The following is a 72089-nucleotide window of genomic DNA, read 5'->3' as shown; positions in this document are numbered from 1 at the left end:
ATAAAAGTCAGCATTGAAGCTTTACCATAGGCTGAGTGAACCAAATTCTGTGCAGGAATTCCATATGCAGTTAACTGTATTGCTTCCAAATCTAAAGAATACTTATTAGTAGCACTATTAAGCTAGAACATTCTGTTTTATATGAAACACTTGCTTTGCAATGTAACATGTCCCCATTGTCTTATGGCAGTTTTGAAGGGTAGAGAGGTAAGAGGGGTACTTGCTCTTAAACTTTAATTTCCATGTATTAGTTTGACTTGAAAAAGTATATACATTTGAGGTTCTGAAATAGAAACACTGAAGTGGTATTAAATATTCCCTTTCAGGTTTTAAGGACAGCATCAGTGTTTTCCCTTGGGTGCTTAATCAACCCAGGGGTTGTCTTTAAGTGCCATCTGCTCTTTCCCTTTAGCCCATATGATTGTCATTGATCACACCAACATAGAGACACTACTATTCCTCATTTGTATTGTAGGAGTTCCCTGGACTGCTGTTGGGGCTTGGGTGTTCTGGAACAGCTCTGTTAGCAGCCTCAAGTCTGTTCTAGTCCTGGGCTTGACCTAAAGTGTTGGAATTAAGGCATTACAATTTACAGATTACTTTTACAAATAGTCCCATCGAGTTCTTAACTGCAGCCTCTGAGGTTGATGGTGGTATTCCTATCTGTAGATGGGAACACTGAGGTTCCGAGGTTGAGTGACTTGTGTTGCATAATAATAAATGACAAAACTAAGATTCAAACTCACATCTGGCCTCAAATCCCATTCTGTCCGCTGTATTACATTTTCTCTCTATTAAACTTCCTGGGTCAATGAGTGTGTAGATTATTGCAGGAGATTTGTGACTGTGGACCTGTAGTCCATTTTTATCAAAGCAATCTACAGCCAGACCAGTGTATGTTCTTTTAGCTCCTAACTAGACTGATTTACTTGGGTTCTCTTTTAGTGAATGGGATTTACAGAATCGCTCACTTGTAACAGAGTCTTGGTATTATGCCATCTTAATCGCTAAACTTTGCTAACTGACTACTGAGTACTTAGTATTTTTTGCAAAGTAAACTACCTCCGAAATGATCTAATTTACACAGATAAAGTCATGACCAATATGAAAGAAAGGAGAATTTGGAATTTAATACTCAAATATATAATATGTTTCATTTTTTTGAGAGTATGAGTATAACCTAAGTTTTTTTCCCTTAAGGTATTTGAAATAAGAAATACTGAAGACCTAACTGAAGAATGGTTACGTGAGAAACTTGGATTTTTCCACTAATGTGAAGTTTTATGTTTCTAAAGTATTTATGTATTAACCTGACCATACTGGAACCAGACATAAATACTTATTTATGCCTAAAAATGCACTGTTACTTACAGTTTGTTTCCTGCAGTAAAGAAAAATTTTCATTTGTTCAAAGTTTGAATAAAGAGGAAATCATCTTCATAGTAATGAAACTTTGTAAAATGTTTCCTTATATTTGTAATTGTTAGGTGGACTACTTCTCTCCAGGGACTTTTTGCACTCTTGTGACTAATTTCTATAATTTATGGTTCAGAATTTGTTACTGTTTGCAGATACCATCAGAAAGTGGATATTGTGATAGACAACAGTTGCCTCCTTTTGACAAATACTGGATATTAGCAGTTTATATATGAAAATAGCATATTATCACTTGTCAAAAATTTGAAATTAATTTGGGGTAAAAGACTTGACCCAATTTTGAGCCATGAATAATAATTTACTATAGTGTAACCTGCATTACAAGTACATTTTTCATCAATTCTATTCCTTCTATGGTTTCCTGTATCTTTTTAATCAAGTCCAGAGACTGTTCATCGATCACTCATTGTTAAGGTCTGGGAGTTAGATTTTATAGTAATTTTGACTATTCTTATGGAAAATAACATCTTAGGAATTGATGGGTTAAAACTAATCAAGGGCTTTATTCTTGGTTGTGTCATTTCTAGAGAGTTTTGAATCTAGGTTAATAACACCTTATTTATAAAGCACCTCTTAATGTTGTCCTGTGAAAACTAGTTATTTTCAATGTGTTAATACCGTGCCTTTGATTTGGTAGCTTTAAAGTTAGTTTAAGACTTTTACACTGACAGAATTCCAGATTTGGTGAAATCAATACTTTTGTAAAGGGTCCAAGTAAAACAATTTTCTAATGTGTGTATCTGAAATTTGTAATAAAATCAACCTCATATTTTTAAAATTCCAACTATCTGCTTGCATTGGTGAATATATGGCAGTTGAGAGCTATAATTTTGGGCATATTTGTGATTAGTTTTGTGCCATAGGAAAAAATTGCTTATCTTAAAACCTTGGCCATAGTTAATAACATTCACACATCCATAGAAATTGCATTTTGTATCCTAAATTTCAGAAAATATTCTAAATTAAACATCTGTCTTGTTAGATGATGGCATCCTTGGCATAAAGCAAGGATTCTAATGTATAGTACACTTTAAAAACAAATAAGTAACTTTAACATTAATTTGACAAAAAGTCTTGAGCTAAAGACTACCCAAATTTGGTGAGTGAATTCTTATATTAAGAATATCTTAGTCATTTCAAAACTAGCAAAGGCATTTTTTATGTTGGCATACTTTCTGTTCATATGTTCTTTGCATTTTTTGAGGATTTTGTGCCAACTTTAACAAAGACGTACAGATAGTTGGAATTTTCACAATATTGAATAGAGTATCTTCTGTTTCCAACACTGTTTGGCTTCACTAATCTTGAAACAGGAAGCAATAGGAAGTTAGTTGGAGATGAGGAAGTGCGAGAGTGGGTATTTGTTTTGGGTAATGAATGGAAAGGATTCTTTATTCCAATTTCCAGAGAGAGAGAAAACAGCATCCAGGAATTGAAAGAATTCTTTGAACATCTATTTTGGTATTGAAGAATAACGCTTTTAATTCTGCAGAAATGTAAATGTAATCCAAGTGAATTTAATGTAATCCAAGAGTGTTTTTAATGTTTTGAATGAAGGGAATGAGACTTATTTCACCTGTTTCGCAGCAATAAGAGAAACTAGTGCTGCAAGAATGTATTTTTTAATGAGGTTCCTTATTTTTGTCTTGCACATTTTAGTTTTGGAAGTCTTCCATAATGTCAGATAATACACAGAACTGTTAGTTCCCCTGTTCTCTAACAGGGGCAGAGAACTGATAAACCATGTTTTATTTTGAGCTTGTCTGCTTCTTATCAATAATGTGTTTTGCAAGACAGTAGATTTGAGGTTAAGGGATAAGAACTTTTTTTATTCCCTCTGTCCTATAGGGAGATTTACAAATCTCATGTTCAAGTGTTCTCAGACATTTATATAAATTTCCCTTCCATCTAACCAAATTTTGCGTTTTTTTTTTTTCAAGTACGTTTCTTATTTGATCTCTTTTTCTGCCTTCTCTCAAATAGTAACCCCAGATTTCATAATCCCAGTTTTCACATTCCATACCTTTTTGGTACAACCATTCCCATTCAGCCTGAAATTTTAAACTTTCCTTTTTGGCAGCAGTATTTTTCCTGGGAACCTACCTTCATGGTCTTCTAAACCAGCATTAGTTTTGAAATTGTTGGCCCTGCGTAAGTTCTGTGTAGCACCTACTGTTAACAAAATAGACCCAGCTGGTAATCATAGCATGTTTTTTAGTATAGTTTTGTGGCAATGTAAATGACATGAAGAAAACTGTTCTCAGGTTACTCTGCTAAAATTCCAAAATGTTAAAGAGTTTTGAATAGTGATCAGTTTGTTCTGATATTGAAGCAATTGTGTTAGGAAAAATAAGTTGGTTGACTGACTGTTTTCGTTGACTTGACTTCTAAAATAAGTGTTCAAATTGTCTATTTCTAAAAAGTTTACTAAATGCCTCGTGCAGTTAAACATACTCTTGTTTAAGAGGGTGTTGCTAAGTTTTTTTATTATCATTACTAAATAATCTTTGTAGCAAAATGTCTGTCAGCACTTTTCTCTCCCTTTTTATCTCCTATTTTCAGGAGTCAAACGTAGCCATAAATTGTATTCTGGTCTGTCACTTTAACTAAAAATTTCCAGTTAAAGGAGTTTATTGCCAAATTAAATTTGGCTCTCTTTATTCCCCACCCATATAGATAGTAATGAAGGTGTACTTTAAAAAATGTTTGGACTACTTTAAAAACCAAGCTGTGTCATTAATCCATAATGTGGACTAGTGATGGATAGATATTTGCATAGGAGTTTAAATGCTGATATTTCATGGAAGAGGAGAGTAACTCGTATTTTATCAGTTCAGATATTCTTAGTACGGTTGCTTTCCCTATTTGTTCAATAGTCTGATGATACTGGAATCTACAGAATTTGAGCCTTTAAAACTTAGGTGAAGAAGTGTCTCAAACATTTCTGGACAAATCTTATTTTGTATTTCTGGAAGAATGTAAACCTTCTAGGCCGCTTAACACTGGTGGTCCCAAGTTGAATATTCTTGAGAAATTTGTTTCTTATTATGCCATTTGACATTTGAAATCCGTAATCACGTTCCTGTAATACTTAAAGCAACTACATTAAGATTGTGATAGAAACTGTGTTTTCTTGCTTTTTGGAAGGTAGTTCATACACACATAATTACTTGAATATTGTTTGAGCTCACTGACATGCCAGGGCAGTTCCCACTGATGTTTTAGGTGGTCCAATATAATCTCATTCAGGAGGCTTGAAACGTTAATGGTCTAGTCTTGTGAATTTAAACAGTTCCCTGCCATCGTTTAACAAAAGCGACAACTGGCACAACTTCTTAAGCTGTGGTTTCAGTCTCTGCTAGTTCATATTGCATGTTTATTTTGGACAGTCTTCTGTTAAGCATGGTGCTTGTACTGATTTAAATAAAAACTTAACATGAAAGGACTTCTAGTTTTTCATTTTTTACTCACCTCCTCTCCCTTTGGAGTTACTATTACCTGCCTGGCTCAATTGTGGCATTTGTGTGAGCCACACAGATACAGCAGTTTACTTTATGTGGGAATCGCTCGGCAGTGTGGGATTGGGGGAAGGAAAATATAATGAGATTATAAAATTTTCTAATACTTGGTCTGATGTCAAAATGATTAGTTTGTAGCAGCTGAAGACTTGATTTCAGATGATGAATTTTTGCTTTCAAAGGGAAAATTAGATTTTAGAGGCCTTGTGTATGTCCTAAGAAATCAACATAAGGGTTCTTTTATATAGAGTATAGTTTATTAAACATCCATTGAAGACCCATCCTGCCTTTATTACAAAGCATTCTACATGGTGTTTCATAAGTATCTATTAAATTAATAAAATTTACCATAGTTTTTGCCACATGCATCTTAGGATTGAGTGTGTGGTGGTAGTCACAATATATGTGTATTTATAGTTGCGAAAGTAGTTTATGCTTTCCTATCTTAAAGAATCTCACTGGGAAAATTGACCCAACTGAGGGAGACATGTCTTTCTTATTTCTTAGATTTGGCCATTTAGCTACTTGGCAAGCCCCTAATTTTTTTCACCTTCCTTGCCTTTTTGCCCTTTTCACTTTTCAGCAACATTTCTCCCTAAACAAAGGGCTGTGGTCTATTTGGCTGTGGCTTCTGCATTACAGGTAAGGAATGGGCTAAAATATGAAGGACCTTACAGTCCAGGGTAGGATAATCTATACTTAATTGGGTAGGTAATAGAGACTAGAAGTCACACACGCACACACACAGAACCTCGCCTGGCTTTCGGCACTTACAGGGTGGCTTTTGGATGCAACCTAGGCATTCTGCTCATTGCTGAAGAGGTAAGTCTTTTAGTAGCTGTTATTTGTCTCAAATGGATGTACCTTCCTGTCCTCAACATCCCCCTCCCCCCCCAATACACACGATTTCTTGCTTCTAGCCCCTGCCTATTATAAACCCAAGGGCAGCCAGCCTGTGTGGTGTTGTCTGGTATGAAAAAATGAGCTGGGCTAGCCCTGACTGGTGTGGCTCAGTAGGTTGGGCATCATCCAGCAAAGCAGAAGGTCACTGGTTTGATTCCCAGTCAGGTCACATGTCTAGGTTGTGGGTCTGGTCCCAGTTGGGGTGCATACAAGAGGCAATGGATTGATGTTTCTCTCACATTGCTATGTCTCTCTCTTTCTCTCTCCCTTTCCCTCTCTATAAAAAAAAACAATAAAGAGCTGGGCTAGTCTATATAAAGTACCTTCAATTTCTGACATTGGGAAAATTATCTCATTCTCTTGAATGAGGCAGTTAGCAGTGGGAGCTGAACTTGGAAGAAGGCTGTGAGAAGGAGAGGCCACGTGTAACCTACTGAGCAGAGGGAAAGATGCTGCCAGCTGGAGCAGGACAGAGTGAAGCAGGCAAGCAGACAGGGGTCGATCGTGGAGTACTAGAGTGAGGAGAACTGCCTGGTAGGTTCCTAGTGCTTCCTTTGATCCAGGGCCACTCTTGAGAGTCCCATCCTTCTGAAGCCTAGTGAGGCAGCTCTTTCTGGGTGCTGGGTGGAGAGGGACACGGGGGAAATTTAGGACAACTGTAATAGCATAAGCAATAAGATATAATTTAAAAAATCATCTCAAATGTCATTTAAACCATGAAGTCTATTGAACTAAATATAGTACCTTTATAAAAATCCACAAAACTTTTATTAACTAATTTTAGAGAATAATTAGGAAATACAAATGAGCAAAGGGAAGAAAAACTTTACCTCCTCAAGAAAACCATTGTGACATTTTTGGTTATCTTTCCCTGTGTCTGGAGGAATCCTCAGGCACAATAGTTGTTCTGGTCTCTTAAGAACGATGGAACTACATTCATTTTTTCAGGTAATAAGAATTCCAATCTAGTCTAATGTCAAAACCTCAGTATCTTCTTTTCTTTAAAGCTCTGTCCCTCCACCCTCCCTTCCCCACTGCACCTTCTTTATGCTGCAGTCTGGGAAACGCACCATGGGGAATGGGGTATGTTCTCTCCTTTATTGCCCTGCCTCACTCCAGTAGTGAGATTGGAGAAGGCACAACATAAAGGAGTAGAAAATGACCTGGAGTGGGTGCCCTCAGGGGTGTGGCCAATGTCAAATGCCAGATTCCCCCCCCCCCCCCCCAAAGCTCTTTTGTGAGTTCCTTGCCCATTCCCCTACTGGGACTTGGGCTACAGGTCCTGTAACTTGGGCCATACCTCCTCTGGCTAATAGCTTTACAACTGCCCCTCCCAGCTCCTAGCTTCTGTTGGGTTGGCCAAAAAGACTGCATTTTTTTTTCCCATAAAATAAAAGATACATTTTTTACTTTCACCAATAACTTTATTGATTTGGATATTTGCAATATGTCGGCTCTCTCCTGCGTAATATAACGTTGTTTGTTTTCAATTAATATTTCGATTTGATCTCTATCAACTTCAACTGGTCTACCTGACTGTGGAGCATCCTCCAGTGAGAAATTTCCAACATGAAACTTTGCAAAGTAGTTTAAAAAATTTTTTTATTGTTGTTCAATTACAGTTGTCCCTGCAAACTACTTTTGACATATTCAGTCAGTCACAGCACCTTCTCCATACACTGCACAAATCATTTTTTTTGTTTCAGTTGTGTTTTTACCTTCCTTGAAATAATAAAGCATAATATGCTGAAAATGATGCATATTTTCTTCCATCTCAATGTTAAAATGGTTACGCAAAAATTTACCAATTTTGGTAAGGTTTTAATGCACGCTAATATGACAGCTGTCACAATACAATCTAACAAAATTGTTCTGAATGAAGTTAAAGAAAACTAAGTGCTACTAGAGGTATCGATGGAAAAAAACAAATGAAGTTCTTGGCCAACCCAATAGTAGTCGGCCCTCTGTTATAGTCACCTTGCTTCTCCAGACTGGCATTTTGAGCAGGGTCCATATCTGGCCAATAAGAAACATGCATTTTTGCGTTCCTGCCATTGGGGAGGGTAACATTGCTCCCTCTGCCATCAGGGTCAGCTCTCAGATCTGGTCCCTGCATACGTCTCTGATCTCATTTTGTCATATTCTCTTAGCCCATGACACCTGAGCCATGCTGGACTTATTTTTGTTCCTCAAACACACCAAGTTCAGGCCTCACTAGCTGTAGCTTCCTCCTGGGAAGATTGCCCGCCTCTCCTCTCTCCCCATATTCTTCTGGCTGGCTCCATTCTGAACTGAACCTAAGTGTTTTTCTGTCAGAGAAGCTTTCCCTGATCATCCATCCTAAATTAGCAACACATTCACCATCACATCACCTCTGTTTTAATCCCATGCACCGCACTTGCCACCATCTGATAGTTTTTTAATTTATGTGACTGGTCTGATCAAGGACTCTCAAGTGGAATAGTGTAACAAGGATTTTTTGGTTGATTTTCAAAAACGGCTAGCTCTGTTCTCTGTCAGGCCTCTCTTTTTACCCTCTGAGTAGAATGCTTCCTTGATGATATGCTATTATCATAATATTTCAGTTGCATGGTCATTAAAATGACTTTTCTGTTCACTTAAAAAATTTAATTTCATATTTGCTTCCAGCCTCTTTTTTCCCTCCGTATAGATGAAACTTGTGGCTTCAGGAAAGCAGGGTGTGGGATGTGTGTCCTCCAGTCCTGCTCTCTTGCACTGCCACCATCCCTTATCCCCTGGAGCTGGGGAGGGGAGGACGGAGACAGAAAAGATGTTAGCTTAAGTGAGTGCCTGTAGAAAGTTGACTATGCTCTTCTTGACCGGTTGTCTTTGCCCACTTGCATGTGCTGCTGCTGAGTAGGTTGCTATTCTTTCACATGTTATTGCTTCTCTACTTAACACTGACTGGCTCGGAGTTCCCAGAGTGGGGCAGGTGTTCAGATGGTTCTTTCCAAAGGGTCATCTTTTGGATCTTTGGATAGCTTTTCAGGGTGTCTTCAGCATTACTCTTTATTTTCCCCCATTTCTTAGTTTTCAGTGTATTCATTGCTCTTTTTATTCACACACCCTAACAGATTAGTCAAATGCCCAGCAAGTTCTCCAAATACTTCAACACATAAGAAAACCTATCGGTTCCTTTTTTTCTCCCTTGGAGCCCCCTTCCCTGCCTTCTGTCCTCCCTCTAAAATCCGTACTGGCTGCTCTATAAACGTGAGCCACAGCTGTTGCCCTGAATTTTCCTCGATTGCTTCTTAGAGCTCCTTGCTGGATCCCACGCATTCTCTCTCTATTGTTAACTTGTTCTGCTGAAGCTAGTGGTAAGTGGGAGGAGAGCTTTTGTACTTCCTCACAGTTGGTTAGTGATTCGCCTGGTGGACCAGATACTTTTGGTTTGCCTCTCCAGAACCACCGTCTGCCCCAGAAACTACATCAACTGTCTTCCCCATCCTCTGGTTTCTGCTTGAGTTCAGCCAATCTCCATGGAGGGTGGAGAGTAAGGACAGGATACCTATTCCCTTAATCACGCCATGAGGGCTTCCTGGACAGTCTATGGCTCTCCATTGAAAGTCACTCCTGCACTCGAGACAGGCCCCTCTCTCCGTAGGACCTGCTCCTTCTGAATCCTGGTCATTCAACTTCCCCTCCTTACCGGGGGTTTGCAGTGGGAACAGCAGAGCTTTGAGAACTGTATTGTCCTTTCCTGCTCTTTAGGAACAGCTCTTTATCAAATCCTCCTCAAATTATCCTAATTTAGAGGGGCATCTCTTCCCTGGGTATTAAATTCTAGGGTGAAAATCATCTTCCCTCAGAATTTTAAGGGCATTGCTTTTCCTCCTCCCAGCTTTAGTATGCTGTGAAGAAGTCTGATGCCGGTCTGACTTTACTTCTTTTGTAAATTACATCTTTTTCTTTGGAAGTTTTTGGGATCTTTTCCTTATTTCTGGTTTTGCGAAATGTCTCAGTGATGAGCCCTGGTGTAGCTCTGGTTTCATTCATCGTGTTAGGTTTTTGATGGACCATTTGAATCTGAAGATTTATATTCTTCAGGCCAAGGAACATTTTTTTCATTATTTACTTGATAACCGCCCCAATGTGGCTTTTTGGGGGGGGGGGCGTCGCCCCTCATCAGCAATTTTTTTTTTTAAGATTTTTTATTTATTTTTAAAGAGAGTGGAAGGGAGGGAGAGAAAGAGTGGAGAGAAGCATGGATGTGTGAGAGAAACATCTATCCATTGTTTTTTCATATGCACCCCGACCAGGGACTGAACCCACAACCGAGGCATGTGATCCCGAAATGGAATTGAACGAGAGAACTTTTGCTTTGTGAAACGATGCTCAACCCACTGAGCCTCACCAGTCAGGGCCTCATCCACAATTCTTGAACACCAGCTGGGTGTCCTACAATTCAACTTAATTCTGACACTATCTACCCAGAGTTAGCATCTGATCCCACAGGTTAGGTCTCAGTCCCACAAGACTGCTCTCACTTCAGGTGCCAACCACAAGCCCAGGGTGTTATCTGTGTTGTCGCCTTGTATACCTTAAACTGACATGTGTTATATGTCAATATTTCAATAAAGCTGGGAAAAAAGTTTTTAATATACATTAGTTTCCTTTCAATCTTTTCCCATGTATTTTAAAAAGATAATTGTATATAGTACATATCCAATTTCATGAGAAATATATAATTTTTCACTAAAAAGAACTTTATAAACCTAGACAGTTTCATAGTATTTTTGAGTGCATATATTATGGTTTACATAAAAATTCCCTTATTGTTTGATATGTTGGTGGTTTCCAAAACTATTTGCTAGAGATATTTTTGTGCAAAAGGCTTTTTCCATGCTTTTATTTTCAAGAGGGTCATTATACTGAACTGGACTCCAGCAGCTATGGACAAAGGAGTCTTGCCAACATTAAATACTTTTATTTATTTAAAGTATTGCTTTACTTACCAAAATGGTAATTTTTATTTTTAAATTTGCTTTTCCTTGATTATTAGAGAGACTTGACTATTTTCTCCTATGTTGTTAGTCAACTACTACTGTAAATTATTCAATCCTATCTTTTGTCCATTCATTGGTTGGGGTTTTAGAATTGATTTTAGTGAGTTTTCAACATATTTATTAATCCCTTGTCTTTTTTTCTCTGAATATTTGTTTCCTTTTTATTTTAGTATGTTTTATGTTTAAAAATTTTTATTTGCATAGTTGACTGTTGATTGCGTGGTGTGTGTGTGTGATGCAACTTACCGATTTTTAGTTTATAAAGTATACCCACACCTAGAGATTTGACAAATCTATGTGTTCTCTTATCATTTTATGGCTAGCCTTGAATTTACCTAATTATGTGATATGAAGACAGTATTTAAATTATTCATGTACCTCAGTAAAGGTTTGAGCATCACCAAAAATATTTTTCCCCAGTAATTTTGTATGCTTCCTTTAAAAAGTATGAAATTGTTATATGGAATTGGGTCTTTTTCTATAATGGTATCCTAATACATTGATATGTTTGTCGATTTTTGTACCTCAATCATAGTTACAATTTTTGCAGCTTTATAAAATGTTTTTAAATCTTGTAAGACTGATTTCTTTTCACTTTTCTTTGTTTTCAAATATTTATTTGTTATTTTCATGTATTTATTCTTTAAGGTGAACTTAAAATAATTTTGTTCCAAATCTCATTGGGATTTAGGTTATAATTGTGGTAATATAAATTAATTTGGGAGAAAATGACATCTTTTAAAAACTTCAAGAAATATCTTTTATTAGGCCTTCTATTTTTCTCAATAAGGAGTTATAATTTATTTTCATATTGGTAGCACACACTCCTTGTTTAAGTTTCTGGGTATTCCTATTAATCAGGCTTTATTCATGGGACTAATTATGAGATTACTCATGATAATGGATTCACTGATCCAGAGACTCATTGAGCCTGAAATATGGCTCAGGATTTCAAAGCACCCAGCTCTAGCTGTACGGAGAGTTTTCCTGTTTTCACATGAAAAGCAGAAGTTTGTTGATCCTCTGCCATTAGGGTGTTAAAGCATCTTCCTGTCTAGTTCCATGTTCCTGCGGTTGAACCACCTAGCCATTTACTTGTTAATCTTTTCTCATTCTCACTGCTTTGGCTTACTCAAAACCAATTTGACTTCCCTTCACCCGTGGCCCATCTTGGCCCTTCCTGCGTCATAGCCTGTGTTACATTATGAATTCAGATTCAGTTCCTTTTACATCCCTTTAGGCCTGTGAGTGCTAATGGCTCCTGGCTTTGCTGGCTGCAGACTACCACACCCTCCCTTGTTAATTTCCTTCAGCCCTGCCCACACCAATGCACCCAGTTCAGGACACTGCAATGTGGTACATGACTGGACTGGCACCTGCCCCAGGCCTGGCCTAGCTGGGACACACCCAGCTTCCAAAGGTGAGAGTCCTTGTAATGTCGGAGGTGAGAGATGGAATTTCATTACTGTTCTTCTAGCCTGTGGCCCATTCTAAGAAACAGAATGGAGCTAGTCCAATAAAACTGGAGGGAAATTGGTTCTTTTCAAATTATGATATAAATTTTTTACTAAAAAAAGACAAAATTTTTCTAATAACAGTATATAAAAACGCAAAAGTGTACGACTGAAAGATTAAGCACAAAAGAGTGTAAAATTCAAAGATTAACAAATAATAAAGCAGATACCCATGCACTTATTTTCCTGCCTAATTACCACATGGAAAAGCATGGAGAATGGTGCTCAGTGCTAGCTGAATAGCATCTCAAATGCTCCAGGACCTGTATATTACCTGCAAAGGTTTGCTTTTCTCTCCTGTTGTCCAAGTCAGAGGAGTTACTAGACTCCCAACACCAGGTTCTCTGATGTTTCGGAGTTTAATGAGGCTGGCCTAGGATAACATAAACAGCAGATACAAATAGCAAACAGTGAACATGTTAAACTTTTGATAATTATTGATTTTTAATAATTTTCCATTTTACTTTAAAAAACAATCAGGCACCTGTGGGGCAAGTAGCTACTTTATTTCTGCTGAGACATGGTTTTTATCTACTTGTAAATAATGTGTTTTTTATGGTTCCAACTTACTCTGGGATTCTGCTTACTCTTGGGTTTTGCTGACTGCTTTCTCTTTAGTGTCTCCCCACTTGTGGCCTTGACCTCTGTTGCTGAGTGTCCTTGTATATCTCACATTTGTCACTTCCAGAGGGACAAAGTATCTGTGTGGTCAGCAGAGGGATATTGTCCCGATTAGGCGGATCATTGTCCAGCTGCCCTTTCTTAGTACCTAGTGTTGATGGGATACATTTATAATAAGGGGGCCGAATCTCATGGTTTAACTTGGACAACTCCCCAAAACTGTTTACCCCGAGACCAAGTGACTGCATCAGCCCTTCATTAGGTTATGAGTTCTCCTGGATAAATATTGCCCAATGCTGTTATTTTGCTATGCGTCTGTGGCTTCTGGTACTGCATAAGTCTTCTTCGACATCTTTCCTTCTCTCACCATGGTGTCCATCCAATCAGTTAAGTCCTTCTGAGCTTATCTCCCAAACACTATCAAATATATTCACTCCTTTTTCTCCCAGCTTCCACTGCTTTTGTCATGGCCACAGCCACTTTTGCCAGGGCCATTGCTGTGGGCTCCTTGCTTCCAATCTCATACTCCTCTAATCAGGATCATCATGCACCGTTGGGCGGTTTGTGTACTGCACACAGGTGGCTGGCCAAGGCGGTTAGTGGGGCTGAAGTATAGCTTGCATTCCTGTGCCCTGGTGTGGACCTCTGTTTATCTGGAGAGAGTACCTTTGTAATTTGCACAAAGGCACCACATAATCCTGGTGGCATAGACCCGCACTGTCCAAGACAGTAGCTCCTAGCCAATATGGCTATTTAAATTTTAATTAATTAAAATCAGTACAAATTAAAGTTCAATTTCTTAGTTATAGTAGCCACATTACAAATATTCAGTAGCCCTATGTGCTAGCGGCCACTGTATTGGGCAATGTAGGTAAATAAAATTTCCACCACTGCAGAAAATTCTGTTGGCTCGAACTAGATAGACTCTGCTTCTAAAGCATTTGTTGTACAATTTGCTAGTGCGAGCAATCTTTAATGACAATCTAAACATGTCCCTTTTTTGCTTAAAAGCCTTCAATGATTTCCACTCCCATTAGCAGTGATCAGTTAGCAGGTAGTGAATCAATTTTGAGGGTCACAACCAGTATTAAAAACAAAACAGCAGAAAAGAATAGAATGGAAAGCACTCGTGGATCTTTAGTATTGTTTTGTGAAATTTGTTTCAGCTATATATCTTTGTCTCTACACACAGATGTCCATCTCTATAATTCAATGTCTCCGTGATGTTCTTGGCTGCAACGGAAGCAGTCTTTCTAATTGTGTGTGGTGAACAGAACAGTTTGAAGAACATTGGCTTATGAGATATGCAATCTGAGCTCCTTAACCAAGTATGTAAGACCCTCTATGATGTTAATCCTCCCTAACCCTTTTTTAACTCTCAGCACTGTGTTGCCCTATGTTCCACTAATTTGGAACTGCTAGTGATTTCAGCTAAGATAACTCTTTATCTGGACTTCTACTCATCGTGTAAGCCTCAGCTTAAGAAACAGGAATCCTGCCTTCATCGCTCCAGGGCCGGCTGCGTGCCCTTTTTAAAACAAGCTGCAGACTTCCATTAACGGGGTTGTAATACTGTAATGATTTATTTAGGTGTTCGTTACCGGCACTATATTAAGTTCTTTCAGTGAAAGTAATATCGTACTCATCTTTGTATTTCAAAGGAGAAGCGCAGTACCTGAAACATCTAGGCTGTTACACAATAAATATTTGTTCAAAGAATTAACAACGTAAGGAAGGAAAAATCGATCAGCTGTGTGGATAACCTAAGTGCGACGCAGACTGCTGCCATCAGAGGGCGCCGGCGCACCGGGGCCAGAGCGCAGGCGCGCTGGAAGGGCGGGCGCCGCAGCGGCGGCTGCAGCGGCAGCGGCGGCGGTCTTGGCTGTGGCCGCGGGAAGTGAATGGTTTTACCCAGAGGGCCCTGCGCTGCCTTTCTCCGCTGGCACCGGCATTGCTCCCTGCTCCTCCTCCCCGGCCATGGCGTTCACATTCGCGGCCTTCTGCTACATGCTGGCGCTCCTGCTCACCGCCGCACTCATCTTCTTCGCCATCTGGCACGTGAGTAGCTGGCGTCGGGAGAGGGAGGGCGAGGCGGCGCCGCATCCTCTTCTCGCTGGGAGCCCGTAGTCGGAGTGGCTGCAGCCGGCCAAGGGGAGTGGGGCGGGGCCGGGGTGGCGCAGGCTGCGCTGCCCCGGGTCTGTGCCCTCGGTCCGTAGGCCAGGGCTGCTTGTCCTGGTGGAGACGTGGAGTGCCGTGGTTCGATGGATGCGACCGCTGGATCCCGGCGTAGGCCGCACGCGCATCTTTACTCTCTCTGGGTGGGTCGGCTGCGGTCCTGACGGGCTCTGCGCGACCCCTCTTCGCAGACCCTGGGCCCGCGCCCCTCTGCGTAGCGCCGCACCGCCGCATCCCCGCATCCCCGCATCCCGGGGGAGGAAGTCAGGGGCTCAGAGAGGCGTACTCCGTGCTTAGCGGAAATGAAGTTTTCCGAATTAGGAATACAGCCCGACTTTCTTTTCGGGCTTTGCAGGGGTATGACCCAAATGTGATACTACTTTAGATGGATTTCCAGTCTACTTTGGTGACCTTCAAGTAAAATCACTGTTTGCGGATTGTTTATATGTGAACTTGCATGCAGACAGGATTGCTTTGTTGACCTCATCTCCGAACTTTCCCCCCTGAATCATACTTTGACCGCCAGAATTTTTCAAGAGACAGTCTTCATAGCCACCTCTGTGTTCTGTTGATTTAGTAAAGGGTAGTTTTAATGAAGCTTCTGTAGGGAAGTTGTTTTTCTTTTACTAACATGCTGAAGGATAGAAAGCACATCCTTCCTGGTCCTGGGAAGGAACAAGTACGTTCCTGTGATACAGTTCTACAAGAGATTTTTAAGGAGTCCTGTTTCTCTAGCACAAAATTAAAAGCAGCCTCTGGAAATCAGCATTCATTAAAAAGTTATATTTGCTTCTGCCCCCCACCCCCGTTTATATTCTAGTGTCTTCTGGAATATAGGTCTTAATTTGAATGATTGGACATGTTCACTGTCAGGTAAATTTTAAGTCAGGTTTTATGCCCCTAACAAGGACTTGTTTATGGAACATAAAGGGACAGAGTCATTTAAATGGCAGCAGTAGCAGTGTCCTCTGCAAAAATAATCTGAAAGGGAGAGTGAGATCACAAATCCATTTCCTTTTGCTAAAGAGTGTGATTATGTTGACAATTGTTAAGAACTCAACTGTTTGTGTAGTGGGGAATGCTTCTGTAGGCTGTTAAGTAACTGCTCCCTCAAAATGCTTTTCAGTAGGAACCAGTAACATGAAGAGCATTTTAGGCTCTTTGGTGGAAGAACAGTAAATTAAGATAATTTGGCATGCAGACTGGCTCCCGGCTCTGCAAGCCTCTGATGAAACTGAAATGTGTGGTTCCCTAATATCTGTAGATGTGGATTTAAGTCACTTCCTGCTTGGTGGGTGCTCTTTGTTTTCTGAGTGATGAGGATTCTTAGAAGAAAGTTGTGGATGGCCTATTTTTACATTTTGAACCAGGTGGTGTTTGGCTTAAGGAAAACGTGAACAGCACTTTTAAAAAATGGGGAATTTTAGCTTTGAAATGAATCTGTGCCTGGGTGAAGTAGATAATTTTAAGTCCTATTTTAGAAAAATTGTACTCCACTTACTTATTAGCGGAGGGCTTCTATCCTTAGAGATTTCTTAGTGCAGAGAATTATGTGTCTTTTGGGAACAGATAGAAAATTCGACATAAACAGTTTTAATTTTTCTATCTACTACATAACCTTCAGTTTCTTTTCTAAGGTGATTTAATTATCTGTCACAAGACTCATTTGGAAATTTTAAGTTTACATTAATTGTGTGGAGGATGTTATGTTAATGGTAACATCTGTCCGTTCAGTCCTAATTAATGGAATTGATACTCTGTGGAGAATAGACTTGAGAGCACAGATTTGTTTGAAAGTTAAAATTGCAGAAGTCATTCCCTAAAGATGTGCATCAGATTTGAAGGTATCCTGAATTGGACAATTCGGTATTTTCAGGGATTTGTCTGTTTTATTGTGTTTACTCTTCTGGGGGAAATTTTGTAAACATCTTTGTCTAGGCGTACAGTCGCAAAAGATTTCGAAATCACTAGTTTAAGAATGTTTTCAGAAGAGTTTTGAAGACTAGCTTACTCTACTCAAACAGAAATCCATTCAGCAACATACTCATTAAAAAGAGCCCGTGAAATCACCTGACGGAAATGTACAATTAAAAAAAAGGTTAGTTTTAGCCCTGAGTGGTGTGGCTCAGTTGGTTGGGCGTCATCCCAGGTGGTCGCACGTGAGAGGCAACCAATGGATGTTTCTCTCTCTCACATCAATGTTTCTCTCCCTCGCTTCCTCTCTCTCTAAAAAATAAATATATAAAGTCTTAAAAAATAATTTCTTTAAAAAAGAGGTTAGTTTTAAAACATAAGTTTTGTACTCTGCTATTAAATTGGATCTTTTTACAGGCAAGTAATTGTACCTGTGATCATAGTGCTTGTCTTGAACTTTATTACTAAAGTGCATTGGAGATATGTCACAGCTACTGTCATATGATAGACTAATAATGTCCATAAATAACCAGAAATTTGTATCTTCTAATTGTACGTGTATATATTTTAAACAAGACATTACTTATTTTTAGAGAGAAGGGAAGAGAGGGAGAAAGAGAGGTAGAGAAACATCTGGTTGCTTCTTGTATGTGCCCCAACTGGGGGGGGGTAACGCGCAACCCAGGCCTGCGCCCTGACTGGGAATCAACTGGCAACCTTTAGCTTTGTGGGACAACACCCAACCAGCTGATCCACACCGATCAGGGTTGTATGTTTATATTTTTGACATCTATGTATGTTAGGGATTATTATCAGAGGAAAGTGCCCTTTGATGAGTCCTGTACTTTATTTTTTTTTCAAACATAGGGCTTTTTTCTTTCTTTTTTCTTTTTTTCTTCCTTACAATCAATAAATATTGATTGAACGTTTAAGTATGTGCCAGGCACTATTTTAGACCCTGGGGTATAGCAGTGAAAATCTTTGCTTTCATGGAGTTTACTTTTTAATGTTTAATTATTTTCTTTCTAGTTCTATTTGAGTTAGTATTTTTTGTTAGGTCAGGTTGGTGAGTTTTATGAAATTTAAAAAATCCATTTTTTTATGAAGCTACGAACCTTAATAGGGAAATCAATGAGCATATTAAAATCTAGAGCTATATGGCTCCCTCCATTGGTTACTGGTAATATTGAGTAACACAGTCACACATATCAGGATGCTATTTGTAACCCACTAGAGGAAGGGTGGATTGGGTTCTCTGTCCCCCAGGTGACTAGTGGCAGCAACGAAAATCCCTCCCTCATAAAGGTGGTGCCTTTGGCTTTTTATTTTAACACCACAAAGTGGTCCATTGCCCCTATTTTGATAATTTTAGTACATTTTGACTTTGAAGTTCTTTGTTTAGTGACCCTACATGTTAAAGCCACATTTCTCCTGAGTCTGGACCAAAGCATTTTGCCATGTATTTTAAGTGGATGTGCTCTTTCTCCTCTTACCACATTTATAACCATTTCACTCATCATGCTGTGAGACATTGGTCTTGCCTGGGCTTACTCTTACTCAGTTTTCATTTTTGTGACCAGATGAAATGACCCACATGTGGTAGGAACATGTATAAGACTTGAAAGGAGGTCAGATTGATCAATTTTATAGTGGCCTTGAACAGGGCTCTGCTCTTAACTGTATGGTGCCTGTAGGTGAATTGGAACAAGATACTTTTTGGGGCAAAAGAATCCTCCCTCCTGAACAGACACAGTCTCTGGGTATGGAGCCTGGTGCAGAGCCCATGCCAGGGTGCTTGGCAGTAAGAGCTGGGCTGGCTAGAAGCCCCCAGGCGGCCTTTTGTCCTGTGCAGAAATTGCACTCCTGTTTGTGGTGGTCTGGCTGTATTGTTGGGTAATCCCTAGAGTTTCTCTATTCTGAGACCATGTCTTGCATTTTCACATCGAAGCAGTACTTTGAAATGTATGTGTTCTGGCACAAATGGGAACAAATTGAAGCGCTGTGCAAGGGAGGGGCATGCACAGATGACTAAAACACTTCATCCTGAGGGGCACAGTCTGGTGGGGGACACAGCCTGCACGTAAATACTCTTCTCCAGTGTGAGAAATACTATATTGGCAGCATTATAAAGCTGTGTGTTATTTAGAAATTAGATAGGCACTTATTTCTGCCCAAGGGAGCCAGGGAAACCTACAGAGAGTTGACAGAGGAAGAAGGATTTTTTAGGATAAAGAGAAGTTTTGATAAATACTAGTTGTGGGTGGGGCGAAGATCATTTCAAGTCAGAACAACTTGGAAGAGGCATAGGAAAAAATTGAAAAATGAAGATATCACAGTAGTATTAGATCATTTTAGTGATACTATGTGTTTTTCATTGTTTAAATCTGATTCCAGTTATTTATTAGCACATGTTGACTTTACTGTAAATTGATACCTGTCATGTTGTTACACTTTGGCTTTTGTTTTATTAACTGTATTCAATTATTATTTGATGTTGGGGCAGGTTTGTGGCTTCTCTTTATAAAGTGAGAGATCCTAACTGTTTTAATTTTATTGTAGATTATAGCATTTGATGAGCTGAAGACTGATTACAAGAATCCTATAGACCAGTGTAATACCCTGAATCCTGTAAGTTATAATATTGGATTTTTCTTTAGATTTTAAAACCCTTTTTGCTTTTAACTTGATATAATTTGAAAATGGTCATTATTCTCAGTAGCATGATGTATTTGTACCTTTTGAAACAGGCACACTTTTAAAAAATATTCTTTTTCCTGTTCTGCTTGACTATTCTGACTATTATTAATCTGCTGGTGATCTTGTCAGCTGTCATACTAACATTCTTCCAATCTGCTTTTTACATTGTCGGCCAAAGACAGTTGAAAAGGTCAAAAAGATTAAAAGAGTCAAAATTGCATTAAAGGTGTGTACTGCTTTTTAGTTTAATGTTTTAATGCTACATTCATTTCATGGGGAGGGTTAGGGCGTTTGTATTTGTAAAATGTCCTGTTCATTGTGCTCATTCATATGCCTGTTGAGGTTTATGATTTCATGAAATTTCATATTTTATGCAAATGCTTGCTGGCCCAGTCAAGTAGGGAAAGCTGTTAAATGCTTAATACATTTTTAGAAACATTATAGTCATAGGCACTTCTATGTTAAATTATTTGGTGCAGTATTTGACAGTTAACATAAAAATGACTTTAATAGGCAGCGAGATTATTCACCTGTTGTTATTATGAGGGAGTCTTTAGTACCCTATCTAGTTTTATCTTTGGTTATGTCTGTTGTGGAATTAATTCACTGTTTCAGCTGATATTTTGAGCCTTTTCAGGTAGATAGCTCTGTCCTAGGCTCTGGAATCTTGCAGTAATGCTGATGAGCTCTGGACTCATTCTGCCAGAATTTTGTAGATAACAATTTGTAGATATCTGCATAATTATTTCTAATGTATATCCACTCTAAATCTGAAATGGACCTGTAACACTAAATTCTGAGTTCTAGTTTAATAATAATATGGATCTATTGTGCTTGAGGGTTCTCTCTTTATTTTTTAGTTCATTTACCTCATTTAGAAAAATTCCTCGTTAGCCCGTAGGTTTGATTTTACCTAACTGGTCAGAAACTGAAAGGTTATTTACAAGAAGGTGGTGGGTATGTTTTCAAGAAATAGAATAGAACAATTCATCTTAAAAAATTACTTTATGAAGATGAGAACTTGTGTAGATTTCAGTTGTGTAAAACCATAATTCACTAACTTGCTGGACGGATTTTATTTGGAAAAGGGTCTATAATATGATTTTCAATTGATATGCCATAAGAAATTTTAAAACATGCAATACCTGACTATTTGGTTGGGCAACTGACCTCTTTTCCCTTAAATTGTCGGGAAAAAAAAAAAAAAAAAAATGACACCAGCCAACACAACAACAGCCGTCTGCTGTGATAGAATCAAAATTATACCTGTATTTTTTTGTCAGATTGACAAAAAATATATTTTTTGGTGTGCTGCAGAAGTTTAGTAATTAATTCATCTGTGCTTTGAGATGAAAAAGGTTGAAAGTTGCTGGTCTATAAAGTTAGTTTGATGTTTTCTCATTGTTCCCCAGATTAATATAAATGATGGAATAGAGTTCTAGTATGTCTTTAAGAAACTGTTACAGTATGACTTGAGTAGATACATTTGAAAGTATTAACTTAATAGCTGTACTCTGCTCTTACGAAACAAAATATGAGGGACTGCTTTCTCACTGGAAAGTAATGTTCATTGGAAGACAACATACTGTTGAAACTAATTGTTACAAAGAAATTTGAAAACTGAAATTTCTTCTTTTGACAGCTGTATATAATAGCTGAAATCAGATTAGTATCTGCCTGGAACCCAGGCTCTGAGCTAAGCATCCTTACCTGGGTTTTGTCATCCAATTCTCATGACAGTCTTGATATAGGCATATTGTTATTTTCCTGAATTGGAGAGTAAGCTGAGGCTTAGTGAGATTAAAGCATTTAACCCAAGGTCACACAGCTGAGGTATGGTGTGAATTTGAACCCAGACAGCTTTATTTTTGAGCTCAAGCTCTTGTATTTTCCTAATTTAAGAGGAACTAATTTCATTTGAACATATACCGTGATTCCTGGCTTTTCTTAATGAGAAGAAACTCAGAAAAAGACGTGCTTGTGACATTTTAATGCTGCAGTAGGCTCAAAAGAAGTTTTTATGCTTGCACAAGTTGTGTTATGGGTAGGGTGCTGATAATTGGCCTAATAGCAGTGCATCTGACAGTTTTCCCTATTAAAAATTTGTTTTGACAGTTCTGCCAAAGTATGAGGGAAGACAAATACCGTTATTTTTAAAAATGTGAACCTTAACTAGAGAATGTTATGATATACATGTTTAAGGACTATCATTTCAGCCATATTTGCATGAGGCATTTTTTTCTGAATACTAGTTTTTGTGTAAATGTTGGTTCCTAAGTGAAATAACTTTCGTGCCAGTTATAGGAAAATTTTGTCATTAAAGAATGATCCGAGAGGATTGGTTTTTATGAGAGGTGCATAATAAAAGTTTCTGGACTTTTTTTTTTTAAGAAGGGGGAGGGTGGCATTTGTTTCATATTAGAACTGGTAGTATTGCAGATTATTTTGACTCTTACTAAAGTATGTTGTTTCAGATCATAATTTCAAAATTATTCTCAGCCAGTAAGTGTAGGGCAAAAACTTGGATGACAGTTTGTATTGTTAGATATCAGTTGGCTTTTAGAGGGCCACTTTTAATTTTCTTTAAGAGAAAAATCCTATAATTTGAACTAGGATTATAAACAGCAGCTGTAGTGGAACTCCTAATAAAATGTCTTTTTTTCTTTGGTTTGTCCTAGTTTTAGTCATTGAGTTTTAAAGATTTCCTATGGACATTTTCTCATTTAGAGACTGTAGATGTTTAACTTTGATGATAAATAAATGCTGGCTTAAAGGTCTGTGCTGTTTACAAGTTGATATACTTAAGTTTGTAGAAAATATCTGGTTGGTGGCATAGATTAGTTGGCTTTACTGGGATTTCATTTAAAATAGTATTCTTTGAAAACTTTTCTCTACTTTTAAACTGGAAAATAATTTGGGAGTATTAAAAAATGGGCTTGAATTTAGAGTATAATATATTATTTCTGCAGCTATGGTTTCACCTCAGGAAAGATCTGATAGTGTTGAGGAATCATATAATTTTAACTTGGTGTGATGCAGACATTTGAGAAACTGACTTTGCAGTTGTGACCTATAGGTAGTCCTTTGGCTGCACCTTGCAATGAAAGGTGTTGGTATTTTTATTTAACAAAGTCATTAGGCTGAAATCTTTAGGATGAGAAAGATAATTTAAAGTAAAGCATTAATTCCTGGTCATTTTATGAAAGGCATTTTGCTTGAATTAATTTTTCCTTAATATTACCTACTGTCAAAAGATTTATTTTGTTCTTGAATTCTGAGCTTCTACTGGTCTGCCCTGTCTGTAGCATTTCATTGGAAAGCAGGCTTAAAGAAACAGGAAGGCCGTGTAAGAATGAGTGGAAGCTCAGGAACTGGGGAAAATTTCTATTTCATGGGTCAGAACTCAGTCTTTTCCCTCCTACATTGCAGAAAGCACATCGTTTGCATGTGTGCATATTAGCGGTCTTTCCTCCCTGACTGTGCTGAGGTTATTGGCTTTTGGCTTTCCATTGAAAAGTTACTCTGGTAATGTGATGTGCTTTGTTAAATACTGTATATGTAGCATTCCTGGTTTCTGTTAAAGACTTAAAAACACTAATATATAAACTTCTGGAGGGGAGTTTTGTTTTTGTGGATTTTTTAATATCATGTTGCATGTGATCAGATATCTCATTTTTGTATTTTTTCATTGTTGAATGGTGGAAAGAAAGTATTCCAGTTGATTAGCAAATAACTGAACAATCTGGATGGTAACTTTGTATAATATAACCTGTTGCTTTAAGAATTTGAGTTTTATCCTATTTTTTAGTGCAAGCTATATTCTCTGATCTGTTTTCTTGTAATTCTGCTTTTGGTAAAAAGGTAAATAAGGGAATGAAACTCAGTAGCATCTTTCATCTTGATTCTAAGACAACAGTAATTTTTCATTATAGAAACTTGGTTGCCACCTGCTTTCCAAATTAGCAATTGATTTAATGCCCAGGCATTTTGATAACTGGCTTGTATTTTTCTTCCAGCTTGTACTCCCAGAGTACCTCATCCATGCTTTCTTCTGTGTCATGTTTCTTTGTGCAGCAGAGTGGCTTACACTGGGTCTCAATATGCCCCTCTTGGCATATCATATTTGGAGGTAATATTTAGATATACTTCTCATACTTTTCCTAATTAAATTTTAATTATGCTATGTTTAATGTGGTTATCTTACATGCTAGTCACCTAAATAAAAACTGAAAATTAATTGCTATTTATTTCAAAAATCAAGTGGATGAGCAAATAACTGATTTAATACTTCTTATGGAGCTTTATTGCTCTTTAAAGGTTTTTTTTTTAAATAAAGTGTAACTTACATTAATGTGCATAAGTCTGAAGCATACAGCTCAGTTAATTTATACATATGTGTACACCCATGAAAGCACCACCCAGATGGAGACATGGAACGGTTCCAACCCCCTGGAAGATTCACTTGTGCTCCATCCCAGTCAGTTACCCTTGTGTTTCCCAAGGAGAATCACTGACTTCTAAAAACTTACATTAATTCTGCCTTTGAACTTCATATTAAATCAATATTGATAGTGTGTATCTAACTTCTTTCTCATGTTTATGATTTTAAATTTGGTTATTTATAGAAAATAATTCATATTTTATAAATTCCAACAGTTCTATCTAATCTTTATAGTTAGAATTTTTTGTTTTAAATAGACGTAAAAATCTCATTGCCCTCGATTTTAGGAAATATATACTGAAGAAGAATTTAGGATTAAAGTTGGTATCACGTCTATAGCTGACTCTGAAATGGTTTTTAAAAGTATGCATATTGAGAGATAAAATGAGGAAGAGAAGGATAAAGCAAGTGTGGCAAGTGTGAACATTTGGAATGTCTGGGTTGAAGTGTTCTTGTACCTTTTCTGTAAGTCTAAAATTACGTTAAAATAAATTAAAAATATTTTATTTCCTTTTTACAGTTATTCCTCTGTTTCTTAGATTTCCCATAAAGTGTAGAGGAGACCAAATGTGACTTGTTTAGCTGTCCTGTTCTGCTCACTCAGGGGCTCTAGTTTTAAAATTAAGATAATAAAAGGAAAGAACTCCATCTCTAACTAAAAGTAGTCTTTCCCATTTGGACCACCTCTCGCTGTAACAAATATTAGGGAAAAAACTCTCCTTTCCATCCTGAAGGTTTTCTCCCTTTTGAGTTGCTAATCGACTGTGTTTATTACAGGTATATGAGTAGACCAGTGATGAGTGGACCAGGACTCTATGACCCTACAACCATCATGAATGCAGATATTCTAGCATATTGTCAGAAAGAAGGATGGTGCAAGTTAGCTTTTTATCTTCTAGCCTTTTTTTACTACCTTTATGGGTAAGTTTAAAAAATAAAATGAAAATATGATTTCACTTTGCTGCCTAAAAAGTTTGCAGGCATTATGATCTTAACACCTTAGAATCCACTTGAAGAATAACTCAATGTCTTCAATGGCGGTGACTGGTAATGACAGTGCACACCAACAGATTCACACACGTGGAATATGAATAACTGGTATTCATCAAGGCAGCCGACTGGTATGCTGTCAGAGGCAGATAGCTTGGTCAGGGATGCTGCTTCCTAAGTTTTCAGACTCATTCAGTGAGTGAAGGAGAATCCTCATTCTCCATGGTAAAGTGATGACATTTGGAGAACATTGCTTGGTGAGTTGGAAAAACAGTCAGACTCAAGATTGTGTTTAATTTTTTCTCTGTCATCCTCCCTAAACTGTGTATTCTTTGCCCTTTATCTTATGGTTTGCTTGATCTGAATGGGATGAATGAAAGAAATAGTTCTATCTTACTGGATGGTGCAATTATCAATTTTTCTCTTTTTCCTTACATGATGGATTCATGTCATTCCTCTAGGCCAGGGTTTCTCAACCTTGCTGCTGTTGACATTTTAGGCTCAATAAGTCCTGGCTGTGGGGAGCTACCTGTGCATTGTAGGATATTTAGCAGCATTCGTGTCCTCTACCCTCTAGCCAGTAGCAATCCGTTACCCAGTTGTAATAATAATCGATGTGTCCTGTGGGGCAAGATTGGCCTTGGTTTAGAAGCACTGCACTGAGTGCAGTGTAGATGAAATAGAATGGCTGCTTATGAAAACTAGAAAAGGACATGGTCAGGTGTGGAATTACATTTTTCTTTAGGTGATATAATTTTCTCATCTTTTGTTGATTTATATTCAACTACAGAGGGCTTTTCCACCTGATTTTCAAAATATGAAGGAAATGAGCTGTATGAGATGAAATTTTATAATTGCCTTTCATTCCCTCTCCTGTTCATTACTTGAAAACTTGCTAAGTATTATATGGTAGGCTTATATTCATAGTTCTCTGTATACCACATAAATTTCCATTGTAGAAAAGGATGCATGAAGAAGGGCTAGACTGGAATTTAGGACAAAGTTATTCCTATGCTTTTAGAGGTTATAATTGTGAAAATGAGTATCCTATAGTGTATCTACTGATGCCACTCGTGTGAAACAAAGATAGTGAGCCAGTTTTGAAAAGTGAAATTTCCATGTGTCATTCTAGTTTCTCGTTTTCAAGGTTCTATAACAAATGTTTGGAATAGTGCTGGCATATAGTAGGCACTTAAAACATTGTTGAAAGAAATAAATGATTTGATAAGTGATAAAATTGGAGATGAACAGTGTGGGAAGGTGTTCCCCAGGAGAGGATGGCACTAGGACATTCATTTCTGTTTTAAATTGTCTGTTGTTTGCTTACCTCCTTGGTTTGTATTTCCATTTAGAGATACATGGTTTTGAAGCATGCTATTCCCACATCACTTCCTGTAGAATTGTCTAGTAGTCCTGAAGCCTAAATCAAATGGATATTGCTTTTTATTTTGTCTCTTTTTTAACCTGGCTACTATTGCATAGAGTCTTCCTCTAATGAGAAAGTTCCTTAATTGATCATTCCTATCTGTAAAGTGGGGAAAATACAGTACTCACCTCCTAGGACTGCTTGGAGGATTCAAAGAGGTCATGTATATGGAAGACTGAATCTGGCAGGAAGCCAGCCCTTGGAGATGCTCGCTCCTATTAATAGGCACAACTCCCAAGTAGCGTGCTGTTTTGGATTTCTCTGAGCTCTGATCCCCTATTAAGCTTTCAGCTGTGCTGTTCTACTTGCTAAAATTGGAAAGGAAATAGGGAACAACTACAGCACATGCACCAAGCCAAGTCCTGCCTTAGGCAAAAGTCCATAAATGCAAATTAAAATCATATTGTGAACTTGGCATTGGTCTTTTTTATTTTCTGTAATGGTGTGATACCACAGACTTGTTTGCTATATAGAACAGACTCAACATTTTGGTGCTCTTAGTTTTTATAATTAGGAATGTTTGAATTAACAGCTTTTTTTTTTCTTCTTTTCAGCATGATCTATGTTTTGGTGAGCTCTTAGAACAACACACAGAAGAATTGGTCCAGTTAAGTGCATGCAAAAAGCCACCAAACGAAGGGATTCTATCCAGCAAGATCCTGTTTCCAAGAGTAGCCTATGAAATCTGATCAGTTACTTTAAAAAATGACTCCCTATTTTTTAAATGTTTCCACATTTTTTGCTTGTGGAAAGACTGTTTTCATATGTTATACTCAGATAAAGAATTTAAATGGAATTACATATACATTAATATAAAATGATTACCTCTGGTGTTGACAGGTTTGAACTTGCACTCCTTAAGGAACAGCCATAACCCTTGAATGATTGCATTAATTATTGATTGTCCTTAGTCCATTGGAAGCTTTTGTTTACAGGAACTTGTAGGGCTCATTTTGGTTTTATTGAAATGCCATCTGATTACAAATTAGCTGTAGATACCAGGTGCTTCTGATGAACTGAAAATATATATCTGATCTGTGGGAAACTTCATGGGTTTCCTCATCTATCATGTAGATGATTATATATGGATACATTAAAAAAATAAGAGTGGGATTTTTTCCCTTTGACTTGGATATTATCCCTGTATATTGCATGAATGAGAGATTTCCCATATTTCCATCAGAGTAATATACTTGCTTTAATTCTTAAGCATAAATGAATATGATATAAAAAACATGCTGAATTACTTATGAAGAATGCATTTAAAGCTATTTTAAATGTGTTTTAATTTGTAAGACATTTCTTATTAAGAAGTTGGTTATTATACTTAACTGTTCTAATCTGGTGGTAAAGGTAGTCTTAAGAATTTGCAGGTACTTTTAGATTTATAAAACTGAATGAAAGAGAACATTGTATTACCGTCCTGCTGTTCCTTTAGTGCAATACAATAAAACTCTGAAATTAAGACTTACTTTCAGTGCATTGTTTTAAAGATCACAAATAGCAATTGCATAAACTTGCTTAATCCATAATAAAGGCATATTACTGTCATTTTTAAAAAATAGTACAGTAGTACATTGTTTTTTAATACCATATCTGGATCTATAAAGTAAGATTTTTAAATGACTAAGCACATTTCTGTCTGTTGTCACTCGTCAGGATTCATAACTCATGGCATAACATCGTCATTCTTTTTACCAGTATAAAAAAATTGTGGCACTAAAAATGTTTTAATTTTTTTTTTTCCTATTTGAAACAACAGGTTTTAGGGTAAAATGACTTAATTTTTGCTGCTGCTTGTAAGGTAGGTAAATTATGACTTTCATGTTTTCATAAGCACATTTGTGCTTTACTGGGATGAAGTTGTTAAGGCAATTGAAAATAGTATAAGTAGCTCAGAATTTTCTTAGAGAAAGGATCAAAGAATGAAAACCAATGTATAGAAATTGCACATAATGATCAAAGGAGTTTATGGATGTCTTTGTAGAAGTTTTACTCTATGAACCCCTGATATCTAAGAATTAGATGCTGTTTCACTCTCTCTTAGTGAAAAAAAAAAAAATGCATGGTCACATTTGGGAGAGTACCCGCTACTGTTTTGGGATTGGGTATGTTGAAGAAGAGGGTGTAGAACCAGGAGAGTGAGGAGGGTCAAACCATTTCATAATGAGAGCAGCTTTAAAGACCTCGTATTTTATAGTCTGGAGAACATCTTGGATCTGACTGTTGGACCGTTCATGCAGTCAGGTATTTAATAAGCACTTGCTAGGCACTGAAGATTCATGCCCTGAATGTGAGCAGTCACTCAGTTTCTGATCCACCTAATTATATCTGTACCCACTCCTGATATTTCTTTCGTGTTTACAAGTACTTTGGATCATGAGAGACCTACCAAGTCTTCTATCCATGAGCTAGGTTTCCTGGGGCTTTCATGATCATGTCAAAGTATTTTCACAACCTTTCTCAGTTTTAACAAACATCATTTTAATGTATTCCAGAATATTCTCCGGGATTAATGCAAGGTTTATTGTTTGCAATTTGTAGAAGCCACCTTCTCATGCTTTGAAAATTAGATATGTAGGCCCTGGCTGGGTAGTTCAGTTGGTTAGAGCATCATCCTGATAAGCCAAGGCTGTGGGTCTGATCCCCAGTTAGGGCACATATAAGAAGCAACCAATGAGTAAGTGGAACTACAACTCTCTCTCCCCCCTCATTTCTCCCCCACCTCCTCTCAAATCAATTAATAAAAATATTTAATAATAAAAATAATTAGTATGTAGTCTTTAGCTGATTCCTCAAAGATGATTGTTGACAATGAGGTTCACCTGTTGTGGTGGTAGGTTGTTAGTTCTTAGGCATGTAAGTGATGAGAACATTGAGTACTTGTAATATCTCATCTTTCCCTTTTCTAGTGTTTTATGCAATTAAATCCTTTAGGAGAGAAAGCAGAAGCAAAACATTTGTATTTGACAATGTCCCATTAACTTTTCCTTGCTCCCCCACCCCCATTAATCTGTTTTTGGATGGTCATAGCCTTACTTGTATTATTCTTGCAGGTCCAGCTGAGGCACAGGTAGCCTGGGTTGTAATCCTTTATAGTTTACATTAAACTGCTCCCTCTGCAGATAGCTGTTTATACTTTCTGTACTCTTGTTACAATTACTTTTGATATTATGTGCTTTATCTTTAAGAGGTTTCCAACTCTCAGAAACCATTAGTGTAACACTGTGGTTTATATTTATACTGACAGCTCTTTGTTTCTATGGGAACTATAGATTCTCCTGAGTTAGAAATTTTGTATAACAGATGTAGTCTATTTAGCAGCTATTCTGTTTTGTCATAATACTATATCATGGCAGTGTGTCCTGTTAGTACTGAAAAGGTTATAGGGGTAGAAACTTATTTGAATGCCGATATCTGAGTTTTATTAATGATGGTTGATGATTTTCATAGTGCTTAATGGATTTCACCTGCTATCCCAGGGTAGAGCAGAGTTGGCTCCCAGGCTATAGACAAAATGCTCATTTGTTTGAAATTTGAATTATTTCCCATGAGGAGAGTGACAGGAAATGACCAGACAGTCCACTTTTGACATGTATTAGGTATAACTAAAGCATTTGAGTAACATCCATGAATTGTCAGGCCTATTAGTCAGGTTCAGATAGCCTGATAATGGTCTTGCACAAAGCAGCAACAAAGTACATGGCACATTGCAGTGCGTTTCTCTTTTAAAGTCTGTTCAGTATTTTTCATCTTGGGGACCACTCATGCTAATAGCTCTCATAAGAGCTCTTCTGCTCCCCAAATCAACATTTATTTTTGAAAAAAATGTCAGGTATTTGTGTAAAAGGAAATAAAGATGTAGATATACTTTGAAACTAGCAAAATATTTTCTTTGGTACAACATGTCTCTTCCTCCTGTTACGTTTATGATCAGTGTTGATGGAATGTTATTACCATGGTGTGTCTTTTTATACCCTGCAGGGGGCTGGGCTTTGTCTTAGGTGTGGCTGTATCACAGCATTGTATTATATTGAGTCCATACAAGTAATGATCTGTATTTTAAAAGTACACATCTAAGTTTACTTTATCTGTGATTTAACACCCACAAATGTGCATCTCGATCAGTTGTACAGTATAATTGCAAATTAAAAATTCTGACAACAAAATTTAAAACAACATTCTTTTCAAAGGGGAAAGATAAAAATATTGATACCATGTCTAACATTGTTCATAAAATCACTCATATTCACCCTTTTGGGGAATTAATAATGATGTTAGTTTCAGATATTGTAACTTCATCTCCTTTGCTCAAACCAATAATTGATCTACAGTCATATAAGCAGTTAATGAGTCTCCCGTACTGATATTATAGCTTAGAGGGTGGTTCTGAACTAATACTCCAGGGTGATGCCAAGAGTGGTTCTATTTCAGGATATGTTGAAGAGCTTTCTTAGAACAATTTTGCTAAAGCTAAATGTTTAAAGGGAGTAAACAGCTCTGCTGCTTGTTCTGTTTGGTATTAACCATATAAGGTGATTAATCTGTGGTCAGAGTAAAGGCTTTATCCTATGTTGATTTTATTAATTAAAATTTTGGAAGTGAAGTTGTAATAAATATCTTGACATGGAAAAGAATAAGGTAATTTTATTGTGCAATGCTTTTAAAAACATTTGCATTTCTTTGGTTACCATGTTTATGTATTCTGAAGAAGAAAACTTTCTTAAATAACAGATTGATGACTAGGTAGACCTTCAAACTGCTAAGAGAAATGTAGAACGTAGTTTGGCATTTGTGCTCATGGTTTGTTCAAGTCTAAGTTAACCTTAATGTTGCTGTACTACTGTCCAAAGAAGATGCCCTTAAGTAGTCCTGCCTTCTTAAAGCTTGCTTGATTTGCTTTTGTATATTTAATAAAAAACATCTCAAATGCTTCCTTGTGTAGTTTATGGATAATGGTTAGTGTGTGTTAATTTCGGCAGCTAACTTTGCCTTGACCAGGACTCTATAAACTGTCCCTCTGCCTCTCCCGTTGTTTTGAGGGCTGTCCCACAGGTTAGGCAGAGAAGACACTTCCTAAGAATGTTGGCTTTACATACTATTAAATTTAATTGGATGATTATTTTTGAGTGGCGCCATCCCTTGGTTCTCTGTTACAGCATAATTGATATTTTTTCTTATCCTTGGTATTAAAGTAGTTTAGTCAAGCATTTTAAATGTGGAAGGCTTAACTAGCACTTGCAGTAGAAATTAAGAGATGCATGTACTTTGAAAATTCAATTGATTATAAAGGATATGATTAATCCATGCCAGTACTTTCCCTCCATTTTGTTAAGTGTTCATGACAAGCTATACGTTTATATTGGAAGAAAGCTATACAAGATTTGGTCATGTCAATATCAGTGACTTCCTAAAGTTTACTAGAATATTGTGATTTTAGATTGTAGTTGGTTGTGATATCAAAATCTTGAGGAAGGTCAGTTTATTACAGCCTCTACTTAAAAAAAAAAACTTTCTTGCTATAACTTGGCATTTACATATTATGTTAGATAAGAAATCCCTAAACATTCAGATACTGGTGGAATATGTGATTTTCCCATCTTCCTTAGTATTCTTATAAAATCAAGTTCTAGAAGCAGTGTATATATGAGTACTAAAATATTGATTGTATATTATGGTACATACTGGATCTTTGGTATAAGGTTCCCAGACATATTGTAATTGTTTTAAAGTATTCCCTGATGAAATGAAAGCAGTTCAGCAGCAAGAAGAATGAGACAGAATCAGTTTTTTGGGTATATGATTATTTAAAAACTAAGTTTTGGTGTGGTGAAACTTATTTTGTGTTGTGTGTAAGTGCCTATGACCCCTGGCTCACATTTGTGATTACCAGCAGCTAAGAGAGGGCCAGGCACCTATCTCGTACATTGAAACCACTGATGTTTGTGAGAACATCACAAAGGTGGCTTTGACTCATTATGATCTTTTTCTATAGTCCAAGTGACTGCTTTTGGTAGCTCAGTGTTGAATTTAAAGAGAAAAAAAATGTTCAGTAGCATTAGGTAGAGGTGCAAGAGTGAGAGAGTTGGAGATTGTTTATCTGTAGATAAGGACTTGATGCAATAAATGTGAGAAAAGGATTAAGTTCATTCCATGTAGTTTCTAGGGTGAAAAAAAATAGTTCTAAAAACAGAGCAGCTCTCTGAACCAAGAGTTCCTTGTCTCTGAAAATGTCCAAGCAAACACTGGCTAAACACCTGCTGGGGATGAGCCGGTACTGGGAGGGCGGTGATTAGATGGTTCAGAGGATCCCTCGCAATTGTACATGTCCATTAAGAAGGAAAAGTGGGACAGATGTTGGAGGAATAAAGGGTGAAAGTTACTTAAATAACTTTAGCTTGGGTACTTATACCACTTCTCACACTTAATACTATTATATGCCACCCAGTAGTTACAAATATTAAATGAGGTAAAAGTGTGGTAAATAATAATATGTAGTCAGATATTTTTCCATATGCTTTTTCAGCATGATCCCCATTTCATTTTTAAAAAGGAAAATTGTATAACAGTTTTTCTACCTCCTATAAGAGATGAAAGAGACTCAGTTAAATTTGTCAATAAAAGCTTTAGGAATATCTGCACATAGACATTTACATTCAAGTTGGTAACACTAGTTCAAATTATGTTAGAGAACTCAAGTATCAGACATGGTTACATATATGCTGTTTGAAAAAAAAATTGTTTTATCTAGATACAGATCTTGATAGTGAATCTCTTGATGACAGGTGTGCAGCTAGTTTTTCCCGGAACTCATGAAGATAATTATATTGCTGGAAAAAAGTAAGGATACATTGAGATACATTGTAGAAAACTAGTTACTAAAGTACAAAGCTGGTAGGAATTAGGAATCAAAAACATTCGCTAAGAAAGGTTCTACATTCTACATTCTTTTGGGGTCAGCAAGTGTTTTTTAATAAAGCTGCATAAAATGTGAAAAACTTTTGCTTTAAAAATCTAAAAATCAGAAGGTAGCTTGGAACAGGTGAATGTTTTATAAAAATCCTTTCTCCCTTCACTTGCAGGAGCAGATAAGATTAGAAATAGTACATGAAGCCATTCTTTTTGCTAGTGTATTTTTCCCTACTTGGGGTGGGCGGGTGTAAGTACAAGGAGAAGGCACTTCCTGTAGCAATTAACAGTGATATATTCAAGAAAATTATTTCTTAATATACAGGAGTCCCCTCCCCCCCTTTTTTTGCGATGACATAACGCACTTGAAATAATTTTCATAGTAGATAGTATTACACATCACTAATCTTAACAGTTAAATTTTTTAAAAAATTTAAATTTATTTAGAGTTTTAATAGCTTCCTAGAGGGTATTCTTACTCTGCTAATCGCATTTCATCTCATTACTGAGGAGTTGAGACTGCTTACTGCTAATGGGGAAAAGTCTGTCTGTGCCACAGACAGCTGAGGTGGTAAACTGACAGTCCATACTAATGTGGGCTTAATTCTCTCCAAGATTATAGATGTAAAAGATGCATAGAGGTATATACATATACACATTTGTTTGACTGTGTATTTTATTTTGTTTCGAAGAGAGACTTGAGAACATCTTGAATTTGAAGCACCATTTGATTTTAACATAATAAAGGAAGCTCTCTTCTCAGAAGCTGTGCAGTGAAGTGGATCCTGTGTGGACTGTTTGTGAACGACCTTATTTGAGCACTGAGAATCAGGCTGCCTGGTGGTTTTATCAGTTATAATAATTCACAGTCATTACACTTGGTTAGACTTGCACCCCGGGAAGATGGACTGTCTAGCTCAGGGAGCTGCCTAAAGGCCAGGATTCTTTAGTGCCTGCCCCCAATTTAGCTTTCCAGAGCTACAATAAAGCAAAAATCTACAGAATCTTTTCAGCAACATGATTAATATATAGTATCTTTGGGCAGTGCCACCAGTGTTTTTTGAAGGGCAAAGTCAGCCCTGACTGGTGTGGCTCAGTGGGTTGAGCGCTGTCCCGCAAACCAAAGGACTGTTCGATTCCTAGTCAGGGCACATGCCTGGGTTGCGGGCCAGGCAGGTCCCTGGGGGGACGGACGTGTGAGAGGCAACTGATTAATGTTTCTCTTGCATGTCGATGTTTCTTTCTCCCTTCCCCTCTCTAAATAAAATCTTTTGAAAAAAGAGAAAAGTGAATGTGGAAAACTGATTATCCACAGTGAAAGACAATTAGCATTGTTTTACATTTTTTGTATGATAGCCATTCATCTGAAGTGTTTTGGTGATATAATAGGATCTTCATTAGATCTTGTGGACAAAAGTCTACCCAAAAAACTACCAAGTTTATAGTAACCATTTCATTTTTCCAAGTGAGAGGATGTATCCCAGAACTGACTGGGCAAAACCTGAACAGTTGTAGATCCTGGAAGAGTAAACTGGGAAGGTCAACTTCTTCATTATTTTGTTTGCAATACTATGAACTTTTAAGACATCTAGGTCATATACAAATGCAAATTAAAAAAATATATAAATGGGTGATACATGAATAATAGAATGCTTTGGATTTTCATTGCCCTTTTGTGTTTAGGACCAGTTTAGGGTGGCTAAGATGTGCATCAGTGGTACATGGATTACTTTGAGCTAAAGGCAACCAAGACCCAGTGGGCTCAACAGAAACTTCTGCCACCCACCCCTCCACCCCAACTATCTAGAGGGATCTGAATTAGGGGCCCTGTCCGTAGTAAGATTATCAGGGATAATCCATCTATCTTGCAGGGCAAACCACTGATGACTGAACACGTGCTCTCTGCAGTGACCTAAAGCCCCAGAGTGCCTTATTTCATCCCCAGCTCAGAATATAGATGTCATTTTCCATTTGTCTCAAAATCTCTTGTGCATATGGGGTCCTCTGACTATGTATGTGTGGCTCCCATGTGCATGAAATTAAATTGGAGTTTCTCTTGTCAGTCTGTCTCACGTCATTTTGATTATTCAACCAAAAAGAAATAGAGGAGGGAAGGGGAAATCTGTTCCCCACAATGATGAATTACACTCTATTTGTAACAGTGTCACACCTGCACAAAAACAGCCAACCTCCTTACCTTTATGGTCTGTATTGCTCCAGATCCTCTCAGGTCTCTCAGGCTGTCTATGGCTTGCTGTGGTGACAGTGTGTCAGACAGATAGAGCAGGAGGCAAGCGGCTACTAACAGAACACGATGGAAAATAGTATATTATTAAATAACAAGAGGGTAGAGTAGTTTATATTTAAGTAGACATATTGGCACAGAAGACAAAGTCTGGTATAGTTATTTGAAATAAAAGACTGAGGCCTTAGTATATGCTTTTGACAGTTATGATTTTAAATGACTGGCTGACTTCAAGTTTAACACTGGCTTCATTCTCTTGTTATACAACTTTACTGAGTTACAATTCATATACCATATAAGTATGCAACTTAAAGTATACAAGTCAGTGGATGGCAGTGGATTTCCAGATATGTGCAGCCACCACCAAAGTCAGCTGTAGGACATTTTCATCACCTCCAAAAAGAAACCCTGAACCCTGCTGTTATCATCCCCCTACAACCCCATCACCCCTGCCCTAAGCAACCAATAATCTACTTTCTATCTCCATAGATTTGCCAATTTCTGTTTTATATAAACAGAATCACATATGGTCCTTTGTGACTGGCTTCTTTCACTTAGCGTAATGTGTTCAAGATTCATACACATTGTGACATGTGTCAGTACTTCATTCCTTTTTATGGGTGAGTAGATCATTACATGGATATACATTTTATCTGTTTTTCAATTGCTGGACATTTAGGTGGTTTCCATGTTTTGGCTATTGTGAATCATGCTGCTATACACTTCATGTGTAAGTTTTTGTGTGGACAAATGCTTTTATTTCTCTTGGGTCCCACCTACCAGTGGGACTGCTGGGTCATATGGTAACACTGTTCAACTGTTTGAGGAACTGCCAGACTTTTCCAAAGCAGCTGTACCATTTTACATTCCCAACAGCAGTTTCTCCACATATTAGCAAATGCTTATCTGTTTTTTTGATAATAGCCATCCTAATGGGTGTTACCTGGTATCTCATTGTGGCTTTGTTTTGCATTTTCCTGATGCTGAACATATTTTCATGTGCTAATGGGTCATTTGTATATTTTGTTGGGAGAAATATGTACTCAGATCTTTCTTTTTTAAAAAAATTGAATTGTCTTATTGTAAGAGTTCTTTATATATTCTAGGTGAGTCTCTTATTAGACATATGGTTTGTGCATATTTTCTCCATTCTGTGATTTGTCTTCTGATTTTGATAGTGTTCTTTGAAACACAAAAATTTCTAATTTCCATACTGTCCAAGACTAAAAGGAACACCTGTCACTCCAGTGTGGCATTTCATTAACTGTTGTTTTCCCTAACACATTTAGAAAAACGTTTAAAGTTAACATACGGTAATTAACTTTGGTTTTCATACTTATGTCACCAGTGGAGATTATTTAGAAGTTATTGTCAGTATAACACCTGCTTAAGGATAATAAAACAAAACACAAGAATGCAGGTACTAAGACTTGTAGTTATGTTTTGAAGAATCCCCCAAACAATGCTAAAGCACTTCCCACTCCCACCTCAGCTTCCTAGGGAACACCAGATTTAGGGCCTTAAAGAAACCAGTGGGTCTCAGCAGACTTACACTGTGTTTTGTTTCATTTTCATACAGCGAGCATGTGGCTCAGAAATAGGAGTTTGTGTACTTCGAAGTTAAAAAAACAACTGAATAATGAAAATTTATTTCTTACCAAGACAAGATCTTCCAATTCCTCCATAACAGCTGAAAGGGAAGTACAGTTTTGGAATTTGTAATTTTCATTCCATCCCAACAATTACAACTAATGACTTATTTTCTGCCATCTATTTCTTAACTCTTAATACCTAGCATAGTGCTTTGCACACCAAGATTAAGGAGTATTTTTGATGTAATGAAGAGCAAAGTGCTTATTTGTTAGATATTCTGAACACCTCTAGGGTCAAGGTAGACCAGGCCTATTTAGTTACCTGTTTAAACTCTAGGATCTACATCTGAGAAGTGGAACTTAGTAACAAGTACTAAATAGATAGAAATCAGACTATTTTACCAGCTGCCACTTGGATTATCTTCCTGTCTGAAAAAAAAACCTTAGTGGTTATGAGACAAGTGCTGTCCATATAATAACTCTTCATTTATCTAAAAAGAGTACAGAGGTAGCGTATCATGGAGGTTTAGAGGATGGGCTCTAGAGACCCACCGCCTGTGTTGAATCCTAGATCTGTCATTTATAAGATGCATGAATCTAAGCAAGCTTTTCAGTTTCTCTGGGCCTCAGCCTTTTTCACCTACGAAATGGTGACGGCAACAGTGAGGACTGAATAAGCTAACATCTATAAAGGGCTTAGAACAGAGCTTGGCACAGAGGAAGAAGTAAATAATGTTAACACTGTGAAGCTACTAGCAATTCTGCATAACTGAACTTTCCAGAAAAATGAAGATTAACCTTGAAAGCAACAAAACCATTTCAATCATTTTCAATGTACTACACACTTCCTAACTTTCTAACTGGGTGCTGGCGGCTTATCCTAAACATCAGTTACTACACTGTATTGTAGATGAAGCTGTGGATACATCCTGTGATAAGATGTGAGACTGAGGACCAAACCTCTAGAGAATTCATGAACTTCCTTTCTACTGAGTGTCCCAGATGTAGGCCTGTTTCAGAGATGAGGATCTTCCCTAGAAAGGTAGAGAACACTGCTGTGGTTCTCTGAAAGATTAGTACCACTTTGCACCTCTTGCTACCCTTATCTTTCCTTCTCTGTCTGATTGATTCCTACTCATCCTTCAAGACTCAGCTCAGATTTCATTCCTGAAATACCTGTGCCCGACAGAAACCGCTGCTGTTCGTGTGCTGCCACATACACACCTCGTGCGCTTTATTGCACTTCCATGGTAGCTGTTAGCTGTGGGTTCCTTGAGGGTGGGGGCTGTGCGTCACAGTATGGGTTTTGTATTCAGTTTGGGACACAGGTGTTATGAGTTGAATTGTGTCCCAAAAAGATATGTTGAAGGCCTAATCCCTAGTACTGTGAATGTGAGCTTATGTGGAAATAGGGTCTTTGCAGATGTAATCAAGGTAAGATGAGGTAATTAGGGTGGGCCCTAATCTAATCTTATGAGAGGAAATACACATAGGAAGACACAAACACAGGGACAATCGTGATGACAGGCAGAGATGGGAGTGACGCAGCTGCAAGCCAAGGAGCACCAAGGATTGCCGGCCACCACTGGAAGCCAGGGAGAGGCAAGGAAGGAGTCTAGTCTCAGAGGGAGGTCGGCCGTTGGTTTTGACATGGGGCTTCTAGCCTCCAGGATAGAGAGAATAGATTTCTGTTGTTTCAAGCTATCTAGTCTGTGGTACTTGGTTACAAAAGTCTAGAAGCTGGTATGGTAGGCAAGCAGCGTTCACTGACTTTATAAAAGAACGCAAATGTCCAGGGACAGCCAGGGAGACTGCACCGGGAGACAGCACCAGCATACAAGACAGAAACTTTACCAGACCCTGTTTCTGAGGGATAGACTAGAGCTATCTAGCAATGTGGACACTCAAAGGTGCAGAATGGATAAAAAATTGTCTTTGTTGTAATTACGGCACCTTTGAAAGGTCTAGGACAAAGAAATATTCCAGTCATCAGATGCTTTAATTTATGGGGGCCTGAAGCATTTAACATATGCAAGGCTGCCCATCCATCTTTGTATCCTGTCTGTATTCAGTTCCAACATCAGAGCATTTGATTTGCTAGAACCTGCTAGAGTGGAATTTGTTAAGCTTCACTAATTGAGCTAGTCTGATTTCTGGAAACTTCAGTAGAAGCCTCTTTCATATCTACTTGGGGAAAAAAAAAATCGCAGAATTGGTTTGAAAAATGGGTCCCAAAATTGGAAAATATTTTTCCCTAGCTACATCTAATTTTCTGATGCTAATTCATTTAGACTTAGAAAATTTAGCATAGACAATTACTCTAAAATTTTACTTTTATAATTAGTAAAGCAGTTAGTAATTGCTTGCAGTAGAGAGATTATGCTTTTCTGTAGAGACAGTTTACAAATACAGACTGTAGGATGGCTTCTGCTTCTAGTTCTTCCTCCCCTACTCTGCAGGCTATAGTTCTCTGTATGTGAGAGCTGAGTTTGGCCACAAACAGGTGTGTTTCCTCAATGACCCTGCACTAGTTCCGTTTGCCTTCAGAACAGGAGCTGATGGCATGTGGCCGCTGCCCTCGCTCTTGCCCTAGCGGGCCTACGACTAGGTGCTTATTCAGTAGAGTCTGCACTTTCTAGCTCAACGCAATTAATTCAGGGACTTCAGGGCTTCTGAGGTATCAAAGTATTTAATATTCTATTTTGTTCCAGAAAGAATTAAGCACCTATTAGGATACAAAAAGTGTAATTAGCACAGAGAAGGATGAGGGCTGGCCCTCCCTGCACTGCGTCTCCGGCAGAGTGTCTGCTGTTCTTGGCCACTGCACCGCTCCTCATCTTTGCACCGCTGCTGTCTATTGCCATTGTCACTCTCTTCTTCCTTTTCCAGGCTACTTTTTTCTTCTCGTTTTTTTCCCTTAACCTAATTTATTGTCTAAACTTTCATATCAGCAGCTTGTGTATAGCCATAGGCAAACAATGAGAGTCCCTCTTTCATTCTGGTAGCAAATTCGTATCATCAAATATAATTTCCAAGTCATATTTTTAAGATTGCTCATTGCTTAGAGATGATTTCTTTGCTGCCAATTTTTAAAAAATTGACCTTTCTGTTGGAAGCAGCTGAAAGGCTGACCAGTAAGTAAGGTTAACATGAGAATAATGTGCCACCTTTTTTTTTTGGAAAGGAGGGTACCAAAATTATAACTAAAGGTCTAAGACAAAAGGAAAGGAAAAAAACCTGTAACCCTATTCTAAAAATTTCCAAATCTACTCTTTTACTACCTTTACTCTTCAGAAGTAGTAACAGCAAATGTCTGAGTGCTTTCTCTGTACCAGGTATTGTGTTGGTGCTTTTCGTGCATTCTTTTTAATCCTTGCAGAAAACAAAAGGTAGGGAATAACTGAATAAGGATGCAATAATTCAAGAAATCACTCTGACTGGGACATTTCTCATGTAATGTATGGAGCAAAAGGACTTACTGTATTAAGGTTTTCCGGTTATTTTTAAGGCAGATTGCAAGCGCCTCCATGATTTCGCAGCAGCTGGCTATGTCAGGGGTCCCTCCGTCTGGGATTGGATGGTGATGAGCAGTAATCCCATACTGCTGGTAGAGGTTCAGGAGGTTTGGGACTCTGTATTTTGACAGTTCCCCTCTGGTGCAGAAAACAAATATGTCCTGTATACCATAGCTCTTTAGGTCTTCTGCCAATAGACCAAGATACACAAACACATACCAAACATTACAAATTCAAATAGTCAAGAGGGAGAATATGGAGTTACATTTCTTAAGCCAAACTAAACAAATAACAAATGACCATCTATATATTTGAAGGGCTTACTGATAATCTACAACAGTATTGCTCTGTCTTCAAACCAGGGTAAAAATCAAGTCACTAGGCACAAAATAGGGTTTAGAAACATCTGAAGTGAAAGGTGATTAAAGTTAAACCTGACTTTATAATTCAAAATACTTTTTACTGAATTTTAAGATGAGTCTATTATATTTTTGTTCTTGAAAACATTTTCTACAATAAATTTTTTTTTTTTTTTTTTGCAATAACACCTACTATTTCAACATAAATTCTTGAGAAGGGATGTTAGCACTTTTTATTTTCTTCTCGCAAAACCAGCAATTTTTGCTACTTTCATGTTTTACCATAAGCATTATATATAAAATCTCCAGCATGGCCACAGTGCCAAAGCTCTTGTATTCTCCCTTCTATTCATACTGTACCACACCATCATGTATTTAATTTATGGACTAGGTCTCCAGGAAATAAAGCATTAAGTATATTAGAATTATGCAACTTAGTTACTTTCAATATACTGAAGATGAACCAAGCAATAGTATCATAGGCCATTCTATTTACCAGAACTTCCTTCCTTTCTTTTTAGATTTTATTTTTTAGAGAGAGGGGAAGGGAGGGAGAAAAAGAGGGAGAGAATTGATCAGTTGCCTCCTGCACACACCCAACTGGGGACCTGGTTCACAACCTAGGCATGTGCCCTGACCTGGAATCAAACCAGCCACCTTTTGGTTCGCAGGCCAGTGCTCAGCCCACTGAACACCACCAGCCAGGGCTACACCAGAACTTTATTATGGCCATATTCATTATAGAGGATTTGGTTCATAATGAATAACTAATTCTGGCTGGTCTGAGCTTCCTCTTCCTCCCTGCCTCCTAAAGCCAAGGGCATTCACCTATTTAAGTATTGTACAAAGTGCCTTTGATCATGAACCTCTAGATTTGCACTTGAAATGTGGCTAGTCTAAATCGAGAGGTTTTCTAAGTGTAAAATACATTCTAATTTCAAAGATTAAATACAAAAAACTTCTCATCAATAGCTTGTTTATAAAACTCATTGAAATTATACTATTTAGGCTATATTAGCTTAAATAACATATATTATTAAATTAATTTCTCCTGTTTTTACTTTTTTAATGTGACGACTAGAATATGTGAAGTTACATATACGGCTTCTATTTGTGGCTCCTGTTGTATTTGTACTGGACAGTGATGCTCTAGAAAATACTGTTATTGTACTTCTAAAAGGATTTAACCTGTTATTAATAACCATTTTTAAGAGTAAGTAATTTTCTACTTGCCTCTTGTGTACACTGGAAAATTACAATTATACAGTCATTTTTCAAACCTCTCTGGAAAGGACTTTGAGAAGAAACCACAGGAACTGCTTCAAGGAGATTCTAGGTCCCGTCCCCCCACCCCCTGCCCCAATCAGACATTGTCATCTGGTTTACACATTGAATTCCACTGGAAAACAAAAGGTTTGGTAAAATATTGGAAACCCCTTTTGTAGAAGATACTAAATACACAGGCCTTTCCAAAATGTGCAAGATTGGTTCTTAAACCAGTGATTTACATTAAATGTTCTTCTAATGGAAATTTCCTACTATGGTGGGTGTCTCTAAATCACAAAATTGTTACAAATACTGCAAGCGTCAACTAATCTATTAGCCTCTTTAAGTCTTTTTTGGTAGGTAAGGAATAAATTAGAGAAAGGACATTGGCAAATTCATATTCAAAGCAACCAGGAAAAATATTTTAAGATATAAAAAAAATCTGTACTGGTCAGAATCAAGCAATATTGCACTTTTATTCTGATATAACAACATTGGTAGGACTAGTAGCCTTGACAATTCCAGGCCAACTAAAATAAAATATTTTGAAAATCTGAGTTTTTTTAGCATCATGCAAGATGTAAATTTCGAATTGGGATAGATTATCAGGATATTTGTGGAGTTTATTAGACTCGAGGATATAGTGGTATATGAACATCCTTGGGCATGTGAAGATTAGACCTCACTCTTTCTTTCCCACTTCTCTAAGTTTTCTATCTGGGATAGACAATTCCACTATGACCTCTGGGTTCCCAGCTTAGGCTTAATTTCTACTACCACAATTAATTCTGTAAAGAACATCATGTTCAAAGATCTGGGCAGTGCAATGTCAGTTTTCTGTTTACACACCTTCCTCCAGCTGACACATTCTAAACCCAAATGCAGTTTCTATGTATAAAATAAATATACCATTCAGGGAAAAGAAATGCCATGTTTATTTTTGTGAATGACGAGTTCTCTGTGCCATTCACAAATATCTTTTTACATATTAGAATAAATCTGTGGTTTGAAATTGTATGAAATATCAATCATTTGGTATACTGAAAAGAGACTACAGTTTGTTCTTTTTGACAAATAGATTTTCAGTGTTATTTTCACAAAAACTATTAGTATGATTGTTTCATGTTACACCTACCTGTATCTTTTTGGATATTTCTTCTAATATCTTTAAATTTACAACCTATAAGTAGTAATAAGACAAGTGAGAAAGTCAGTTTTTGGTCATATAATAACAAGTATATCTTAATACAATATAGCGACTTTAGAAAGCATTCTACATGATGATTTATATGTTTCAATCCCATTTTGAATGTAAATTTCAATTTATGTATTATATTCTTAGGAATATAATCCAGGGATTTATAGATCCCAGCTGAAGAAACTCCTAATACAAGGATTATTTATTCCATGTCCATTCTGTAACAAGTATCTGGCTACAGTCCTCAGTCTCACATTGTACTCAGTGTTTAAATTATATTTAGATAGGTAAATGAGAAATACAGAACTCTAAGTGTGGATCTGGAAGGGCTGAAGAGTAGATCTATGTTCCTTTATCGATGGCCCACCATAAGGGCTCCCAAAAGTGAGTTCCCCATGCTGAGGGCCTATGAAATTCTATTATTAATCAATACAGAGAATAATGTGTTAGCTGCCCAAACAAACAAACAACAAAACCTTTAAAAATGTCAATAAGAAGCCAACTGTAATGTTACCCACCTGGAAGGGCACTTAAACCAAGAAACTGAGACCAATTCACTGGTGACAGGGGTAGCCTGAAAAGAATAAAACTCTGTCAAGTTTAGTTCAGTTTTCAAAAAGTTGTAAATGGAAATTCAATCCAACAAACATGTGTGCTTGCCACTGAACAACAGTGTTTTAAAAGTTCATAGTAGTCACAAAACAAAAATTCATAGTTAAATGTCAATGTGTCAGCATAGAATGCCTAGTTTGTATAAAGTGTACTTAAGTCACTTGAGATATTTTGGCTTAGTAACCTTAGGAAATAAGCTGGAAAATCACCATCTGACTATTTCATCTCCAGCATTCATTCTACATTACTATTTTAAGATTTTTTTTTTTTTGTAGAACCTCCTTAAACAGATCAAATTTCAAATGATAAAAAATTACAGGTACCCATTCTTCGTTGCAACGTATTTTGGTTAAAATGAAATAATTTTTAGAAACCATATTCTCAGTTTGCAGTACTTGGGGACAAGGGGAGCAGAGGCTTACCTTATTTGCAAGACGGAAGATATGTTTAGAGGAGAACATGGGGAAACATATAAATACCACCTGACTTTGAAAATTAGATGAATTTTTTAGTTTAAAAGGGGGGTTAGAAGGGGCAATGAAAGATAATTGCTATTTGATGGCAGAATAAAAAACTTTAGGGACAACACTTACACTCTTTTTCTCTTCCTACAATAGGGAACAACTTTCTTAAAGAAGGAGATTATTACATTTACAAGCAAGCAAGAAAGTATTTGATTGCTGATTGTAGAGAATCTGGTATAACCAAAAGTCATTGCCAAGATTTGGAAGTAGATTTTATATAGAAACATTTATATTTATTTTATCTATGATAATGTGTTTTTTTTTATCTTAAGTGGTCTGCTGATAGATGCATTACTGTGGAAAGTAGTTCTAAGATCTGACTAAATGATAAACGATTAAACATCTCACCCTGTTTGGTAAGCGTACCTACCTTTTGTAATAAAAGAATAAGTAGGTTTTGGTACTAAATGGGAGATAATTCCATTCCAATCTTAACTCCTTACTTACTAGTTTCTACTGTGGTTTTCTCAGTGTAGAAAGGACCCCCCCCGCCAACCTCCACCTGCAAAAAAGCCTGATTGTATCATAGATAGTAAATAAATCATGGAGTTAGATAGTCCTGTAAAGATTAGAATTATATAATCAGTGGAAGAGAATCATTAAATATTTTCAATATGTTCTTCATGCTACAAAGATTATGATGTGCACAGCAAGTATTTTTAGCTCATCATTGATCAGAAATGTTAACATACCATGATATCTGAATTGGAGTCTGTTCATCTTCAATAGGCTCTTCATCTGATGAGTCAAACTCACTTGTTTGCAATGAACTAGGCTTCAAAAGAAATCAGTTATATTAAATAAAGAAATCAGTTATATTAAATAACTAAAGAAAAATATTTACATAATAGTCTTAGTATAGCTAGTCTTTGCTTAAACACACATTGAATGTATATTTGCAATTTATTCAATCTGAAATATCAGAGATAGCCATATATATAATAAATTATTGCTATTTACCACCCTATTAATAATTAAGCACTTTGTAGTAGGGAGTTGGAAACCTGGCTTCTGGTGTTGGCTCTGCCACTTACTGTATCAGGAATGTCAGTTTATTCTGGATCTGTTTTTCACAACTATAAAGTGACACGTATTCATTCTCTCACAAACATTTCTTGGGCACCTTCTTTAGCCAAGTTCTGGAGAGCAAAGATCCATAAAATAAACAGGCTACCTTCAGAATAGTTGGAGCCCCAGATGTGTGTGTAGACAGATTACAGAAGAAAATTTTAAGTGCTAAAATGGAAATATAATCTATGCACTTTAGAGCAGAAAAGGAGTGAATGACTACTTAGGGAGCTGGAGAAAGCTTCACAGAGGTGATGCATTAGCTGGGTTTTGAGGGATGAGCAGGTTTTAGGTAGATAGGGAAGAAGTTAAGGCTATTATGGCAAAAGGAGAAAGGGCTTGTATATTTTGAAACTGGTATCAGAGCAGAGGAGATGAAGCTGGAGATGTAGTTTTACCTACCCTATTTATCAAAAAATAACCCCCATACAGCCCAGTGGTTTGGATTGGGGTAGGGATACAGGTGAAATGATTGGCCCCCGACTGTGCGAATCACTGGACTAGAGATTGAGGTAGACTCTGTGCTGATCTGAGGAGTTGAACTCAATCCTGTAGGCATCATTTCTACATGGAACTGTTGGAGTTTTACAGAACCAATAAAAAATACACCTTCTCCTTAGTTGGAAACAACTGAGAGATGACAAGGAAAGGCAAATGGAGATCATTATGTTAATTTTATTAATGTGTCATATGCTTTAAAGCAATGATCTGGTGGGCTTGTCAATTCTTCACTCCAGAACTGGATTTTCCAGTCATAGGCAGCGAAGGACAACCCAGGGCTCTTGGGTAGCAGAAAGCACTTCGGAATGTACTCTCTGCAGAGAGAAGGGAAAAAGGGTTGAGCTACCTGTGTCCAGCTCCTCCCAAACTTGAGAATCAGATCACTCAATTTTCACCTTCTGGGGACAAATGGGGAAAGGCCAAGACTGAAAGGCAGCTGATGTCCCTCCGCATTCTAACATGAGGATTAGTAAGTGTAACCACCTAATGACCTTTCTAGCTCTGAAGCTATATTGTATAATGGACTTTTTTTGTTATTTCAAGATCACATTACAGAGGCAAATTAGGCTATGGATTTGAGTTGCTTTGCATCCATCTGTATTATGATTATCAACTCAAGTCAAAGGAACGCCCTTCAATAAGCTGTCAACCTTGGTGGTAGCTGATGTGGGTCAGGTGGGACTTCAGCTTCTTGCATATGTTTTGTTCTTTTTTTTAAAAGCAGTTTTTCATTTATGTGGCCCACTCACTCAGGCGCTCTCAGCCAAGTTTACAAATCCTAACACAGTTGGAAGTTTCCGCTCCCCAAGACCCAGATTCTGAATCTCAGGGAAAGGCACGCTGGGCCAGGTGGCCCCGGAGGATGGGGACAGTGGTGACAACACCCAGAAGCGAAGGCTGGCAATCGTTCATGAAAATTTCGTGGGAAAATTTCCTCATCCACGATGAGGACTGCTTTCCGGGGGGCACAGGGCAGGCCGGTACATCCTTTGGGGCTGGGGTATCCGGCAGACTGATAGATACACTTAAACGCTTAAGCTCTCTAAGCCTCAGTTTCCTCGGTACAACGGGGCTCTGCTCTCTCTGGCAGGACTGTCGCGAGGCTTAGGAGACCCAGCAAGCGACAGCACACAGCCCACAACAGGCGCACAGCAAATGTTCATCTACTCCTCGTCCGCCATCGAGCCTGTTCTTTCGCAGCCATCACTCTCGCGGGTCCCGGGAAGGGCCATCTCCCTTACTCATGACGGTTACTGCGCGAGTCATTCCGCGACCCGACCCGGGCTGTCTCCGGCCCAAGAACTGGAGAGCAGAATAAAGCTGAGATACAGAGTAAACTGACATTGATTATACAGGAAGTGGAAGAGCCAACACTAGAAGCCAGGACCGTTCCCGTCCCTGTCTCTTCGCTGCTCCAAGCCTCTGCCCGACTCACCGGCTTCATCGCTGGCCGCCCCACGTCGTGACCGGCCGCCTTCTCCCTCCGCTTGCACCAGCGTCTCTGCAGCCCCGCGCCCAGCCCGGCCCTCCGCTCAGCTCATTGGTATATCCTTTTGTGAGGTGGGGCGCAGCGTCTTCTAGGAACCAATCACAATCTCGTCCTTCCTGTGACTCCGCCCCCGAGTGCCCCGGCTCGGCCTTTAACCGCTCATTGGTTCCTAGGTGACCTTTGAAAGACGCGCGGGAGGAGGGTTCTGTGGAACTTGGATTGGCTGGGAGGGCGCCCTCCTCCCGCCAGTTGGGAGGATGGAGGGGGCGGGGAGCGGGCGCTGGGAAAGCGTTTAAAGGCAGCCCCGGCGTTTTGGCGACGCTGGGAAACCGAGCTTCCTCATGGCAAGATTTGAAAGTGCTATCAGGGTAGAGAATTGTGTTTTCTTAAAAAAAGAAAAGAAAAAAAAGTTGTTTGAAGGACATGGGAAGGGGGCGCACTGCCTTGGCGCATCTTGTGAAAACACACCATATCCCGTAGACTTTATCATTATGGTCATATCTAGTCATACAAATACCATGGAGATGGCCAAAAAGCTAGAATATAAAGATACCTTGGATGTTTGATATTTTATGTTCTTTCCTATTTTAGGATCTAAACAGGTTAGGATGTAGATCAACCTTGCTGTTCACTAAATATGAATGAAATACTGTAATATCCTATGAAGGAAATATAAAAAGTCTTCAGATGGTTCCAAGCACCAGTGTTTATTACATAATCAGCTATAGTCTTTCAAAAATGTGTGTGATTATTCTCTCCCCCATTCTCCATTGCCCATTTTGCTTGCCATGTGGAATAAAGTCACCTGGAGCAATATTGCCTGCAGATCTGACAAAAGTATGCAGAAGTTTCAGCTCCCTGGCTCCCATTGCGAAAACCAGTGGGTATAGAGCTATTAGGAAGAATTCCTTAGTAAAGAATATAGCACAGTTTGACTTAGAAACTGCATTAGTCAGCGTTCTCCAGAGAAACAGAACCCATAGGGTATATACATAAAGAGGTTTATTTTAAGGAAGTGGCCTCCACAATTGTGGAGGCTTAGTGGGTCCAAAATCCTGTGTGGGAGGCTGGTGGGGGGCGAGCCGGGGGTGGAGACTTAGGAAACAGTATCGGTTGGAGTTCAAAGGCAGTCAGTCTGTTGTAGAACCAGGACTAGTTGATGTTGCATATGAAGTCGGAAGGCTGTTTGATGCTAAATGCCCTCTTGCCTTCTCGTTCTATTCAAGCCTTTAACTGATTGGATGAGGCCGACCCACATTATGTAGGGGAGTCAGCTTTATTCAAAGTCCATCAAGTTAAATATTAATCCCATCCAAAAACACCTCACAGAAACATCCAGAGTAATGTTTGGCAAAATATCTGCCCAACAAAAGAAGTGTTAACACATGTTTGTAGACAGAGGAGTGTTTTGTGAGATACTCAAAGAGAAATCAAACATGATAACCATCAGTAGTTGTACTTGGGTGTATATTTAAAAATATTTTAATATTAATACTAATGGGATTAACATGTGTTAGCTAGAGAACAAGAGAACACTGGAAGCTTAGTGTTAAATGCAGCTTGGAGAGACACAAGTTTAAGAATTTCTCTTGTAATGACCATCGATTACAAGGATATGACATTTGAAGTAGACATGTGTTATTTTCCCATTGTTTATCTCTTTGGCAAATTGCCGCTTTCCAATTTCATGTGAACTTGTTGGACATGTGACTGGGACTGACCCATTCATGTACCCTATTCCTCTGGTCATAGTTATTAGTCCAGGGAATACACGTGACCCAAACTGGATCATCCTTCCTGGTCTTGGGTGCTTTGGGTGCTCTCTCTCTCTCTCTTTTTTATTTTAATTTTTATTATTACCTGTTTTTAAATTTTAATTTGAAATCATTTCAAATTTACAGAATCATTGTAGGAATAGTACGAAGAACTCCCATTATCCTTCACACATATCTATCAGGTGTCACTTATCCTTTATTGTCCTTTCTCTTAGATAATAGAAGTTGCTTTTATTTTCTTTACCTTCCTAAGGTTTCTGCTTTACCTGTGTTCTAATTGGTCCTGGATAATAAGAATAGATTATAAAATTTATTTAAAATATTACTCAAAAATTTAAAATGCCATTGCATTTTATAATTTGAATAGATTGTATCTTCTATAATAATTTTACTCATCCCACATACTCTTCTGCAGTGTGCCTTTGTCATGCTTTTTCATGAGGTAGAGTGTAATACTCCTCCTCTTGAATATGGACTGGCCTTAGGGGCTAGGTTGATGAGTAGAATGTAGCAGAAGTGACAAATGATAAGCTTGATAAAATTTCATACCCATGTAATCAGAACCCAGATCAAGAAATAGAACATTATCAGCTCCTAGAAGGCTTTATGTCCCGCCCACTATTCCCAGTAAGGTTACCATGTTTTGACTTCTGACACTATTGGTTAATTTTGCTTGCTTAGGAATTATAACTTTGTGTGTGGCTTCTTTTTTATTTTTAAGTTAATTAATTAAATAATTTTTTTGGGGGGGCCACTACTTTGTAACAATTTCACCCCTCTGAGATTTAAGACCCCTTATATAATCTTATAAAGGACAATGGGCAAAGGTCTCATGCTCCTCTAGCTGCTTCAAGCTGGACATGGTCATCGTCCTACCTACCCTTGGGTCCAGAAATCCCTCATAAGAGTCAGGGTGTGGAGCGGAGGGTGGTCTTCCCACATGGGAAAGGGTCTTGCAGACTCCAGGTCAGTTGGCTGTCCCTGGACAACAGCATGCTTGGTTTAACAGGCTGGCATCCTTGTTGCATTCTGGGGGCAACAGATTTGGCAACAGGGTTAAAAGGCATGTGTGTGGCTTCTTTTGCTTAGCTTTATGTTTGTGAGATTCATTCGTGTTGTCGTGTGTGGTTGTACTTGTTCATTTTCATGGCAATATCCATTGTTTGGATATACTAGAATTTATTTACCCAACCTGCTTTTGATAGACATTGAGTAGTTTCTAGCATTGGGCTATTATGAATAGTGCTGCTATAAACATTCTTGTCCACGTCTTTTGGTAAACATATGTATATATTGCTGTTGTGTATATACTAGGAATGGAAGTGCATATGTTCATCCTTAGTTGATACTGCCAGTTATCCAAAGAGGTTATACCAATTCACACTCCCACTGGCTCTGTGTTAGAATTCTAGCTCAACATCTTTGCTAACATTTGGTATTGCCTGTTTTTTTCATCTTAGCCATTTGGTGAGTGAGTCATTTTATTTCAAAGCAGCATCTAATTTCAAATTGTTGAAAGACTAACTCTAATCAGTTGGACAGCGGAGAGAATCAGTAGATACCATTCTTTAAGAGGTAGCAAAAGTTATAATTTTTAGACTTTTTGGGAAGTTCCTATGTTATGTGTTAATTCACATTTGTAAATGTTTTTCTGCATTATTTTATAGGTGCAAGTATTATTGTATATTTATATTTTGGGGGTTCATGCCTACTTTAGACCATAAAACTACTGATATGAACTGAGTAGCCCCAAGTTAAGGTCCCCAAACTTAGACAACATCAGTGAGTACCTCACACTGTGATGGGAGAAATATTGACGTTTCCCAGGCATCATCAGCTTGGGGCTAAAATTCAAGTAAAAATAACCATCCTTTTTGAAATAACATTTCTGTGGTTCTCTCTGTCCACTATGTGAAACTGCAACGCCTCTCTGTTCCTTACAGTAATTTGATGTGATCACCTTTATGCTCCAAGATACAAGAGCAAGGCTCCGCTGTCTCTGGTTCTCCAGCTCCGCTGCCCAACCCTGTATCGGGTTGACACTGTGCTGACACCCACTGAAGTTTGCTGCATGATAGTCCCATGCACTGCTGTGTCAACTGCACTTTCTCTGTTGCTGCTGAAATTGTTGTCACATGATTTTGCTAACCCTTGACTCTTTAATGTCTTGTCCCATGGAAATTTTAATGAAACAGGTCTTTTCAGTTTCCCTGGCTTTTTTAAGCCATGAAACCTGGGTCACAGGATGTTGGGTGCAGCCAATGCTAGGTAGAATCATCCCTCCCCTCTGGCTCTGTCTGGATGCCATTGAACCCAGTTTGTGAACCTTGACTTTTCCCTTAGAGTGAGTTACTTCCCCGGAGTCCCTTGGCCTCTCCTGTAAACAGTCCTAGCAAGGTTATCTCCCTCTCTGCCAGCGATGCCCAGGCATGGCTGAGTCTTGAGTGCCTGGTCTCAAGCTAGTGCGACCACATGTTCACATTGGCCTGGGTCAGTCCTGGTTTATGACTGTTGCACAGGCATAATTATTAACAGCTTTTCCTGTTAATTTGAAGTATCCAGGCTTGGATTGTATGATACATCTCTCAAGTCATCTCTAGGAAAGTTTTCCAGAAGTAAAACAGACTCAACAGTCCATTTTAGAACAGTCAAGATCAAATATGTAGAAAAGAATTTTGAATTCCCAAGGCTGGTGGTGACACTGCAGTGACCCGCCTCATTTGCTGTCCCTGCTTTTCCTCTCAGCCCCAAGGCTCGCGGCCACGTGGGCTGCACCTTCAGGCTGTTCTTGGCTCTGGTCCTAGATAGAAAGAGCTGAAATAGATAGACTGCTCTGAAAACCAGTTGGAGGTTAATGTGGTGGTGGGCTCCTCTGGCATTCCCTGTGCCCAGCTTTCTTTCCTAATCTCTGGCTTCTGCTGTTTTTCTGAGACAGTTTTTACCTTAGTTCTGAGTGGGGCCCTAATTATGTCTTGCCACTCCCCCATCCCTGGCCTGCCCTGGAACTGGACTCTGGCTCCTGACCCTCAGTCAGATGGATCCTGCTGTCCACTGCCAGCTTTCTCCAGGTGGCCTGTCCTCCCTGGTTCCTGTTGTGCTACCTCCTGCTCCCCCAGTATACCTGCTCTTTGGAAGCCATTTTATAATCTCTGGTTGCATTCGCATGTGGGTTCCCACCAGGAAGGCAGGGTGACCCATCAGAAAGAGCAGGGACATCGAAGTCAAATGACCTGGATTTGAAAGACCCCACCTTCTGAGCTCAGGTATGAATCAGTGATTTGGGGCTGGATCAATCTTTGGGAACTTCAGATTTCTGAACTTGAGGAATCAAGGCTGTACTTAAAAGAAACAGGGGAAGAGAGTGTGGAACAGCTGGCTCAATTCTCCATCTTCATATTAAGAGAAAGTCTGGGCAGCTCCTGAAGCTGGGCCTACCCTATCCCTGTTGCCACAAGCCCAGACAGCTTCGTACAGGGGAGTGTAACTAGCACCTTTTCCTCATCTCATCTCATTGGTACTGAGGAAACCAGTTTTTGAAATTTGCCAAAAATGGAGAAAGAATCTTCTCCTTTTAAATCTCTGTCTTTCAGTAATACTTAGTTCATTTAAAATCTAACCTAAAATAAAGAGAAAGAGCATTATTTTCATCACTTCATACTGGAGTGAATTCAAAAGGAGGTGGAAACATGTATGTTTTAAGCATTCATATTAATGACCTAAAATATAAAACGGAAATTGGCAAGGCCAACCAGATAATAGTTCTTCCTGGAATGGGAGACGGCAGTGGAGAAAAGTAGGATTTCAGTAAACATCTCTCTCCCGTGCAAAATTCCCAATGTGGGACTCAGATCTGATTAAATGAGTCAGGCTTACGTTTATTCCAGTATATTACAAACATTTTTCAGCATTCAGAATGACTGGTGTCTCCGTGGATTTGGCCAGTTCCTGGCAATTAGGCACTTGGCTGCTAGTATAAATCAGTGTGCCAAATGCCTAGAATGACGGTTCATGTCTGAGTGGCTTTCAGTCTGGGAAGGATGTTGTTCAAACACTGTGTTCCTTCCCAGGGTGGCCAAATCCCGGTAACAGTTCTGTCCTTTAAATCTGTTTATCCTGAAACTTGACCAGAAAGGATATGGCCACATTCCTTGCTTCTGCAGCAAACACCTGGGGACCTTGCATGGATTTTACAATGTCTATCTGCCAGTTAGGCCAGAAGTAGTTTCATGCCTAGTGCCTTAATCAGAAAATCACATTCTGAACAAAGCATGTCAGATGGATTATTAGAAAACACTGATTCTTTCAGAGTGTTAAATCTGGAGGCTGGGCCAAATCCCCAACTGAGTGATGGCCTTCTTTTTCTGAAATGTCCTGCCAGTTTTATTTGAATGAGTATTAACCAACCTGTCCTCAATTGCAGCTGACTCACACTTGTTCTTTGTGCTTCAGCCCGTTATTAAGAAGAGAGGCTATGCTTGGCACATTCTGTGTAGCAGTGGAAGCTGTGGAGAAACCAAACACTTGGTAGGAACATTAACAAGGACTTTCTTGGAATATATATGGGGAGGATTAGAATGTGTGCTCTCTGAGGCAGGACTTTTTGTCTGTCTTCTTAATGAGCATTAATGGTATCTAGACAAGCATCTGGCTCATAATAGCCACTCACTCAGTATTTGTTGAATGAATAAACAAGGGAACGAATAATTATAAGCCCACCCTCTTCTGAATTGCACATTATCTTTTTGTCCATTCCTTATGATCTGTTTTTCTCACTTAAAAAAAAAAAATTCAGTTAGAAGTCAACTAAAGGCATTTCTCTACAAATTGAGCCAAATTGAAAGTAAATATGGCTGCCTTAACTCGGGCCTGGTGTGCACATGTCAAATTTTTCATTTACCCTGCCTCCCTTTCACCCCTAACCCACAGCTCTCCTCAAGAAGGAGCTCCCTCCCCCTGGCTCTGCCTTTGGCCTGGTCTTCCTCACAGAGAAAAATCTGTCTGCACCTGTAACATTATGTGGCCATGAAATCCTTACCTTTCCCTCTATAGTTTGAATGAAACATCCCTTCTATACAAGACAGACCCCTTCCCTTCTGTTGAATCCTGCAGCATGAGTTATTTATCTCTTTTCTGCCCATTAGAAGACTCAGGTCTCACCAATATTAAAACAGACACACACACAATAATAGAATAAACCCCAAGTCCCCCAAATAGACTCCTTATCACTTTTACCCTCACAGCCTATTTTTTCAATAGAAAGGTCTGTATTCAGAGATTTGACTTTCTCTCTTTTAAAAAATCCTACTATCCTTTGCAAAATTAAACAAGAAAAAAAGTTCTTTCAGAAGGAAAACCTGAAATCAGAGAACAGGTCTCTTCTTTAAGAATAGAATTATGTATGTAATTTTCTTCTTTGCTAGTTATGTTACAGAACCCCTGGGCTGCTCCAATTGAAAACAAACCCACGGACTCTTTTGTTAGGGGTCCGATCACCTGCCGCCAGAATTACAACTCTTAATTCTTCAGTTGAGTGAAAAGAAAATTGTTTATTTAACAGTTACACATATCCTTGCCTCCCCCCTACCAAACCTAGCCAGTTTTAGGAAGGTCAGAAACACCGTTTCCCTACTTCCCAAACACAGTTCAGCTTTACCAGCGGCTGCCAATCATTCAATCTGATTGGGGAGGTCCTTTCTGTACTGTGGTGTCCTTCAGCTCTCAATACAAAACCGCCGGGATTCTCAGCCTCCTTGCAAACTGTCTTCTTTCTGTAAACTGCGTGGATCTCCTCTCCTTCTCCAGAGCACCCCTGCAAACACCCGCCAGCGAGGGAGACAGCCCCAGAACGTGCCGCCCCCTCAAGTGTTCGCAGCTGCCTATATATCCCTGACTGTGTCCTCTGACCCAGTGGGTGTTGCCAACAGTTCTGACCATTCACCGAACCCCACGTAGTCTCTGTGTGCTTTCCATACTCCCCTGGTTCAAGACTCCTCCCATCCACCTGAGGCCTTGGAAGCATCCAAGCAATTTTGCATAATGAAAGACACCAGCCATCAGCCTCAGGCATGTGGAGGCATTCTGAAAGCTGCTTCCTTCTCCCCATCCCCCAGCCGCAAACTCCGGGGGTTTTTGGACTCCCCTGTTTCTGTAACAGTTTGATTTATCAGGACAACAGCATAAACCCCAAATCAAATTGCATTTTGTCATGGAACATTCTGTTGGCAAAATCTCTTGACAACAAAAGGGAAAAATACAAGAACAGTCCTTTATTGTAAAACTTGTTTATAATACAGGAGGAAATCTACATTTGGACCCCTTATGCTGGAGTTTGTTTTAAGGCTAGTGGACTGACCAGGTGAAAATAAATGATGGTTCTTAAATTGAACTGGCTGATGTAAAAGAACCAGCAGCATGATTGCTAATCTTCTTTCTTAAGGTGCTTGATTGGAAAAGATATACAGAGGTCATGTAAACTCCTTGTTAAAGGGAACAGTTCTGAAAGCCTTCTGTCTCCAGTGGTAGAGTCCTTTATAAAGTAATTTCTGATATTTTTTCCTGAATTCTGCACACAACACAGTGTCTCATGTTTATTATTTTTTACATTAGCCATATTTAGAATTTCAGCCTGTACTTCTGCATTCTTCTGATATGCTCCGTGAAGGTTATCCCCTGATGATATCCTCCTGTCACCTGCAGGGAACAACTCAGGTGACCTCTCTGTGGTCCTTGATTCTGATAACTGATTCCTTCTTGAAATTCCCTCTTCCCTCAGTTCTCCAGGAATGGGCTCCCCTTACTCCTCATCTGTGATTCCCTCCCGCTCTGACTGTCCTGGAAACTTGGTATTCCTCAGGGTCCTTCCCTTAGCTCTCTTCTAACTCCCCGTTCTCTCCCTTGCTGTCTTGCTGATACTGGGGCTTCAACTGCCAGATAAGCTGGTGAATTCCTAATCTCCACCTGGCCTTTACCTTTCTTCTGAGTTCCAGATCCATGTACACAACAGCTGCCTATCTTGGTGGCCCCCAGGAAGTAAAACTCAACATGTCCACGGCTGGACTTATGACCCCTTCCTCAAACTGGCTTTTCCTTCATATCGCCGTAGCCCCACATCTGAGGGTTATCCTAGCTCTTTCTTGCCCCCACTCCCTCCATATTTAATTGGTGATTAAGTATTACCTTTTCAGCTTTTGGGGGGGTCCCATCTCTTCATCTCCACTGCCACTCCTTCAAATCAGGCTGTATCAATTCTCACCTGGAATATTGAAAGAGTTTGCCACCTGCCTCCTTCATGCACTTCTCCAGAGCAATTCCCTACATGAATTGTTTAATGAGGCCAGAAGGATCATTTTTAAGATGCAAATTTGTTCATAATGATGTCCCTATTGAAAACCCTTTATTAACTTTCCCACTGTTGATGAAGTTCATATGTTGAGCCTAGCATAAAATATTTGTTAGTTGGTCCCCATGCCTAAACTATGCATCTTAGCTTTTGGGCAGGGGGAAATCTCAGACTCAAAGGAAGGGAACAGTGGGGACCAGGAGTGGGGGTTGAATTGGAGAGTTCATAACCTTGTCTAAAGGCGACATTCTTTAGCTCCAGCCAGTTGTTGCTGGGTGGGATTTGGGCCCAGTACAGCCAAATTAACCATGTTTTTTCATGAGAAGCTGGATTTTTAGGTTAAACTTTCTGTTTATTAAATGTTGAAAACTAATTAAAAAATTAGAAGACATTGTGTGGTAGTTCATTATGAAAGTGAAAAGGAAAAACAAACACATGATCTGCGGCCCAAATTAAACACATCTGTGTAAGATTGTGCACGACTGATGCCCGTGTCTCTAAGCTCCCCCTGACTTCTGCTTTGCGGTCACGTGGAACTGCCTCCAGCGCCCTGAACATGGGGAATAATGCCTCCTCACCTCTGTTTCTGCTGGCTTTCTCTGCCTGGGATGCTTCCTTTGCTCCTTACACTCCCCCTCCCTGTCCCACCCTGCCCCACTCTTTTTCCAAAGAAATGGTAAGGAATTCGGAATTAATCTTTCTTTGTCAAGACTTCCCTCATAAGTCCCTTCTCTCTGAAGCATTTCTGACACATCTTCACCACACTACGGAGAACCAACTCTTCTACCTTTGCACTCCAGTAGGTTCTATGGGACTTTTAAAAACTTTTTTTCCCCATGATGCAACCTCTAGACTTTTAGCTGCAAGGGGGCAGGTCCTAGGTCTAATTTACCCATGTATCCTCAGGCCCCAGCACATTGATTGGCACATAGTAGACACTTAATAAATAAATAAATAAATAAAACTTAAGCTTAAACTTTTAAATATTTTAAAAAATAAATATTTGTTGAATGCATAAAGCACACAGTAGTTATTTGCCAAGATGTATACATTCTAAAATTGACACTCATTACTTTTTATCAAAAAATGCCAAAATGTTATTTTATGGTTGACAAGTATGGTTGAAATATCATTCCCAAACCCTCATAAATATTGATGCCTCTTTTGGAAACGAATCTCCAAAGATGGCCACCACTGAAGCGTGCCTCTTCAGTATTCATACTATGGTATGATCCTCTCTCCTAGAATCTGGGCTGGCTCTGAGACTTGCTTTTGACCAGTAGATGAGATGGAAGGGACACTGCATGACTTCCAAGGCCAAGTCACAAGAATTCTTATCACTTCTGCCTGAGTTTCTTGGAATGCTTGCTCTTGGGACACTGTGTTTGGGGACCCAGCTGCTGTGCTGTGTGGAGCTCTTGTCACATGAAGAGGCCACATGTAGGCCACTTGTAGACTCCTGCTGGGCTCCTAGCCAATAGCTAGCATCAACTGCCAGCATGAGATTGGGGCATATTGCATATCCAGTCCAACTGAGCCTTCAGATTGAAATCATAGCCAACTTTGCACAGCAACTGCATGACACCAAGTGGGAATGATCCAGCTGAGCCCATTCCACCCACAGAACTGGGAGATAATGATAGAATTACCCTTTAATTAAATTAATTTTAACTTAATTGCTTTTCTAATGCAGCAATGGATAGCCAAAATACCTTGAACGTGAATAGAATATTATGCTTGAAACTGTTATGTCAAAAGTAGTTTCAACTGTCCTGCTATAACTGACCTTGGAGTTCTATGCTACATTATTTTACAAATAAACTACTTTACCTTACGCTTCAATGGGAGTTTTTTAAAATTTATTTTTGTTTTATTTTTTCAATGGAGTTTTTAAATGTGCAGTTTTCTCCATTTAGAGTTATATACTAGTAATACATTTTCATTTTTATCAAAAAGTCTTAGTTAAGTTCTCAAACAGGTTTATGCACATCAGATCCTTGTATAGCAAATAATGTAATGATGAAAAATTGCCAGTATAAATAACATCCTATAGTAACCAGTGCATTTTTCCTTTTATTATTAAAATGAAATAATAAACTATAGTACATAGCAGTTATTCTTTAGTAAAATAACCTATGCCAGATTTTACTCAGAATTATTTATTTAGTTTCTTTATGTTGGATGGTTCTCTTTCACTGATTTAAAAATTAAGCTATAATTTACATATAGTACAACTCACCCTTTTTATTTTATTTTATTGATTTATTTTTTTTAGGTTATCTAAAATTTATTTATTTATTTATTTGTTTAGAGGGGAAAGGAGAAAGAGAGGGAGGAATATCACTGTGTGGTTGCCTCTCACTCGCGCCCCCAACTGGGGACCTGACGTGCAACCTAGTCATGTGCTCTGACTGGAAATCGAACCAGCGATACTTGGCCCACAGGCCGACGCTCAATCCACTGAGCCACAGCAGCCAGGGCAGCAACTTGCCCTTTTTAGTATACAGTTCTGCAAATTTTGACAAATGCAGACAATTGTGTAACACTTACCCATTCAAGCTACAGAACAGTTCCATCACCCCCAAATATCCCTGGGCCCCTTTGTAGTCAAGCCTCCTCCTTGACCACTGATTTTTTAAAGATAATTTATTGAAGTGAAATTCACATAACATAAAATTAACCATTTTAAATTGAAATCCAGTGGCATTTAGTACCTTCACAATGTTGTGCAACTATCACCTCTGTCTAGTTCCAAAACATTTCCATTGCTTCAAAGCAAAACTCCTTAAAGCTTTCTCTTCCATTCTCTCCACCCCTAGCCCATGGCAATTACCAGTCTATATTCTGCTTCTATGGATTTATCCATTCTGGATATTTCACCTGAATGGAATCATACAATAAATATGTGACCTTTTTGTGTTTGACTTCTTTCACTTAGCATGATGTTTTGAGGGCTCATCCCCTTTGTAGCATCTATCAGCACTTTATTCCTTTTTACGGATGAATAATATTCTCTTTTATGGGCATGATTTGTTTCTCTGTCCCAATAGTTTTGCCTTTGCAAGAATGTGATACAAATGAAATCATATAATCTGTAGCCTTTGAGTCCAAGGAGATGTTTTGACCTTTGCTTTTAGAATGTATAGGTGCCTTCACATATCTCTATCACTGTTAGATGTTTTTCCTAATGGGTCTGTGGGGCCATGATATTTTGGGATCAGAACTTGAGTGTACCCTCCTCTCCTATGCTTCATTGAACTTCCTCCTTTTCAAATTAGAGGCTCTGTCCAGAGCCTGGGCACATGACATTAGACATCATCGCTTTAGAGAAAGGCTGGTGGTGTGAAATTGGAGAACACAAATGTCTGACTGTTCACTTTAAATTCAAAAGCCATTTTATGGGTATAAGTAAGACTTGTGAAAAATATGTAAAGAGTCAGGTTTTTTTCCCCATGAGCCACAGAAGAGAGAAACTATGGACTAGAGAAGTGAGATAGAGGCAGAAGTAAGCATGAGATGCTGCTGTGTTCTTGGAGGAAGCAGCAGCCTCCCGCATCACCTTCCTGGAGAGCATGTGTTGAGGCAGGGGCAGCAGACAAGGACTCTCAGAGTTGTAAGGGGTTAAGAGGACAGAAGGAGTTTGCAATTATATCCAGGGTGGGGTCTGTGAAAGGAAGGCGGTTGCTGGTGAGATGTCCCTGAAGAAGTACAGGTAAGGAGCAAGCAAAATGTGTCACCACAGAGCGGCCTCAGCAGCTGCCTGGTTTCCTGGCTGAGTGGGCCTTCGGAGAGCTTACCCAGTTTCCCATCACTCAGGAAGTTAGCCAAGAGCCAGAGAAAGAGCAGGGGCACTGGAAGGGCCTCTTGGTAGGGAGATTAGCCATGGTGAGGGTATGGGGACCAGATGGGAATCTAGCCCCCTCAGAAAATGCTGACCTGGAGGGTCATTCATCAGGGCTGAAGACAAAACAGAGCTGAACATCTCAGCAGAAGCCAGTGTAGGGCAGATGGGACGCCTTCACCTGGTGTCATGATGCTGCACCAGCCCCCCGCAGCTTGAGAAACACCCAGGGCAAATGGGTGGGGGGACAAGAAACTCCAGAACTGTTTTCAAACTTGAAATGGTCAAATATACCTGGAATTAGCTAGACGTATAATTTCTGCCAGCAGGTGGAATTGGAGTTTGCAATAGAGAATATGAATAATAGACTAGCCTTTCTGTGCCTCAGTCTTTTCTTCTGGCAAAGAAAGAAAGAAAGGGCAAGTGTAGTGCCTCCTCACAGGGTTATTGTGAGGGTTAAATGAATGACCACGTGCACAGCATTTAGGACGGTGCCTGGCACAAAGCAAACACTAAATACAATAGTAACTCATTATCTGCAAAACACATATGTACATACATACCACAAGCAAACAAATTGAAAAACAGAAAGTGAAAGGAAATAAAGACATTGCTTGAAAATCTTATCTATTGTGGTTCTGTGCTATTGTACAGGTGAACTAGGAAATCAAAGCTCCTACCCTTTGGATCTTTCAACTTAAGATATAATCAGACTTCTGACAGTCTCTACTATTGTTGCTAGAGCTGAATTATCAATAAATGTTGACATGCATGCCAAGAGAATAAGATGACAACAACATGGCTGGCTGGTTGTTTGGGGCATGGCTTTTAAGATCTCTGCATCTGCGGGAGGGGCACTTAGATCTGGCCCTCAACTTTGAGCCTTTATGGGCTTAGCTTTATCAATTTACTCAGACTGATCTGTTTCTCTATATATATTACATGGAAAAATAGTTTCTGTTCAACTCTTCAGTACTTTAAAAGATTTATTGGTCAATTTGATAATAGCATATCATTATAAGTGTTATTGCTAGGAATTAGTAGCCAGAATAGAGTATGTGATGTAGCTTTCCTTGTGACTTCTTTGTTCATTCTTACTTTGCCCATCCTAACATCTGTAGGAGTGTTTCATCCCTTACCATTCTGTACATATGGTCAGCGTCTATTGATGTCTATTACAATCCTGTACTATTGGCTTTCAGCCTGTTATTGTTGGATTGTTTTTCAGAGAATTGGCTGCCTTCCCCATTGCTTGCGGCTGCTCTCTCCTCCTGAATCATCCCAGTCTCCTGTTCTTCACTGTGTTCAAGCAGTCTCAGTTCTTTTATTTTGTGCTCATTATACAGAAGTTCCAAACTTAGTCCTGCAAAAAGAGCTGAGTGCCTGCTCTGATGTTCTGGTGCCAAAGCCAAATAACAAACATATAAATTCCATTTTTTGACCCTGATTTTTTTTCATTTTTCAATTACAGTCTACATTCGATATTATTTTGTATTAGTTTCAGGTGTAGAGCATAGTGGTTAGATAATCATACACTTTACAAAGTGGTCCCCTTGATATTTCAAGTGGCACCATACATAGTTATTACAGTAATATTGACTACGTTTCCTCTGCTCAACTCTTACATTCCTGTGACTATTTCGTGAGTATCAATTTGTAGCTCGTAGTGCCTTCACCTGTTTACCCAGCCCCCCAGCCACCCTCCCTCCTGGCAACCATCAGCCTGATCTCTGTATCTATGAGCCTGTTTCTATTTTGTTTGTTCATTTATTTTGCTCTTTAGATTTCACGTAAAAGTGAAATCATATGGTATTTGTCTTTCTCTGTCTGACTTATTTCCCTTAACATAATACCCTCTAGGTCTATCCATGCTGTTGCAAATGGTAAAAATCTCATTCTTTTTTATGTCTGAGTAGTATTTCATTGCATATATGTACCACAGGTTTTTTATCTACTTGTCTGTTGATGGGCACTTGGGTTGCTTCCCTATCTTGGCTATAGTGAATAATGCTGCAATTAACATAGGGGTGTGTATATTCTACCTAAAGTCCTTTTTAAAAATCCACATTACATTGGGGAAAATCTTTTTCTCTGCTATCAAGTCTTCTCCAGGAAATTGCTAGGCCTGAGGCCCCCATGGGTTTGTTTCAGACCCTTATTTGTTAAGACAGTATTTCATTGATTTTGGATAGTACATTCTAGAACTTCTTTCTGTTTTGATAGAGGAAAAAAAGATTGATTTTTCTTCCAAGAAGTCATTTAAAAAAATTTTTTTTTGCATCTTAAAATTCATTGGTGACTAAATCATTATAGTGAAGCAGTTGGAAACCTTTTTATTCTGGAGAGCTCTGGGGACAAACATCCTACCTCCTCTGTCCTTGAGGGAGAAGAATGAGCCAGGTAATAAACCAAACAGTGGGACTTCAGCAGGCTCTTTTCGCTCAGACAGAAGAAAAGCAAGGACACAAAACAAGCATTCCAAAGACCACAGCAGGTGGCTCTCAGGGAAGAGAGAATCAGTCATTCACTTTTAAGCAATCTGTTAACCAGCCTCTCCACAATAGTCACTTTTTCTCCTCCCACGGCCAGCTTTATTGAGATTTAGTTGCATTTTTTCTTTTCAGCTGCTCTGAACCCCTCACTACTCTGAATTGAAGAGGTGACTGCGAACAGTGTCAGAAGAAAATGTGAAAACCAACGAGGAGATGTCCATATGCTCTTTTAGTGCTTTCCTCACTTTGCTTCCCAAATTGCTTTCATTTAGGCAGGACAGCCAGTGTGAGCACGGTCCCTCCCGGGCCTGGCGGGGCCGTGGCGTTCATCGCCACTGGAATGCCTGAGCCGTGAAAACACGGCGCTGCGCCGTCGAGCCGATGGAAAGCCCGGAACAGCTTGCTGAATTATTGCTTGATTCTCCGCCCAAGCAGCAGGAGGCAAGATGATGAGTGAGCGAAAGAGCCCATGAACTCCAATGTGGGCCAAGGGAACCAAAACAAACACGGAGAAGACAGGCCAATATTTAAATCCATTTAAAGGATGGAGCGCGCAGGAATGTTTGACCATATTTTGTCTAGAGAACAGATTTCATTTTTTAATGATCGTGTGTTAGCGCAAAACAGAGTTACAGGATGGAATCTGTTTTTCTACCACCTCCCCCGCACCTCTTGTGACTCTCAGGGACATTTTCCTGTTCCTGGTACTTAAGATGGCCTGAAGGCTTTTACAGTGCGATGGGTTCTGGGCTTGAATGCTGTATTTGATGCCCAGCACATTTCCCCTTTTCCCTCCTTCCCAAAGAATCTTTGCCTAAGAATATTGGGAGCGAGTGGTAGACTATGGAGGGAACAATACAAGCATTTCACAAAGTAGGATTTCCTTTTTTCCAGGCTGCTCAGCTCTGGTTGAACAGCATTATTTTCATGAACAAATAGCCTTTCCTATCCCTTCTCCAGCTGTTGCTTAAATGCCTCTCTCCAGATATTCTCTTTTGATACCTCCCCTCGGATATTTTTAGTTTTTACCACTTTATACCAGATCTTTATGTTTCCATTTATCCCACTTTTTCAGTCAAGGTCACCCTCCCATTCACCCATTGCATTTTCAAACATGGCCATACCATTGTTCAACTGGTGGTTTCCTGTGGCTTCCTGCCACTGTCACTGGAGGGAGGAAGCCATTTCCTTACCTCTTGCTCTATTACTTTATGGCAAGTACTTCTCATAGCCTTGATACCAAGTATTTTGGTGAACATGAGATGATCACCAAACACACGTTCAATCCTTGCAATTACATAATGAAAGAGAACATTGGTTAGTTGTGAGAATATAGGTGTATATATGTGTATACAGATACAGACACGGACTCTCTCTCTCTTTCTTTTTGGTCTTTGGAGGGAGCATATTACCCAAAAAGACAGACAGATGATTGAATCACTGTGTTTACATTACACTTGTCCAAGAAAGCTGCTAATTTTACTTCCTTTTTATGTGTTTTTTCTGGTCTTCAGGAATGTGTTGGAGGAGATAGCTTATCACGGGTGGCATGGGTCTGGAGGATGGTAATTTTTCAGGCACACCATTAATAAAAGGACAATTTTTTTTCAGGCTTGGTTTGAGTAAGGAGCAATCTAGACTCATACCCGTAGAGGGCGCTTGTGTCTTAATAATAGCATTGCCATTGTTAACTAGAAAAAGAAGCCCGTGGTGGAGAGCTAGAATCCTTTTATTACTAGATATTTTATGGGGAAGGAGATACAGTGCATTTTGGAATGGGCACTAAACCCATATTGATTCCATATTTCCTTTTATAATGTTTTTCTTATGAATAAACTCATCTTCAAATTTGTGTCCTTTTGTTCCATTTTTGTTAAAAGTGCACCAGCCCCACCCACTAGTGAGAATTAACCTCTTTAATGTTTTATGCCTTGTGTTGGTCCTGTCACTCAGTAACTGATGCTTTGTGTGCAGGAAACTGTAAGTGGTCTTTCAAAAATGGCAATGGGAGCAGGGCACCACCACCTGGCATGAAAGCCTTTAGTGATTTTCGATCTCATTTGACTGAGCACCCCCTCTCTTGTGCTTACGAAGGTCTTGTAGGGTATTAGCCTCTTCTGACCCATCAACCTTGTCTCTCTTTCTCTCTCACACATCCTTCCCCACCAAACAGCCTAATCTGGGACAGATTATCTACCGTGCAGAGCCGGGCCACAGGTTTACACCCAACGCCCTCCGCGTTGGCTTCTCCATCTGCTTAGTGAGCCTGTCCATGTGACAGTCCAGGTGGCTCCTTCCCATTTCTCAGTCCCTTGCTTCATACACATTCCTCAGAGTGGCTTTCTCCTTTTTCTACCGTAGCTAAAACAGGCCGTTCCACCCAGACTTTTTTAAATTAGAAAATGTAATTGTGCTATGATTCACATAAGAATATTTTACACTGCACAGAAGCCACCATTTCAAAGTGTACAGTTCATTAGGTTTTAGTATAGGCACAAGATTTTACAATTATCACCACTACCTAACTTCAGAACATTTCCATTACCCCCCAAAGGAGCCCGTACCGTTAAGTAGTCACTCCCCACCCCCATTTGTCCCAGCCCCTGGCAGCCTCTAACCTACCTTCTGTCTCTAAGGACTTGCCTGTTCTGGATGTTTCACACCCACCTCTTTTGAACCGTTAAAGCATCCTGTTTATTTCCTTCATGGAACATATGCATTTGTTTGTTTACTTCTTTATCACTTATTTTCCATGAATAACTTGTAGTGCTTCTTCCCAGTTCAGTCTGCCCAGCAATGCAGTGAGCTCAGCCTCTCACTGTCACTGTGGTGGATTGATGTGGGGTTGTGACCCCTTCTGGGGCTATTGTCGAAGAGACTCCTCTATGATGAGCAGGATGCCCTCGAAGAATGCTTCCAAGTCAAAGTTTCTACATTTCATCGCAACAGCTTCCCGTTCATTACATTTCCAGTCACAGCTCTTTGGGACTCCAGGTCTTCCCCACGTTTTTTTCTGTTCTTCACTTATAACCCACAGAGTCATAACTGATTTAACCTAATTCAATGAAGTGTTGCATTGGGCTTCTAGAAGACTCTTTAGGGCTGGGATCATGCTGTAGCAATAATAACAGCAGCATCCACAGATCATGGGCCCTGTGCCAGGCATGCAGATGTGTATGTTACTTACATTTTTCCTCCCCACAACAATGGACTTACTACAGCCTCTTGTGGTAGATACTACTATTATCCGACTTTGAAGAGGGGAGCTCTGAGGCTCAGGGAATGGATACACTTTATTCAGCTACTTTGTGGCAGAGGAGGGACTGGAATCCTTGGGCCCACTTTCTTAACCATTCTACTCTCTATTTGGCTTCTTTGGTTTCAGTCACATGTTTGTTCCAAGTGCTGCTGTAATGTTTGCATGTGATATGTGAATTAACATTATTGCACCTGTCAGGATTGTTCCTAACAGTGACATAAATAAAAAATAAAATACTCCTTGCAATTTTTAGCACAGCAGCACACCATTCATTTTTGTAATATGGAATGCTCTGCTGCCTTTGGACTAGGGAGGGGGCCAGCTAGGGTCTTCTGGGATGCCCAGGGGCTGGGTAAGCATTTGTGCTTGGTTGGAGGGAAGAGTTCCTGTCAGTGACAGAAACTCAAACTTCCACAGCACTGGCACTTAGAAGAGGCTTATTTCCTGCAGCAGACTTCATCCCTAAGAGAACTGCCTCTGAGTGGTGGTTCTCCAGAAAAGCAGAACCAATAGGAGATACCTATCTATCTATAGCTATAAATCTACATCTCTATCTATATCAATGTCCATGTCTGTCTATGTCTAAGTTTATGCCTATGTGCATCTCTCTCATTTTAAGGAATTGACTTACATGATTATGGAAGGCTGATGAGCCCCAAATCTTCAGGGTGGGCTTTCAGGCTGGAGATTCAGGCAATATTCTGATGCTACAGTTCAAGTTCAAAGGCTATCTGCTGTAAAATTGCCTCTTGCTCAGTGCGGGGCAATCTTTTGTTCTGGTCAGGCGTTCAACAGATTGGATGAGACCGAGCCACGTTAGGGAGGGCAGTCTGCTTTAGTCAGAGTCCACCAATTTAAATGTTAATCTCATCCAGAAACACGCTTCCAGAAATCTCCAGAATGATGTTAGACCACATTTCTGAGCACCTTGGCCAAGCCAAGTTGTCACATATAATCATCAGAGTCAAATACTTGGTGCTGAGGTTAAACCGGCACGGAGCTTGGGCTGGAATGAAAGGGGGGCAGAGTTGTTGGAGAACCTTCTCCCTCCCATATGGTGAGGGGAGGATAGCTCCCACCTACCATAAGGTACTGCCAATGGACTTTCCAAGGGCAGTCCTGGTGGTTAAGGATGTGTCTCAGCTACTTTGTGGTTACCAGAGAACAAGCACTAGCCTGAGACCCATCTTTGGGTTGGGGGCTCACAAACAGATGGTTCTTGCACTTTTTATCTGGGTGGGCCACAAAGACCTGGTGATCACTCACCCCAAGGGGATCCACTTGGTGCTGGCTTGAGTCATCTTGGACTGCATTTATTTATTTGTTCGTTCATTCATTCATTCATTCTTCAAACATTTGTTAAAGGTCTGTTATGTGCCAGGATCTTTCTAAGTACTGGAGATACGGCAGTGAACAAATACAGACAGAATTGCTGTCCTCAAGAAATTTACTTTCCAGGGAATAAAGAGAGAGAGCCATTTAAAGAAAACAAACAAACAAATAAACAAACAAATAAATAATCATAGGACAGATGGTGATAAGTGTCATGGAGAAAAATAAAAGTGACAAGGGGACTAGCGAATGCCAGGGTTAGCAGTGTGGGTGGGGTGTCAGAGGTTTGCATTATGCAGTAGAGTGGTCAGGGAAGTCCTTACTGGAAGAAGAGGTGCCTTTTGAGTAAAAGCAAGTCTTACAGACAACAGGAGAAAGAGAACTCCAGGCAGAGGGAACAGAAAGTGCAAAGGGCCTGGGGAAGGCCTGTGCCTGGAATGGAGTGATAGGGTAGAGGATAGTGGGAGGTGCCATTCAAGAAGTCACAGGAGGCTAGAGGAGTGGGACCTGAAGGCCACCGTGAGAGTACCAGCTTCTATTCTGACTAATCTCAATTATAAGGACACTAATCCCATTCATGGGGCTCCACCCCCATGACCTAATCATCTTCCAAAGGCCCCACCTCCTAATACCATCATATTCGGGGTTAGTATTTCAACCAATGAATGTTCAGATCACAAAAGGGAGTGTGAGGCAGAAGCAGGGAGACGCATGACAGAATTCAGGGGATAAATAAATGGTGGGGCCGTGGACCAGGTGGTGGTAAGTGGCCGGATTCTGGGTCTGTTGTGAAGGTCAAGCCAACAGCATTTGCGGCACATAATGAGGACTCTGTGAAGAGTGTGCAAAGGTGGAGGAGTGTCACAGGGGAGGTTTAACATTTACGTTCCCATCCAGCCCTCTCTTGCACACCTACAGGCAAGGTAAGAAGAAGATGGCCTTTAGATTTTAGGATCCTTGTCCTTAACAAGCGTGTCTGAGAACAGCCTTTAGGGCTGTTTTAGGATGAGTGGTCAGTTTGGTTTTAATGGGACAGAAACCTCTCCTGGGACCAAGAGTGGATTCACCCAACTGCCCATCTCCCTGGTCCTTGGGTGCTGTAGACATACATGGCCCAGCAACCATTCAAAGGAAGTGACCTCATAAGAGTGGCTTTCAAGCCACACAGGATGGGTCCTTGTGTGACATTTAGCCGTCGCTCTGGTTTACACCAAATTCAACAACTTGTGGCCTGCAGATACTCAGTATAAATATCTGGAAAAGCCTGACCTTGACAACCTCATTTCTCATTCCTTTCTTGTTACAGGTAATAGAGCTGAAAATGTGGTTTTAATTATAGCGCTAATGAAAACTGAAAATCCAGACAGACACTTGACGAACTCTGCTGTGCTTTATATTACATTTGTGCTAACTACAAAGTGCCCAGCTGGGTGTAACATTATCCCCCTTTCCTCCAGCATCCGCCTGACTGAAGCTGTATAATTGATGTGTACTTTGGCAGGAGGTCAGCTTAAAGGGTTTTTTTTCCTAAGATTTTTTTTAAAAAAACATCTTTAACGGTATTTAGGGAAAGGAATACGTTTATTACCTGGGCTGGGCGAACATTTCTCTGGGTTGCCCTACACTCCACACCCCCCCTTCCAAATTCTTCTAAAGCATTCCACGCATTACCATCAGGAGAAACTCTAGAGTCAGAAGTGAGCTGAGAGACTTACTTTAACTTGGAGCCATGTACTTTTGTCTGTGGCTGGTTATGCTGCCAGGGCAAAGTCATGCCTTATCACGCAAACCTGTCAGATGGGTACGTCCAGTGTCATGAGAAGGAGAGCGATGGTAGCTGTGAGTAGAGGCTATCCTCATGTCTGCATAGGCCCAAATGGGCCCACGTCACATACTGGCCCACGGCTGCCATGTTGTCAAATAAAATACAGAATACCTGTTTAATTTTGAATTTCAGATAAATGACAAATAATTAAAAATTGAAAAGCATTTGCTGTATTAAAAAAGAAAACTTAGTTTTTAATGATTCATTATTTATCTGAAATTCAGATTTGAACTGGGTGTCTTGTTGTTTTATTTATTGAATCTGGCATTCCTCCTTACAGAGTATCAGAGACTGGACAAGGTTTCTGCAAGGACTTCTAAAGAATCCTTGGCTGTGACTTAAAGCATTTGGAGATCATGTAAGGTTAGCTCTGTTCCAGCTGACCACACACCTTCACTCAAAACCCACCTGACTATGAAGTCATCCCTCACCCTGCTCCTTAGGTCATGGAGAACGCCACGAATCCATGGCCATGGTTCTAGAATGATTGGAGTTCATGGCACTGACTGCCTCAAAAATAATGAAAGGCTTTGCAGAGACCCACTTGTGGTAATGGTATCTTAACTCCCTTGGTGGGTGACCCCAGTTGAGCTACATAATTTCTTTTCTGTTTAATTTATAATCTTTTTGTTTTTTTATTTAAATGTTTGAATAGGTGATCTAGTCATATTACATATACTGATTTCAACAAAACATAAAAGGTATTTGTTAAGAAATCTTTCCTTCTCTCCTAGTGTCTAGCCATCTAGTTTCCTTCCCCATAGGCAACAAATACTGTTAGTTTCTTATTTATTCTTCAGAGATACCAGTGCATGTAGCATATATGTAAATAAGTACTGTATGTATTTTCTATCCTTCCCATTTTCATATAATTGTTAGCATACCTCCCTGCTGCACTGATACTAAAAGCATCTTCCATTTTTCATTTACTTTATCTTGAATATCTTGTCATATCATGACATAAAGAATTTTCTTATTCATTTATTATGGTTGTATAACATTACATTGTATGTATGTATCATTATTTAATCAGCCTCTTTTTGATGAACATTTACATAGGTTCCAATTGTTTGCTGTTACAAACAACAATGTGGAACATGCTTCAACTTTTCATGTATGCGAATACATCTTTCGTTAAACTCCTTTATGTGTGAAGTTGTTGGACCAAAGAGTATATGAATTTATAGTTTGCCAGGTTGTTCTTTTGATTAGTTTCCTATTGCTGCTGTAACAAATTATTACATACTTGGTTACTTAAAACAACACAAAATTATACCTTACAGTATCAGAGATCAGAAGTCTTAAAAGTCTAGATATTGGCTCCTTCTGGGGGTTCTATGAGAGAATCTGCTTCCTTGCCTTTCCAGTTTCTAGAGTCTACCTGCATTCCTTGGCTTGTGGCCTCTTCCCCTAAGGCCAGAAGTGTAGCACCTTTAAATCCCTTTCTGACCTCTGCTACCATCATCACATCTTCTCTGACTCTGACATTCTTGCCTCCCTTTTATAAGACCCTTGTGATTATATTGAACCTACCAGATATAATAATTCAGAATCATTTGCCTATTTCAAGATCCTAACTTTAACCATATCTGTAAATTTCCTTTTGCCATGAAGGTAACATATTCACAGGTCTGAATTAGCATGTGGATGCCCTTGCAGAGTAATTATTCAGACTATCATAGTCATAGAATTTTCACTAATTTTAATCCCATCACAGCCTCACTCACAGAATGTGTAGTCACATTTTTTGAAATTTTATCTATCTGTTAGGTTAATAAATGGTATCTCTGCGATAAATTTTAAGTCACATTTCTTTTATATGGGTGGGTGAGTGGGATCTATCTAAGAGCCCTCTCCTTTTTTCTTTTCTTTTTGAACTGTCTGTTCAAACCATTATTTATTTTTCTATCAGGTTGTCAGTTAAGAAATGATTATATATCAGAGTAGATGACATTTCTGAGAAACAAATTGCACATGTTTTTTCCAATTTGTGATTTGTATTTTAATTTTGCTTATGAAAGCTTTTTCTTCCTTTCTTTTTCTTTTCTTTTATTTTTTGCCATGCAAATGGTTTTATTTTTATGTAGTTAAATCTATCAAATTTATTTATGGCTTCTAGGTTTTGCGTAATGATTATGAAGATCTTCTTCACTCCAAGGTAATGAAAATAAAAATAATTTCTTTTTAAATTTAAATAAGTAAAAATCAACACAGGAAACATGGTTTTTGTTGAAAAGGTAGAAATATACATTAACAACATGAAAGAAATAAAAATTACCAAAAAC

At 39.0% G+C, this 72089-nt stretch overlaps 3 protein-coding genes across 3 annotated transcripts in view; 2 read left to right on the top strand and 1 right to left on the bottom strand.

Moving 5' to 3' along the window:
• GMFB (glia maturation factor beta) overlaps positions 1–4882 on the top strand; it is a 16585-nt gene extending 11703 nt beyond the window's left edge. Inside the window, exon 7 of the mRNA XM_090270904.1 lies at positions 1201–4882. Coding sequence (XP_090127030.1) covers positions 1201–1272 — 72 coding nt within the window. The 3' untranslated portion in view covers positions 1273–4882. The remainder of the gene's footprint in view (positions 1–1200) is intronic.
• A 9983-nt stretch (positions 4883–14865) lies between these two features.
• CNIH1 (cornichon family member 1) lies at positions 14866–28128 on the top strand. The gene is made up of 5 exons (XM_090270903.1): positions 14866–15078; positions 19669–19737; positions 23823–23935; positions 25025–25168; positions 27218–28128. Exons 1-5 carry the CDS (start codon positions 14998–15000, stop codon positions 27243–27245), a joined length of 435 nt encoding a protein of 144 aa, XP_090127029.1. The 5' UTR covers positions 14866–14997; the 3' UTR covers positions 27246–28128.
• A 5140-nt stretch (positions 28129–33268) lies between these two features.
• Positions 33269–47991, bottom strand: CDKN3 (cyclin dependent kinase inhibitor 3). The gene is made up of 8 exons (XM_090270900.1): positions 47888–47991; positions 45576–45658; positions 44266–44321; positions 43685–43729; positions 40889–41111; positions 37476–37507; positions 35770–35873; positions 33269–33493 (listed from the first exon to the last, which is right to left on the bottom strand). The coding sequence occupies exons 1-8, from the start codon at positions 47894–47896 to the stop codon at positions 33407–33409; spliced, it is 639 nt and encodes a 212-aa protein (XP_090127026.1). The 5' UTR covers positions 47897–47991; the 3' UTR covers positions 33269–33406.
• Positions 47992–72089: the final 24098 nt, after the last annotated feature.

Source organism: Furipterus horrens, unplaced genomic scaffold (genome assembly GCF_987537825.1).
Source record: "Furipterus horrens unplaced genomic scaffold, mFurHor1.1.pri manual_scaffold_3, whole genome shotgun sequence".
In the NCBI taxonomy this organism is placed as follows: domain Eukaryota; kingdom Metazoa; phylum Chordata; class Mammalia; order Chiroptera; family Furipteridae; genus Furipterus; species Furipterus horrens.
This window is presented reverse-complemented; position numbering and strand designations above follow the sequence as displayed.

Bases quoted from the DNA above. Each gene is read 5' to 3' on its own strand.
- CDKN3 (XM_090270900.1), bottom strand. The intron at 44,322-45,575 runs GTATGTTAACAT...TATTCTTTTCAG, and splicing joins ACTCCAATTCAGATATCATG to GCTACCCCTGTCACCAGTGA. The intron at 41,112-43,684 runs GTAGGTGTAACA...GTCTATTGGCAG, and splicing joins AAATATCCAAAAAGATACAG to AAGACCTAAAGAGCTATGGT.
- CNIH1 (XM_090270903.1), top strand. From the start codon at position 14,998: ATGGCGTTCACATTCGCGGCCTTCTGCTACATGCTGGCGCTCCTGCTC. The intron at 19,738-23,822 runs GTAAGTTATAAT...TTTTTCTTCCAG, and splicing joins AGTGTAATACCCTGAATCCT to CTTGTACTCCCAGAGTACCT. The intron at 25,169-27,217 runs GTAAGTTTAAAA...TCTTCTTTTCAG, and splicing joins TTTTTTTACTACCTTTATGG to CATGATCTATGTTTTGGTGA.